The 60948-nt window shown below is 39.8% G+C and overlaps 2 protein-coding genes across 2 annotated transcripts; one reads left to right on the top strand and one right to left on the bottom strand.

Moving 5' to 3' along the window:
- Positions 1 to 3278: 3278 nt before the first annotated feature.
- Positions 3279 to 34845, top strand: RPP30 (ribonuclease P/MRP subunit p30). The gene is made up of 11 exons (XM_090277982.1): positions 3279 to 3378; positions 5855 to 5910; positions 6572 to 6628; positions 7237 to 7311; positions 10372 to 10443; positions 16481 to 16570; positions 26475 to 26591; positions 27160 to 27189; positions 27602 to 27639; positions 28035 to 28114; positions 33913 to 34845. Exons 1-11 carry the CDS (start codon positions 3297 to 3299, stop codon positions 34020 to 34022), a joined length of 807 nt encoding a protein of 268 aa, XP_090134108.1. The 5' UTR covers positions 3279 to 3296; the 3' UTR covers positions 34023 to 34845.
- Positions 34846 to 40819: 5974 nt separating this feature from the next.
- ANKRD1 (ankyrin repeat domain 1) lies at positions 40820 to 49827 on the bottom strand. The gene is made up of 9 exons (XM_090277981.1): positions 49721 to 49827; positions 48920 to 49099; positions 47878 to 48015; positions 47644 to 47751; positions 46444 to 46542; positions 44871 to 44969; positions 44502 to 44600; positions 44265 to 44363; positions 40820 to 41680 (listed from the first exon to the last, which is right to left on the bottom strand). Exons 1-9 carry the CDS (start codon positions 49745 to 49747, stop codon positions 41570 to 41572), a joined length of 960 nt encoding a protein of 319 aa, XP_090134107.1. The 5' UTR covers positions 49748 to 49827; the 3' UTR covers positions 40820 to 41569.
- Between the last annotated feature and the right edge of the window lie 11121 nt (positions 49828 to 60948).

Here is a 60948-nt window from a genome sequence, read left to right as displayed (position 1 = left end):
TTTGCCCAGGCAATTGTAAACAGTCTAGGATAGGATTGGCTGAGAAGCCGAATGACTCCAGAGCGCATGGAATTATGGACTAGAAGAGGCTCTCGGGCTGGCTCAGGCTCTCTGGCTCCTGGGTGGGTTCTGGCTGGCTCTTGGGTTCTCTCTCTTCCTCAAGGATGACTGGATGATCATGTTGCAGTTGTCTGCATTTCCCAGTGGATGATATTTGGGATGAGGAGGAACTCCGGGCGCAGCCTAGAGTTGGGCTGGCCTGTTAGAGGGTGGCGAGGTTATTCTTCCAGGTTTCTAGAGGGGATGACCTCTGAGGCACAAGCCTGCCATTCTTCCAAAATTGTGTAGCTTTTGTATCTGACGTTGTTTTAGTCTGTAAACTAACCCTATAGAAATAAAATAACTGAAAACTAACAGTGGGAAATGATAGGAGAACTCAGGTGTTAGAGTTTTCAATTGTTAGGTATAAGTGATTAAAGCTGTGACTTGATAGGCTTAAGTGACTGCTTTTGAATAAAGACTACTTTTCTTTATCACCCAATCTTTGCCTCTGAAATTTTGCCTAGAGGGTGGCAGCAGGCAGCAGGACCTCAACTTGCTGTTCCGTAACAGTTTCAATTCTTAAATCTGCACCTTTGGACTGAGTACCACCTACTTTGTGCCAGAACTGGATACACCCGAGACCTCTGTGTCTTATTGCCACTCAATTTCACCCATGAAAATTTAATTCAAGCATTACCTCTTTCAGGAAATCACCCTTTATCCTCCTCAAATCTCTTAAACTTCCGCTTCAATCTCAAAGGGAAGACCCTATGGGGGGGCAGGAGGATGCTCTTACACATTTGTGAAAATCATATTATAATGCTGTCTTCTTGTGTTCCCTCATCTCAGCTGCCAGGGAACAGGAGCCCAGTGGAGTGTTTCTTAGCCCAGCCAGGAAAAATGAACCAAATGAAAACAGGATAAGGGCAAACACTAACCTCCAACTCTCCTTTCTGCTTCCTTTGCGCAGGAGGCTGTACACAAAGTGAGAAGTGAACCAAACTGCCTGAATCCACATGTACTTCTATCATTATCATCTAAGCCTTAGCACTCTCAGATGTAAAATGCATTTGCTGAAAAAAAACAAAAAACAAAAACAGAAAAAAACCCGTACTTAACACACAGTTGCTTTGAAAATTAAACAAGATATGTAGGTAAGTACTTAGTAAATTGACTGGCCCTCTGTAAAGTACTCAATGACTGTTCTCCAATTTCTCACCTTTTCTCTTTTTCTTCACCTAGGCCCAGGGTGAAGATGAGAAAATAGGTCTAAAGGGTACAGTTGACAGCAACAGTACTGCAACTTTCAAAGAAAGGAGACTTCTTTAGTTTAATTCTGGCATCAAATAATTAAATTGTCATCTTATTCACCTTTACCACACACTGATCATATTTCTGACCAATCTAGATTTTGTGGCCATAGATGAAATGCCTGTAAGATCCTACAAAATTAACAATAGATTTTTCTAATGAAAGGCAGAGGGTTTGCTTTGTATGATTTTGTTCTATTTGCAGAAGCAAAAATTTCTTCTCTTTTTACTTAGGAAATATCAAACATTGGAAAGCAAAATATTTCTTTATAAAATTTAACCAAAAGGAGAACTTCATGCAGATCCCTGTTAAAATTTCCTTCTGAGACCCCCCCCCAAAAAAAAATCACGTAAAGGAGTAGTAACTAAGATGCAGTCCAAGATCAGAGACTATCTGTGTATTGTTTGTGATAAGTCAGTACAAAAATTGAAAATGTTTGGAAATTTTACAGTACTTAAGCATTGTCTGGATATCCAAGCCGCCAATTAGTGGTATCTTCTTACTCAGCTCAGTATAGAGCTGAGTTAAATTAGATTTACGAGGCCAGAGCTGCCTAATGGTAGTGCACAGGCATCACGTACTGGTTCTTGAAGAACTGGGGTGGGGGAAAACTGGCCCTTCATCACACATAATTTGAGAAGCACTGATGTACTTCCACAATTTTATGTTATTGGAGAATTGATTGATCAATTTTCAAGAATTCACTTATACAAAGTCTTAAAATGTGGAAACATCAAATATGTGGAATATACACCATTTTTGAGCCTAGAAAGAAATACCTTTCAAACAGGACTGCTTGTGGTTAACTGGACCCAAATTTATAATCGAGTCTAGCAGCTATTGTTTACAGAAGCTTCTCATGCACACAGCATTTTAGGGAAGAGTCACAGATTGGGCTGCCAAGCCTCCTGCACTGTTTTCCTGCCATTTGAGTCAAACTTCTAAAGGAGTTCCTGTTCAATGGGAGCTGTGCAGCTTTATCCTCGCTTGCATCTTTGATGACCAATCAGAGCTACTCCATAACAAATAATCAGAACATGTGATTTCAGTGGGGATCATGCTATTTGAGCCAATCAAACTGTTTAGATTTGGGCTCCTAATTTTCATAAAAATGGACCAATCAGGAACTAGGGCAGGCAGTTCGTCTGTAAAAGTGGGCCTCCCCTTGTCTCAGGGGAGCCCGCTTCCCATTTCCTCCATAGGCTGGATTTCCTCAGTTCGCAAACTGCTTATCTAAGTAAAGTTTGTCCTTTACCACACCTCAAATGGGGACTCTTGACATTGCCTTTTGCAAAACCAGTGTGGGAGTTCAAATTGGGACTCTTGACGTTGGCCTTTTGCAAAACCAGTGTGGGAGTTCACCGCTCATCCTAGGGAGAGCCCGGCCATCTCGTGTTTGAAGGTGTTAAGCGTGATAGAAAGCTACCGTGTCATGTCACAGCCAGTTCTGATTGGGCAAAAAAGACCCTTTGCTTTTCTCAGGCAGTCTTCTTTTGAGATTTGTAGGTCGGATTCCCCCTCTTCCAGATAACCTCTTTTTAAACATTGGCATAGACTTTACAGAAGGAATGAAAAACGGATTATTTGTGTCTCTTAAAAAAATTTTCAGCTCTTAGCGAGAGTTTCTGGGTTCATGGTAGAGGATAGAAAGAATCACTTTCTACACTATTTAATAGGAGGAATGGTTGGAGGTTTTAACCCATTTAGGGGAAGCCAAATATTATCATTTAGAAGAACACAAAGGAGTGAAGTGAGGACGCTGGTTTAAACACACTTTTGCTGATACTTCAAGGACACCCAAGCGCCTGAGAATCTTCAGCTACAAACATAATCAACTGAAGGGAGGGACCCACTGCTTAGGTAAACTACAATTCCCAGCATGCTTCAGGGGGCGGGCCCGGCGGCTGCGCACTCGGGCGCGCGGGCGGTCCTGTGACTTAAGCATGGCGGTGTTTGCGGATTTGGATCTGCGAGCGGGCTCTGATCTGAAGGCGCTTCGCGGACTCGTAGAGAACGCTGCTCACCGTGAGTCGTCCTGGCTTCGCGGGCCACTCTGCTTGCCCAGCCTCGCAGTCCACTAGACAGTGGGACCACGTGCAGGAGGGACCGGACAAGACCGGGCCTCGTTCGGGTCTCTGGGATGTCCCGGGAAGCTGATGCCTGCCTCAGTGTTGCTCGGCTTCCGAACCCGGGAAATCCGAAGGCACTGGGGAAATGTTACCCAGTCTAGCTCTTTCGTTCCTGCAAACTGAGGAAACTGAGGCCGTGAGAACGTGGGGGATTTTCATAGGGCCCCAGAGCCGGTGCATGGTAGAAGTCAGGGCTTCTAAGTGTGATCTACAGAGTACTTTAAATGCCACCCACGTCTGTCTCTCACGACAGTGTCAGAACGAAGCAGGTGCACAGACGGGGAGTACTGTGGGGCTCGTAGAAGGGGCGGGGCATGGGGATGCGAGTGTTGGAATAATAGAGGAAGGATAGGTAGATGATTATTTATTGGCGGGGGGGTTAGGGCGGGGAGCAGCATGGCCAAGACGCTGGAATGGTACTCATATTGAATAGAAGGGAAGCGAAAGCCCTTGAAGATCTGCAGGGACCATTCCTCAGTTCTCAGCTCTTTGAGAGCTGGTAATGATGCTTTTCAGAGATGGTGCTAGATAAAGCCACTCCTTGGCAAAGTGGATTACACCATTTCTTCTCATTCCTTTTATGAAGTATCTGTAGAGAACTGACTTTCTCATTCCATTGTAGCCACGAATTAGCATTCTCTCTGCGAATACTTTTTCCACCAGTAGAAAGAAGGAGGTAGACAAGATGACCTGGGCCGTTTAGCACTACTACTTGATTGTTCCTTTAAAATAATTCTTTCTGCGTGTAATTTGTCTGCCATTACTTCTTCAGTGAAGCTTTTCCTGGTGCCATTTCCTTACTGAATGAATCGTGATTTGAGAGGGGCCATGTCTTTCTATTCACTGTTTTATTTTGTGTGTTTAGCACAGTCACTCAGCAGCTCTGGCACATGGTGGTTACTCATTTAATGCTTGTGGAATAACTAAACTGTACACCTTTTTTAAAATATAGAAAAGTTATAATGATTTGCTTAGAAAATTGTCCCAATTTAAAATATGCTTGAAGGAGCTATGGTAAATACATTGTTACCCAAAGTATATAATTAAAATTAAATGAAAAGTCATGACATAACAGAAAGTCACTCCAATTTATAAGTCAGAGGTAAAGCACCGCTATTTGGTGAGTGGAAGTCTTCAAAGAACAGAGAAGATAGAACCCTGGTTCTTAGTTTATGATGTGATGTAAGAAGCCAATAATAAGCTTCACAAATATGCTGTATAAATAAAAGTTACACCAGAGACTGATTGGGGACGTAATCCTAAGAGGCCAGATGAGAAATTTAGGAAAAGTTTGTAGAGAAATTGAATATAGTTGACATTTCTCAAGGGCAGTAGGGACATTGTTCAGTGGTCAGAAGGGTATCCCAGGTGGGTATAACAAAAAGGCTTAGAGTAGACTTGGGCGTATAGTAAAGGAGAATGGTGGTTGAGGACGCTTTGGAGGGGATTGGTTGATTTAACAGAGTGAAAGGTGAAGCAGAGAGTCCTGTACAGGCAGATTTCTCTTTTATCTTCTGGTTTTTCTACACTCTCAACACTTAGCACCTGGTCTGTCAAGTAATGGGCACTCAATAACTATTTGAATGAGGAAAGAAAGAAGGAAGTTGGACAAATTGACAGGGAAGACCACTATTTTGGCATTAATATACATTATGTTTTAATATCCTCTCATTTCCCCTCCCCTCATATGATGCTTAAATAACTTGAAGATAAGAATCATGATTTAGACATATTTTTGGTAGTTCAAATACCTGGAATAGTCCTCTGTGTCGAGGCTGATAGAGCAAGGCCCTGGCCTCAAAGTGTTCCCATTCTTGATGGTGGGGAGCTCAAAAAGAAAGTAGACAGTGGTGTGAGGGAATCGTTACTCCTGTCTCTTTAGGAAAAGGGCCTCTCAAGGAAGTAGAAAGGGTAAAAAGCAAGAAATGAGTGAGAATGAAGGTGATGCTAGGAAGTATAAAGTTCATGAGATGAAAATGAAATAAGTAACATGAAAGAGAATGGTAGTTGGAAAGGAGACACACAAAGTTAAGGGTGTTTTAGTATCATGCTAATATTATTTCACAGAAATCAAACAAAGCCTTAAAATATGTGCTAGGCACTGTTCTAAAACACCCTGTGTGTATTATCTCATTTAATTCTCATGACAGGTGTATGATGAGTTATATTATCACAATTTTGACAGATGAAGAACCTGAAACTTATAAGTGGTAATGCTTAGATTTGAAAGCAGGCAGTCTGGCACCAGTGCTCATACTCATAATACTCTCCAAACTTTCTCCTTGTTGTGACATCTAGAATTGGGATGGACCTATGTGTACAGTAAAGAGAGGTTGTTATATTTAAGAAGAATGTTCAATTTTTCTTTTCAGTTGGCTATTCAGTTGTTGCTATCAATCACGTTGTTGAATTTAAAGAAAAGAAACAGGTAAGATACAATTTCTGAAGTTAATGATGACCAGTTTTTATAATTATTTGTTTATATTGCTAATATGGGACCTACAGATAAGCATATTTCCTTGCAATTTTTAAAAAATTGCACTATTCTTATTTTATAAAAGTTGAGTTGATGCATATTTGTGCAGATGATAGTTTTTTGTGAAGTACTAGGGCATGTTGTGAGGATTCTTAAAGTTGATTCGATGTTAATTAGGTCACTTCCAATAAAGCCACTTTTTAAAAAAGTGCATTGTTATTGACTGACTGTGATCACAATATTTCATTTTTTAAATTGTCATGGACTTATCAATTAACTGACTTTCCTAGTAAACATACTAGTAAATATGTATATTTCTCTTTAGGCCATACCTTACAGATTATTTCAGTCTCAGAACTATTTTTCATTCCTCCTATCCATTGATGCTCACAGCTGCTTTCCTGGTTTTCAGCTTTATTCCTGTTTTTTGTTTTGTTTTGTTTTGTTTTAAGAAAAAAATTAATTTAGTGTTTCTGAATACCAGAAATTAGCTTCATTTCTTTTCTTTTTTTTTTTTTTTAATATCTTTTCTGCAAACCCCCAGCAAGTTTTCCACTATTCTTTGCCCCATTAACATGTATAATCTAGGGTGACCGTTTATTGTTTGTTGTAGGAAATTGAAAAACCAGTAGCGATATCAGAACTCTTTACAACTTTGCCAATTGTACAGGTAGGTGTTTTATTTAAGAAGCGTAATACCTATTCATTCAATGCAAACACACCCAGTGATGTGTACGCCTCTCTGCCCAGCTCTGCCCTTTCCTCTGTCTACCAGTCTTCAAGACTCAGCTCTTCTGTGAACCGTTCTGTTACTGTTGAGTCCATACTTCGGTGATCTGTTTTCCTGAAGTCCTACAACCTTTAAATTATCTCATTATGTAGTTTAACATACATCTTTTTTCTCTACCTGTATTACGAATTCCTTGAGAACAAAGACTAGGTTTTATTGATCTTTACTACCCACATTGCTGGCATCTTTTAATGAATACTTCCACTGGCAAAGAGGAAAATCAATCATTTGTATTTTGTGCTTTTTTTCTTTTTTTTTTTTTTTTTTGGCTTTTAAAAAAAGATTTTGTTTATTTATTTTTAGAGAGGGGGAAAGGGGAGGGAGAAAGAGAGGGAGAGAAACATCAATGTGTGGTTGCCTTTTGCATGCCCCCAACTGGGGACCTGGCTTACAGCTCAAGCATGTGCCCTGACTGGGAATTGAACCGGTGACCCTTTGGTTTGCAGGCTGTATTTTGTGCTTTTTTGATGGCATGTTTTTGATTATAGGGAAAATCAAGACCGATAAAAATTTTAACTAGACTGACAATTATTGTTTCGGATCCATCTCACTGCAACGTTTTGGTAAGTTAATTATCTTTCTTCTCTCTTTTTGGACTTATGAGTTGTTTTGGTTAATGTTGAAAGTGTTGTTTTTCGACTTACCCTGTTCTTACATTCCCACCCCCACCTCCACCCCCAATACCTGCTCATTCTCCCTGTCCTCAGAATTCACATAATATAATAGAATCTCTCCTACTCATGGCACATGTACAGGAATACCACAATATATGAGTCCTTTTCAACTATTAGTCATTAAATTCACATGACCAGGCATAAGGCGGGTGCTGGGGATGTTACTGTAAATAATATAGACACAGTCCCTTTAAATCTGTGAGGAATATCTAGAAAGGTGGAGGAAGTAAATAAAGGATGCTCTGGGAGCAAGTCTGAAGTAGCTGATGTTCAGGCTGGGGCCAGAAGACTCAGTGTTATACAGGTGCTGAGTGGGGGAGAGATTGTTCCAATAGACAGAATGGATTATGCAAAGATCCTAAAGCCAAGGAAAACACGGTGTGTTTTGGGAAATGAAACACCACCACTGGGGTTGAGCCTTCTGAGCTGGCTAACCTGGGATGAAGTTAGAGAGGTTGGTCTGGGTAAGCAGTTGGCAACCCTTAAGGGTCTTAATCAAGGGAGGTTTTATTATAGTGAATGGACCAGAGGGGTTAAGGAGGAGATTTGAGAGGCAACCAGGGTGGGAGGGTTAATGAGATTTGATGGTTGATTAGGTAAAGGGTGGTGACTTCCTGCTGTGGCCTGAGCTGAGCATCTAGGTAGGTAGACAGTGGTACCATTTTCTGAGATGGGACATATAAATAGTTGCAGATTTGAGGGCATGGCATTTGCGACATGATGGGTTATTGTAAAAGTCCCAATGGAGCCTATCAAATGGCAGTTGGAAAGGAAGGCATGGCCCTCAGAAGAGCAGTCCTAACCAAAGATAATGACTTGGAAGTGGTCGCTTTATAGAGAATAACTGAAGTCATGGGAGTGGACGAGACTCCCTGGTCCACGTGTGATGTAAGAAGAGGTCTAGGACAATTTCAGCATTCAGTGGTAGAGCAGGATAAGCTAGGATGAGAGGTTGAGGAGGGACTTCCTGAGAAGTAGGAGGACCACAAGGAACATGAAAGAGAGAAGCGAGAAAGGGTCAGAAGCATCAATGTGCCTGAACAGTCAAGTAGGAGAAAGGCTAAAAAATGTCTGTTGGATCTATTGACAGGAAAGCCATTGGTTACCATAGCAAAGCCATTTTTATGGAAGTGATAGGGATGTGAGAAAATGCAGTCAGTGTGCTCAGCTCACTTGGCTTGAAAATTTTGACTCTCGGGTAACGGAAGGCAAAGGAGGTTGGGGGATGAGAACCTCTTGTATAGATTTTGTTTGTTTGATTGGAAAGACTTCACTATGCCTGCTGCTGATGAGAAGGATCTAGTGGGGAAGAGAGAAGGTGAGATCCCTGAGAAGGTGAGCTGCTTTATCGTTAGCTAGAATAGACTTCGCTGTCATAAAACAGGAGTTACCAAGGAAAGGTTAGCCTCTTTTATAACAACTGGCGTTGCTAAAGTCATGGAAAGCCAACTTTGGTATTTTATACAGCTGCAAGGCTGCATTCTGGTTTTGTAGGCCCGGGGAGACATAAATGGAACTGATTTTTTTGTCCCCCTTCCCAGCTGGGAGTGGGCAAGTGGAAGGCAGAGAATCCTGGCTCCTGGCTCTCTCTAAAACCTAGAGTCTGCCCTGTCTCAGAGCAGGTCTGCCCAGCAGCTTAAACAGCACCTGTGGCTGCTTGTAAACCCTCCTCTTTCCTTCTCTACTCTTTATTATGCCTTTTCTTTTACAAAATAAGAGGTTCTAAACATTTACAGAGTACCAACAAGCAAAGAAGAAATATGACATAGTCCATCATTCAGAGACTGTATATTTTGAGATATATTTTTCCAGTGCTTTCACATTTATACACATACCATATATGTTTGAATTTATCTTTTTTAAACAATAACTGATACATTTCTCTCTTTCTGTCCTTGGATTCTCAGGTATTTTCTGGTATATCTGGCAGTTAATTTCTTTTTAACAGTATTCTCATTGTGAACCTAATTGCCTCACACTTAGTCAAGTGCATTTCTTGTCCCACAACAAAATAGTGAATTCTGTGAAGGGCAGACATACCCTTGAATGAAGTTACACCCCTAGTGTCCTGCGCACAGCAGGTGCTCAGTCAGTACCTGGCAAGCTCCTGCACTAGCTTGTAAAAGCAAGGGCTATCTAATTTGATTTTTGTATCTCAAACACAATGTTTGATATATTGGGTTGGGTAAAATGTTTGTTTAGTTATTTCCGTACTATGGCTCTAGTAGTGTTTAGTTGTCTTTTACTTCATTTGAAACAATGTTGTTAGATTGTATTGTGACAGCTGTCATATCAGCGTGCATTTTTTAAAAACTTAACAAAATTGGTGAGATTTTGTGCAGCCATTTTAATATTGAAGATGGAATAAGATATGCAATGTTTTCAGCGTATTATGCTTTATTGTTTCAAGAAATGTGAAAACAATTGGAACACAAAAAAAGATCTGTGCAGTGTATGGAGAAGGTGCTGTGACTAATCAAACATGTTAAAAGTGGTTTGCAAAGTTTCTTGGTACTGCTGACATTTTGGCCAAGTAATTCTTTATTGTGAGGCTGTCTTATATATTGGAAGACATTTAGCATCACCCCTGGACTCTATGCACTAGAAGCCAATAGCAGGAAATAATCGACATACTCAAAATATCCAAATCAATAAAGTTATTGGTGAAAATGAAAAATGTGCCTTTTATTTTACGGAGAAAACAACCAGACAGACTTTTTTTAGCCAACCCAATACGTACAGTTAAAATGTAACAATGTTAGGAAGGAAGGAGGAGGATTGGTGGGACAGATGTTGGAATCTAAATTCTCACGTGCTTAGAAGGTCTGCCAACATACAAAGCAAAGCAAAAATGTCAGTGGCATCTTACGGGTGCAGCCAGACCACGAGGCAGAGTTTCATATGTACTGTTTTTGTTACTGTATGATAACATTCTTTTTATATTATTAGAGAGCAACTTCTTCGAGGGTCCGGCTATATGATATCGTTGCAGTGTTTCCAAAGACAGAAAAACTTTTTCATGTAAGTAACAGATTAAGTGAAAGAAAGTACTGTTTATTATTTTATAAAAGAAGTCTGGTTATTATGTCTTAGTAGGTGATCTGTTTTGCCCTATCTGGAAACTTATAGGATTTTTCTACACAATTCTGGAATTTCACAGGGGTGTATTTAGTTGGCATGTTTTGTTTTGTTTTGTTTTGTTTTGTTTTGTTTTGTTTTGTTCATCCTGCTAGACATTTGATGGGCTCGGGTTTGAACAGCCCATCACATTTTCTTCTGTTTCTTTGTCTATGCTTCATTCTTTCTTTCATTCATCTGTGTATTCATTCATTGGAAACTTCTGTTAGTAAATGTTGGTCTTTCTCTTTGTAGTTCTAAAATCACTTCAATTTCTGCTATATGCTGCTGCCTGTTAGGGAAGAAAGGCATAAGGTTCCATTAGCATAAAGGCTCCCACCTCTGCTCTTTCTCCTTTGCAGGCTCTGACTGTGGCACATATGCTAGCATGATCATGTCAGCCATCAGTCTCCTAGAAATTCTCCAGGATCAACCGTCTGCTAATATTATGCCCCTTCCTGAACTGAGAGCATTTATGAATTTAATTCCTTTTGTACTTTAAAAATTGCCATTTCAGGGGGGAAAGTTATATAACAGGTATGCTCAGTTTTATCAACTTGAGACAGAACATACAGGACATTTTAAATGATTACAGAAAGGAAAAAAATCAGCGGTAGTACAGTTTTTCAGGAATATGTTTTACACTGTAAAATGAGGTATACATTTAGAAAGTTTTGAATGTGGTATTTAGGTTCAAAACAGTATCTGTCTGCAAAAAGTCGAACCAACAGAGGGATATTGCAGGAAAAAATGTACTGGTTTTTGAATGTTTTAATTTTACAGCACAGTTCACTTTTAAAGAAAATCTGTTCTAAAATTATAGGAATATATTTGCCTAAGTTTATCCAGTAGATGGAGCTGTGGACAAAGGAGACTGGTGTGTGGTAAATCTAGTTTTCAAGGCAACCAATGAATGCATAAGTGGAACAACAAATGGATGTCTCTCTCTCTCTCTCTCTCTCTCTCTTTCTCTCTCTCTCTCTTCCTCCCCTCCTCATCTCTAAAATCAATTCTTAGTTGTCTATATTATTGCAGGAAAAGAGCACAATTTACCTATGAATGACTTTCTTTTTTGGTGACTCCTTTCATAAAATGCTCAATTATAGTAATTTTCAGTTTTGTTTCAGAAAAAGAGATCAGTAGAAGGAAGTAGTTCTTAGTCATTAGAGACCCTTGTGGAACTTTCTAAAATCAGGGGTGTTCAGCCCCTACCACTGGAGATTCTGATCCAGCAGGTTTAGAATTGCGTCTGGGAATCTGTTTCAAATTCCACAGGAGACTCTGATTCAGTGATGGAACCATGATGTACAGTAGAAGGACTGTGGGTAGTTTCCAAATTTGTTAAATTGTAACTTAGCTTTGTTATTTAATAACAACTCAGTTCTATTATGCACTAAAAGTTGGTAACACACCCAGTGTTTGCTGTACTACTTTATTTTTTGAAATTGATTTAGAAGATATAACTTACATTTCCATAGCCATTTACTGGTAATAAGAGAAACAAACAAAACCTTTAAAACATGACATTATGGCTGGAAGACATACGTTTACATAACCTTACAAAGACTTTTACATATTTTTTTACCTTTAATACAACAATCCTGAGGGATATTTGGGACACATATTTATTACTCTCTCCATTTTGTAGAAGAGAAAACTGAGGCTCAGGCTAAATGATTTGCTCTAAATCTCAAGTAGTATGTAGTAGAGCTAGGACTCTTGGGTTTTAGAATACATTATAATTCCATACAGCAATTTTATGTTAGTTATTTATCTTATTGTTTTTCTCAGACTATTAAAAAATGAATTTAGCATGAACATATGCTTGTTAATGGTGAATGAAACAAGTATTCTGGAAAAGGGAAGAATCCTGTAAATAATTCACACAGTATTTGTTTAAAATTGATTATATGGATATACTCAAAAAGTTACATAAAACAGTTTTTAAAATTGGAACAACTTCCCCTTATCTGTCCGAATCTTACCCATTCTCTAAGACACAGTTGAAGTTCTAGCTCACCCTGCTTTCTTTAGAGAATTAATTTAAATAAAGCCTTTTAAAGTATATCATGGCCTAGAATCAGCTCAAATGCAAGCAGGTTATTGTTTAAGAGGTTGCATTCTGTAATTGATTCCATTTGTTTGGTTTGAAAGTTGATTAATTTAGCAGGTATCTCTATAGATATGCTATTCTAAAATTAAGGTCTCTAAGATGAGTCATAAAAGCATACACACACACATATGTTAACAATTAGTGGGATAAAATCTAACCACCTTAAATAGCATTGTTTCCATGGGAAATAACATACTCTTTTTTCCTGGGAGTATCTGGAAGATGGCTCATAGATAAACTCTTCCTCTGCACAGCTACTCTGGGGAATAAGGCAAAGATGAAAGATTGTGAGGGGAGTCCATTGGGCAGTGCTTTCTGGGATGGTGGAGGGGGGAGTGAGATGCGGCAGGGTCACAGAGAAGCTCCAGGAGCTTCTGAGTTAGTTATTACCATTTAAAGTTTAAAGTTGTTTGGAGCATCATCGTGATATGCCAAGGTTATAGGTTCAATCTCTGGTCAGGGCACATAGAAAAAGCAATCAGCCCTGGATGGTGTGACTTAATGGACTGAGTGCTGACCTGCAAACTGAAAGGCTGCTGGTTCGATTCCCAGTCAGGGCGCATGCCTGGGCTGTGGGCCAGGTCCCCAGTTGGGGGTGTGAGAGGCAACTGATCTGTGTTTCTCTTGCACATCGGTGTTTCTCTCTTTCTCCCTCCCTTCCCTCCTCTAAATTTAAACAAATACAATATTTTTTTAAATGAAAAAAAAAAAAGCAAGGAATGCACAAATCGATATTTCTCTCTCTCTCTCTCTCTCTCTCTCTCTCTCTCTCTCTCTCTCTCTCTCTCCATCCCCCTCCCTCCCTCCCTCCGTTCCTTTCTATTTCTAAAAACCAATGAGTAAAATTTTTAAAAATGAAGTGACTGGGCAGGGTGAGGGGAATTCAGGTTATTTAGTCCAGTGGTCTCCAAATGACTTAGATCGTGCATCCTATCAATTAAAAAAATATTGAAGCCACATCACCAATATATGTATGTTTATTTTCTTATATATTATCTACGTATTTTATTATAACAGTGTGCTTTAAGTATACAAGGACACACATAAAACAAGTTTTAAGATAATGAATTAAAAAGATAAATGGAAATAAAAGTTCTGTTTGCTTCCTGACTCCAAAATCCATGCCTACTACCTTTTAAAGAGGACTGTTGTAGAGTGTGCTACCGATACCTGAGGCTCTTGAGGAAAGGGGCTAGTTCCCAGGACAGTGCTCTGGCTCCCCCAGCTTCAGAATTGCTGGGGATAGTTGTTAGAATGCAGATGCTCAGGCCTTGCTTCTGAATTTATCACTGGAGTGAGGCCTGGTAAGCTCCATTTTTAATAAATATTTCAGGGCAGTTGGTTTCACACTTTAGGTTGAGAGGCACTGTTTATGGGCATCTCTTTTCCCAGGGAGAGACTAACTGCCCCTTTCATAATATTTATCATAATATACCAACGTGTACTATCCTGACATCCATGAAGGGAGTTGGGGAAGACTATAAACCCCTATCTTCCTGTTCCCCTGTTTTATAAAATCAAAATAAATGTATGAGTATATGTGTGCATTTTTGAGAATATGCTTTTCTTAAATCCTCATAGGAAACCTTGGCAAAAAAGAAAAAAAGTTAAGACCAACTGATATGAATTCATATACAACCTGCAAAACCCACTATACTTAGATTCTTTACCATAAATGTATTTGGACATATTTAATCTTTTTTTAATGATTTAGAAAGTATTTCATTATAATGTGAACAATACCCTTCTTTTATAGTTATCTAAATGTAAATCAGTTTAACATTTGGATTAATAGAAAACTAAATAACACAATAATTAAGCTTGAGACATTTTAAGTTTGAGGTGTCAGAGGGAGCTAAGTAGCCCTGTCCTTTGTAACTGAAAGTTTATTATAATGCATGTACTTAAGCTAACATTGCTGGTTATATAGGACAGGGGAAAAAGAACCAATACATTAGTAAAGAGTAGCCTAATTTTAGTTTTCATCTGGGGAAGAATGTTTCACAGGCTTTTTAAAAAATGAGTCAGCTTTTTTAATGCAAAATAGCTTCTGTTTATGATAATAACTTCAAACAGTATAAAGAGGTAAGATTGAAAAGTACACTTTCCTTCCACCTAAAACTTCTCCCTTTTCTCCAGAGGCAACCACTGCTAACAGATCTGTGTATCTTTTCAGAAATATCTGTTACCTAGTTGTTTCTTCCTTCATTCCCACCCCCACCCTCCCTCCTTCCTTCTAATGGAGCACCACACTTCTTTCGCTCAGCAGTGTATCTTGGCAGCGGCTCCCTGATGTCAGAGATACACCTCGTTCCCTTTTAGAAGTCAGCATAGTCCATTGTAAAAGGGACTGTAATTTAAGTAAAATTGGCACATTTAATTGTGTCTAGTCTTTTGTGATTGGTGTTAGCAGTGACTATCATTGTACTAATGTCCTTGAGCATTTGTAGAATATATAGCTATAGAATATATTTTTAGAGTCTATACGATACATTCCTAGAGGTGAAGTTGATGGTGTGTGCACTTAAAATTTTGATACCTCTTGATAAAGTACTTTTTAAGACTCTTCTCATTTAAGAATCCCATGAGTGCCTGTTTGCTCATTCTTAAGTCAGCAGTGTATTCCTGAACTTTTTGATCTTTGCCATTCTGATAGTTACAAAATGTTGAACAGAAGCTGAACTTGTATTATTTACTATTCAGAGCTTTTCTTCATCCATTCTTATTAAATTTCCAATGACATTTATGAGTTAGACAGCTGTAGCAGTTGAGATGGGGCAGATTCTTTATGAGCCAAGTGTTTTTGCCAAAATAGTGTTACTTCCCAGGCTTACTAAGTTACTAGGACTGTCTTAAAGCCAAGGAACCTGGGGTCAGGGTATGCAAGAGTGACCAAAGTGGGGATTCTGAAGAAATCCCTTTATTACCCCCTCATTACCCCTCTGTCTTGCTCCATCCTTTACCTTGGTCCTGCCACTGATGTTAGTTTGTCAGCATTGCCACCTGGCAGTTTGGATTTGTTCATCGATTCTGTATGTACCAGCATTGTCAGTATGCCTTATTTTTAATATAGTACAAAACAGCCATTTCTTTTTATCACTATAAATTGAATAATGGCAAAATCAGAGCCAGATAAGCATCTTCTAGCAGCCTCTTCCTTATTTGTCTTAGCACATTGTTTCTTCAGAGTAATGCCCAATGTTTGTATTCAGCACACATGGAGTGACAATACACTGAATCTCGGGTGCTTTGGTCTGAGTTTTCTTACCTTCTTTATTTAGGGACTTTCTCACAGCATATTGGTAGACATCATCTTCTTTTGAAGGATTGAGAAGTTTGTAGATTCTGCCAGCTCTTATGGGCCCAGGTGACAAGGCACAGTAGTATCAGTGAGACCAGGAATATCCTTCTCCCCTTTTCTTCCAATGACCAATTTGAGAACACTGAGATTGGCATCCACAATGCAGCCCCGAACAGATTTGCACTTTCTCCTTCCAGTCCTCCTTGGTCTGTGACTGGGATGCCCTTTACTCAGTAGCATGCAGACACAGCCATGGGTCAGGACACCTGCTTCGTGGGGGAACCTTGTTTGTTGTTGCCACCGCTGAATCAAACCACATACCCCTTCTATTTTTCACCCAGAGCATCAGCAGCAACTTCTGTGGCCATACGCTTCTCATAAAAGGTGGAAACTTGCATTCATTGTCTACTTCAATGAGTTCCTGGCAGCCAGTGGCTGGGAAAGGGGTGTTCAGCTTCATCCTGAAGCAGCCAGCCACCTCTGAGGTGCCTTGAAAAAGAGCTTACCTTTTATTTTCTCTTTGACAGGTTGCTTGTACAAATTTAGATGTGGATTTAGTCTGCATAACTGTAACAGAAAAACTACCATTTTACTTCAAAAGACCCCCGATTAATGTGGTAAGTGTTACTCTTTCCATTCTATACTTATATCTGTAGAAACTTAGATTAACAAACTGAACAAGGGGCTGAAGAAACCAGTGTTCTTAGACAAAAAGAAAAATAAAGGCTAGGTAATAAATAAGCATTTTTAAAAAGAGGATTTTATTTTTTTAAACTGATGAAAGGGGGAAAGAAAGCTTAAAATAAAAAATAGTATTCAGTGAATTATGGAGATGTTTCTGAAAGGCCTTACAAATCAAATTTTATGAAGGCTCTATCTTGGAAGGAAAGCTGACAGTGATGGACGCTTACATCCTGAACACTGAACATTAAGGGAACAGAGCAGTCAAGACAGAAGGGGAGGGGAAAAGTGTAGGGCAGTGGTTCTCAACCTTCCTACTGCCGCGACCCTTTAATACAATTCCTCATGTTATGGTGACCTCCAGCCATAAAATTATTTTCGTTGCTACTTCATAACTGTAATTTTGCTACTGTTATAAATCATAATGTAAATATCTGATATGCAGGATGTGTTTTCATTGTTACAAATTGAACACAATTAAAGCATCGTGATTAATCACAAAAACAATATGTAATTATATATGTGTTTTCCAATGGTCTTAGGCGACCCCTTTGAAAGGGTTGTTCGACCCGCAAAGAGGTCGCGACCCACAGGTTGAGAACCGCTGGTGTAGGGGATTCTTGAGGTACCAGTGAGCTGGAGTTGGGGGCAGGCAGGAGGGAACAACACATGGAAAGCAGAGTAGGCATGGTCCATGCAGAATGAAAATCTACATAGAAGCATGCTGCGTTACACTGAAGCCCAGGCTACTTTTATAACCTGAAGGGGGGGCCATGCCTTCAGGGGACTTTCTGTTCCTCCTTCTGCGACAGCGTTTTTCTCATTACCTTTCTCCCTAGTTTCTCTTGTTTTCCCTACCCTTCATCTTTTATCTCTCATACCTTCTTGTAAGTCTTCTTCCATCATGAAGGTGATACAGTAGTCCCTCTCTATATTGCAGGTCACTTATTGCAGCCTCACTGTATCGCGGGATTTTGCAGTACTATATACGTATGTTGTTAAAGTTATGTAGGTTTAAGATTATAGAATATGTTTTTTTTTAATGTTTTTTATTGATTATATTGTTACAACAGTTCCAATTTTCTCCCCCTTGTTCCCCTCCACCCAGCACCTCCCTCCCCCAGCAATTCCCCCCAAGTCCATACCCCTGGTTCGTAAAAATTAACTATCCCCCCCCTCTCAAATATTATAGAATATGTTTAAGAACATAAGTAGTGTTTATAAAATGTGGAAAAGGTTAATAAGGGAGTGGGAAAGGTTAGTAAGGGACTGGGAATTGTTTATAAGTGTGTGGGAAGGGTTTAAAAAGCCTTAAAATATATATAAATACTAAAATAAATGTAAGGTTCCTATTTCACAGATTTTCACCTATTGCAGTGGGTTGAGTCTAGAACGTAACACCCAGGATAAGTGAGGGAGTACTGTATTTCACTTCACTCACAGCAAGGTCAGCACAACTGACAACTATTTGCATTAGCAATCAGAGCCTTGGGAGGGGTAGGATGCTATTTTCAAAGAGTGGTTTCCAAAGCTCAGTCCGCATTCTCAGAAAGTATTATCGAAGGAGAAAGAGTTTATTAAACAGCCCAGATTATATACCTGATCCTATCAGAATTGGAAACTTAAAAATGTATATACTTTTTCAAGATAAAGGACTCCCCTATTTTTTTTTTTTTTTTTTTTTTTTGTCTCTGTAGAATCACAACCTCCTCCAGTTGTTTTCCTATCTCTGCTCCTAAGGAATTGGCTCGATGCCAAGAATAGGGGGAGACAATGAGAAAACTGATCTATATGGTGTGGAAAAATTGAATTCAGTGTGGAAAAATTTTAGTTGGCTTATGTTCTACCCCTAAAAATATGCTACAAAGACTGTACTTGAAAAGTATCCAAAATATTAAAGTCATGTATTTAAAGTGAATACAATAAAACAGCTCTTTTCTGATAAATAAGCAACATATAACAATATTGCTTAAGCTCAAAATTGTTTCTCCACATTCTTGCCAGAACTTATAAATAAATAAGTAAACACTAAAAAGAAAAAACTCTGAATCATCTCATTTTAGAACTGGAGATCTATGTCCTTTAACAGCCCGCTTAACAAATGTGGTAAAATGAAGACTAGTGAGGAGAAGCCATTGAGCTCAGTCACAGGGTTGGGACATGCTGTTGATTGCCTGTCACATGAACTCTCTGCTGTGCCCAACTACCTGTGATAAAAGGCATAAACTTAATACAGTAACCAAGGTTATGACAGTCTTGTTGGCCTCACATACAGTTGCTCTCCAGAAGTGGCAGTCTGACTCCGGAGATTTGCCAAAGCCTTACCAGCCTCAAGCTGGCAACCCCATTTCTATATAGCAACCCCTGGAGTTCGCCGGTGCCACAGCTCTGTAAGTTGCTGTTAAATGTAAAACGTTTTTACCTTTCTCTTCACCTTAATGAGGTAGGCAGGCTATTTTGTAGATGGCTTTGCCTGAGTCAGCCCACATACAGTATAATGTCCTTGGTTGGGAGGATGTAGGGCCGAGTCCGTAGAATTGACAACAGTGCCCGTAATTCCTTGTGTCCCACAACAAAGGTGAGCTTCCCAATGACTGCTTTGATGAAGGCTTTCAGTTGCTTTTTTATGAACGTGCCCTACTGTTTAACCCAGACCGAGCTGCTAGAGAGCGCCAGCTATGTCATGGTCCTTTTTTAATTATCTCACTATCTTGCTGATACTGGGTCCTCCCTAAAATATCTCAGTTGAATGAGTATAAGATCAGCTTAGCATATCACTGTGCAGCTTGGGGAACCTGGCCGCGTCCCTAAGTCATTAGCCGGTTTCAGTGCTGGGCAGGCAGGGGCAGGGGGGCACTGGGGTGGCATGAGGAGCGAGCAGCAATGAGACACCCCGCCACCTAACTCCTTCTGTAAGCTCAGGAAGGCTGCTGCTGCTTGATGATATTTCTGGCTTAATTTCCACATTTTTCAATTTAAGAATTCTAAAAAGTAAAAATTTGACAAGTGAGAGGGATATGAAGTATTTCACACGGTGTCCTCTTTTTTTAAAAATCTGGCGTGAACATTTTACGTATGTTGTCTAATAAAAACTAGATGATGGAGTGGAAGGAAAGGCTGCACAAGATTAGTTTTAGTCTTTATCTAATGTAGAAGTAGGCAGCCGTGTGAATAGTCAGGAAGAATATCCCTATTAATTGATTCACCTAGTTCTCATTTGGGAGGGAGGAAGCTGGAAACACAATAAAGGGTGTCCAGTCACTTGTTCAGGGTAAATAATAGCTGTATAGCTAAGCATGTATTATTTGTATCTGATAATATCTAATCTATATACGGAGTTGTATGTCTACATTAATGTATGGGAATGCATTCACCAGGAAAGCACAGAACATAGAGTGAGTGTGGTTAACAGTTCAGTCTTGGTCCTTGTCTGCTCCTTTGGCCTTAAAGATAAACTTGTCTTCAGCCATGGAAAGTTGATAGGTTGACTTTATAAGGATCCCTTTATTGGGCACATGAGGAAACAGCACAGATCTTAATCTGGATAGGGATTGTACTCTTTTCTTCAGTGGTGAAAAATGGGAGCATTAAGATAAGGAATTCATTAGTCTTTTATCTAGAGGCTAGAAGCTATGGGAGAATTGTCAGCTTAGGAGGCTGGGCTTATGAAGGAGGGCTAGATCTTGTTAAAGCACTTCATTTGTATAATTTATAGCCCTTGTCCCTTTTGTCATCTTCACATGCTTGGGGCACCATAATTTCAATGATGTGATTCCCTCCAAAGTCTCCTACAAACTTCTGGAGTGTAGAGTATAGGAATCATAACTTTATCATATGATAATTGGGTTTCTAAAAAATGGAGTTTAACTCCTCTTCTTGACTTCTAATCAAGTGACTTCTAATTACTTAGCATTTATAGTTTAAGCACTTCTACACCTGCTCTGGCCTAGCAGTTTAGGCGAGGGTAGATGTGAATGATCTCTATGCAGGTAATGGAGTTGAGACCCAGGGAGTTTGTGACTCACACAGATTCACTTCTGTCTCAAAGGGCTGACTTGCAATTTGTACTCAGGCTTTGATTCTAACCTGCTGTCATTCCCCACCACAGGGAAATGCTATTTGAAAGTACTTTAGAGCAGAGCTCTTTATTAAGCACACAATAATTTCATATTTTAAAACATAATCTTCATGAATTCAGGTTTTAAGAATTTTTTTAGGTGGTACATACCTTTATTTTCCCTTTGATTTTTTTCAATGTTATTGTCATTCAACAAAGTCATTTTCTCACTGATTATAGGTTGTTGTTTTTTTTTAAGATTTGGTTTATTTTTAGAGAGAGGGAAAGGGAGTGAGACAGAGAGGGAGAGAAACATCGCTGTGTGAGAAGGTGGTTGCCTCTCACACATTCCCAAATGGGGACCTGGCCCGCAACCCAGGCATGTGCCCCAACTGGGAATTGAACCGGCAGTCCTTTGGTTCACAGCCCAGTGCTCAATTCACTGAGCCACACCAGCCAGGGGTGATCGTATGTTTTATGTTTTCTTTTTGATGTTTTTCCCTCAGCACCTCCTTGAACCCTAATCCATTTTTATCTTCCTTGTCTAGTTCCCCACTGGGAGATGGCCAGTAAATACTGTCTGAAGCAGTGAGGCTGATCCAGTGTCACGCCATATGTATTTGAGTGCTCTATAAAATTTATTTTTTATCACACATATTGTGAACCGAAATGTATTGATCAAATGCTTGGACCAATGCCAGCAACCTTGCCAGCATCAAAAATTTTTGTAGAAATAAATAAATAAATAATCAGAAACAAAGTTAGAAGATTAATGACAGACTGGTCGAAATGTTTTTACTCATATCTTAGACCGAAAAAAGGCAAATCTCCTTAATAAAGAGCTTCTAGAAATTGAGAAGTTAATTTTTTTTAAAGATGAAAAATTAAAACAATGGATTAAGTATATGAAAAAGACATTTCACAGGAAAGGAAATATAAATGGTTCTTAAACATACAAAAAGATGCTTAAAATTTATTATAATAGAAGTTCACATTAAAATCACCTGAGTGGCGTAAACCCAGATACACTGTTGTAAGTCTGTGGGAAAGCAGGTTTTCTCACACACTGACTGTAAGCGTGAATTAGAACAATCTCTGTGGGGGAGTGGGTAATTTGGTAACAGCTATCGAAGTTACAAATGCTTTACCCTCTGACCTAGTGTATTAATAACAAAGTACCACAAACTAGGTGGCTTAATTAAACTAAAATTTATCATCTCAGTTCTGGAAACCAGAAGTCTGAAATCAGGATGTTAGTGGAGTAAATCAAATGAATTGGCCTGGCTAACGCTGTGGTCACATGCCACAAGTTTAACAAAAAGGTAGCATGTTTTTGCCCTGACTGGTGTAGCTCAGCGGGGTTGGGCATCATCCCCAAAACCAAAAGGTCACCAGTTCACTTCCCTCTCAGGACATGGCCTGGGTTGTGGGCCAGGTCCCTGGTTGGGGGTGTGCGAGAGGCAGCTGATCCATGTTTCTCTCACACATCACACATCGATGTTCCTCTCCCTCTCCTTCTCTCCCCCTTCCCCTCTCTCTAAAATGAATAAATAAAATCTTTTTTTTTAATGTGAAGTACCAAAGCTCCTTTTAAAAAAAAAGACACGTTTATACCCTGGCTGCTGTGGCTCAGTGGATAGAGTGTCGGCCTGTGAACCAAGTGTCTCTGGTTCGATTCCCAGTCAGGGCACATTACTAGGTTGCACGTCAGGTCCCCAGTTGGGGGCATGAGTGAGAGGCAACCACACAGTGATGTTTCCCTCTCTTTCTCCTTTCCCCTCTCTCTAAAAATAAGTAAACAAATAAATAAATAAATTATTTAAAATAAAAAAAGACATGCTTCCATTTTTTTGGTGTGTGTACAACAATGTGGAAGCTAAAATTGACATATATTAATATAAAGTTTTTCTATGCTTTGATTTTTAATAAACTTTGGAAACCAGGAAAAAACTTTTTAAAGATGGTAGCAGGGTCCTCTCTCTGCAGCCTGTAGAGGAAGTCTTCTTTCCCTCTGCCTAACTGTTGTTGGTTTGCAACTTCAGAATTCTGATCTTTGCCTTTGTCTTCACAATCTGTTCTCCCTTTCTCTGTGTCTTCACATCGCCGCCGTCTTATGAGAACATCAGTCATACTGAATGAGGGGCCTAACCTGCTCCAGTATAACCTCATCTTAACTATATGTGACCCTATTTCCAAATAACGTCACATATGGAGGCAGGTGGGGCTAGCACTTCAGCATACCCTTATGGGGAGACACAAATTAACCCATAATACCCAGAAACCCCACTGTGGTGTTTATTCTACTGAGATGTGGAAACAACCCAAAGTCGATCAGTAGAGGCTTGGTTAAATACCTGCTATACTTGTGCAGTAGGATACTGTGCGGCATAAAACAGTGCGGACGTTATGATCTGACATGATCTGATCTCCCTTCAAGTCACAACAGGAATGTAGCAGGCTACCTTTGGGGTAAAAAAAGAGAAAAAATAATATATATTCATATTTGCTTATAGTTGCTTGAAGAAACTGGAAGAAGACATAAGAAATTAACAAAAGTGATTATGGGAAGTAGGGATAGGGCCAATAAGAGCAGAGATACAAGTAATACTTTTTATTGTTTTCTTATGTTATTTGAATTGTGAATTATGTAACAAATTACCTATCTTAAAGAATGATACACCAAGAGTATCATCCTTTAGATTCAATAAAGAACTAATTTTTATGAAATTAACAGGGAATTCATATATTATTCCAGTAATCAATGCCCTATTTTCTATCTCTTTTCATTCTGTTAAGCTTTGGTTATTTCTTGGAATTTTACCACCAATATCTTGATTCAAGTATCACATGCCTGCCCTTTGTTTTGTAGCATCATTATGACTATTATTTTTCATTAGTAAAAAAGTCTCCCTATTTCAGAACCTTTGGTTAGAAAGCAAACAAAAACCAATCAGGTAGGCACTAGCATTCTTTATGAAAAGGATGCTATGAACAATCATTTGATGAGTTAAGGCAACTTTCATTAAAATGGTCTTAGAAGCAAGAGCCCAGGTAATGAGTCTATATTTTATCTATTTAAAAATTTAAACCCTGGCTGGTGTGGCTCAGTGGATTGAGCGCCGACCTGCACACCAAAGTGTCACCAGTTCAGTTCCTAGTCAGGGCACATGCCTGGATTGCAGCCAGGACCCTAGTTGTAGTCATGCAAGAGGCAACCACGCATCGATGTTTCTCTCCCTCTCTTTCTCTCTCCCTTCTCCTCTCTCTAAAAATAAACAAAATATTTTAAATTTAAAATAAGGTGTTATGAAAGCAGTGTTCACAGCCTTCAGTAGTGCATTATCTCTAATATCTCTGTCTCAGTTTTGTTAGATATTTTAAACTTGATTTATGTACTAAGATCAAAATCAGAACCTTTTTTCTTAAAATAAGTGGATAATTATGTTCCTTTTTCTCTCCCCTTCCCCGCTCCAAAAAAAAAAAAGGAATTTTATTTTGCTCTGGTCCCCATGGGGGGTGGTGGAGCTAAATTTTTAGATTCAGTTAAGAACACGTAGGGATCTGGTCATCTAGTCCAGTGTGTCACGCACATCTTTTGTTTCCCCTGTTCTCCATCCTGCTGCCTCATGTTTTAGTTCAGCAACTAGAAGGATGAGGAAAAGAAACATGGCAGCCTCTTTGCCTAATTAGTACTTTTGATAAGAGAAATAGCTAGGGGGATAATTGAGAATATGGCTAAAGGAGGTGTTTTGGTTTGTCAGTGAATTTCAAGTTGCCAAGTTCATCCTGATTTCTTTTATGATGGATAATCCATAGTGAACAGCATTATCACATGACCCTTTTTCCATAAGCTACAGTGTATACTTAGAATATAAGTGTATTAAGCACTTGTATAAACGAGTTGTGTGTTACAAAGAAGTATTATACCAGCTCTCAAGAAGTGCAAAGCCAGGAAGAATGAGGTGCACATTTAACTATGAGATGAAGAGTATCATAACCCATATCATTCCCAGAAATAATCAACACAAGCCAAAGAATTAGAGTTGGGGGAAACTTCTCAGAAAAGAGGAGAGGGGAAGGTTACAGTGTGGAAAATAGCATGTAAATTCTATGATAACTCACCTAATATCAGATATATAGGAAAATCTAAAATAAAATCTGGGAGCCTCAAGACAGCAAGAAACATTAAGGGAAGGGAAGGTTGTGGGGTGGAAAAAGGGAAATCTGTGTTCAGGAAGGGTAAGTAGGAGACAGCCAGGTACACCTGCATTAAATCTAGGTGAGCTACCAGTTCTGGAGGAAGACAGGATTTTCCATTCCCTGTGCACACTTTGGGAGAGACCTCCAGAGGTTACAGCTGGACCAGCGCCCACTCATCCTCTGGGTGATAGAAGCTCATTTGCCAGGCAGATTTGGACCATACTGCCTGGTCTGTGCCTGTTATCTCCCTTGGTTCATTCAAAAGGCCACTGTAACCGAGTGATTGCCCTTGTGAGTCTGACGTCCGTGCTGACGTCCTTCCACTGCTTTTAGATGAATCCTGTCACCAATTCTAATGACCTACACGGTTGGCCCCTTCCATCTCTAGGCTCCACTTTCACCACAAGCCTCCCCCTTATTCTCTCTTCCCCAGCCTGTGACCTCTACATGTGACCAGGCTCTCCGACCCTAGAACATTTCCTCATACTCCACCCCACTCTGCAAATGCCCCTCCCTCTACTATTTGACTGCTTAATTCCTTCCTCACCCACTTCCCCACTTCTCTTGGGTAGCACTTATGATAGTTGAAGTATATTATTTTGTGTGGTTATTTGGTGGTCTCTCACTGCTAAACTGTAAGGTCTTAGAAGAAAGGAACCATGTCAGCTTTTTCTTAGCATTCCTATGCATAGCTGGCTTGAAACACGTCTGCTGTGAATGGATGAAGGGGAAAGCTGAATAGGATAGTGGCGGATTTCAGTCTCTTTTCACCATTTTCAGAATATTTTCTTACCTGTGAGTGCCTACCTATTCACAGTGCCTTAAATAAGAAAGAGGTTTCTTTTTCTTTCTCATGTAAAAGGCCAAGCACATGGTGAGCTAGGCAGAATTGTCAAGGGCCCAGCCTTCTGTCTTTTTGGCAGGGTATCCATGAGCCCAGCTGAAAATCAGGGGCTCTATTAGTAAAGAAAAGTGGGAGAACAGTACCAGAGGCAATAAGCAGTCTCTGCCATGATGCCTTGTAAAAGGTTTAAGGGTTAAATACATACATAAGACTCTTAGCACAGTGCCTGACACATAACACTCAGCCATGGCTATTTGTATTCCTTCATTCAACCCACATGTAATAAATGAGGTATCCGAGAGGGCTTCCCAGCCCTGTTTGGAAATCTTTCAGCTCTTCCTTTCTTTGTTTCTTTATTTTTGGGTTGAATTACTTAGTTTACTATGTTTGCAGTTTACCCTAAGTATAGGGAGCACATCCCTGTTTTCCTTTCAATAGTTCATGTAATAACAGCCCTTTTGCCACCCCTCCTGGGACTTTGTCTCCATAGCCTCTTCATGATTCCTGTCAGCCTCCCCACAGCTAAGGGAAACCCTATTAATCAAATAGAGCCACAGATCTGTTTTCTCCGTGGATGGTGCCATTTGGGCGTAAATCCACCTTTGTTTAAGGCGGATTTCAACAGGCAGGAGGTGGGCAGTGGGAGGTGAAGAGGGAGATGAGATGGAACTTCAGTGAAAATAGAGTAGCACAGTGTGTGTTTATTCTTGACAGTTTATTTTCTTTATTTCCCATGAAGGCAATTGACCGAGGTGTGTGCTTTGAACTTGTCTACAGCCCTGCTATCAAAGACTCCACAATGAGAAGGTACACAATTTCCAACGCCCTCAGTTTGATGCAGGTCTGCAAAGGAAAGGTATGGTTTTATAATTTTAGGATGCTTTTCAAATCTAGCAGTTTATTATTATTAATCCACTGGATTATCAAACTGATTCCTTTTCCTTAAAGGAGAAAGTTCTCAAGGCACAGGAACAAATTCTCCCATTTCAATGAGCTCTGCAAGTTTTAAGGGCAAGAAAAATATTGAGAGAAGAATAATGTGGGGTGGGGGGCGGAGAATGTGTTGAAAGCCTTTCTTTTCATAAGGAATTTGCAGTTTAGTCACTATGAAAAGAATAGTCTAGATAATAATTGTTTGTCATCAATGAGTTGAACTTAGATTATATGACCTTTTCAACTAGTTTTTAATTCTAATTCCTCTTTTCTAAATAGGAAGGCCTGTTCTGCTTCTTATTATAAGTTGCCTTTAGTTTGGCATGAAGTCTTTTCATTCTTTTGCTTTAATTAATTACCTTATCTTAAAAAAAAGTTGGTATTTATAGAGCCTTAAATGTTAAAGTATGATTACTGGTTATTTGTATTTATAAGACTCATTTTTCTTCACATTTATCTAAGATTAATATTGATCACTTTCTATTTTGTAGAATGTAATTGTATCTAGTGCTGCAGAAAGGGTAAGTTTGCCATTCGGTACTTTGTTTTTCTTTTCAAGCTATAAAACTTTGAAGTTTCTAGGGGAGAAATTAAAGTAGTAATATAATGAACATTTATTGCATGTGTTCATTTTTAACTGTATTTGCTCATTATAATTGCTGAAGAGTAATATTTGTCCCCATTCTTTTTGGGCTTTAAATTTTGTTTATATAAATAGTTGTTTGTTTGTTTTTTTACTATTAGAGAATACTTTTTAAGGTTCTTTTATATTTTCAAAAACTTAAGAAAACAATAAAATTATAAGGACTTAATATATGCAATTGACTTTTATATTTGGACACTTAATCATCCTATTAATTTACTGCAAGTGAAGTCATTGAAATGTTATGAATAACTTTGCTCATGTTTATTTTTTTGTTCTTTTTATTTTAGCCTTTAGAAATAAGAGGACCATATGACATTGCAAACTTGTATCCTTTTCTGATTAAGACGCTATTGAAATTTTCTTTTAGGAAATATGGGATTTGAAATTATATACCTTAAGATATTTTTCTTAATATTTTACTCTAAGTTTACCAATTAATAATTTCAAAAACAAATTACATCAGATCATAGAGAGCTTCATCCTTTTGTTTTCTGATCCAAAGGTGGGATAGAAAAAGGAGAGCAAGAATGAGGGACTATATTTAAAAAGCATCGAGATAATTGAACCTCTTCTCAAACGCATGTTCCATTTGAGCTAGGAACTGCTGTAGAGTTGAAGTATCTCTCTCAGTATGACCAGAGGGCTGGCGTTGTTGGTTCTGTTTGTGTTAGTCTCGTGTCCTTGGCTGACTCTGGGTTGGAATCCTTAACGACCCCCCAGAGGGTTGCTGTTTGGACTCTCGGAGAATGATGCCAAGGCTGCCGTGTCCACCAACTGCCGGGCAGCTCTTCTCCACGGAGGTGAGCAACTTCCTCCAATAAAAACACTGAATGTTCGTGTTTGGAGCCAATCATTTCTATCAGACAACTGAGCATTATCTACTTATTATCCTGCCCCGTAGAGTTCCTTTAGGGTCGTCTTTTCTCAACCCATTTTAACCATTCCCATCAATGCTTTTTCGTGCTTCATCTCAGGCTGTACTTCCTGTAGGTTGTGAGATAAATATAGATTGTGTTACAGGGATGAGTACTGAGTCCATTCCTTCAGGCTCTGCATGTATGTCCCCTGTCTGTGTTTTGATAGGCATCTACTTTTCCTGTCTCCTTCCTCCTCTTCATAGGAGCATGCTTTCCCTTCTAAAAATCAGTTTTAAAGAACTAAAATGTTAACAATATATGTTATGCCATTTATTAAAAACACACAAAAACAAGTGCACTGTAAAAACCCAACTAACTCAAATTGTAACTTTTCACATTTATTATAGCTTGTAATTCTTTTCTCTTTTTTTGTTCACATGTTCAAGTACGTGCAAACTACAAATTTTTTACTCACATTTCATTTACATATATCTTCCCTTTCACATTAATTCCACTACTTGAAGCCATTGAATGTCTTATTCATCAGATGATAAAACTTGAATAAGAAGTTTAAGGTATGTCCAGACCATGGAGAATGAAAATGAGGTTTTATTTATTTTTTTAATTTATACTTTTCTGTTTTATCTTCATTTTCTTTGAAGATTTTTAGTGCTTATGGTAGTTGGTCAAGAAGCAGTTTATTTGATATCAGAGAAATTTTAAGTTTCAAAATAGGTTGCTACATGTGGACAGTTATTTGGCATAAAATACTAGTTAACTTATTGAAGTCTTCTGTGTTGTGTCTGGATTTTAGTGATCTGATTTCCACTTGAGAGAATTGTGTACTGTATTGAATTGCCATGATGTAAATGATTTTGCTTTTGGGTTCAAAATGTGTAGTTTGAGATTATTATAGTATATAGTCTAGACCCCATCACATAAACTCTGGGAATGACCAAATTAATCAGGATTTTATTGACATTTTCTTGAAATTAGGGAACAGTTTGTTCAGATTTTTGTAGTTTTGGCAATATTCTGTCTATTTTAAATGAATGTAAGGAATCGCCAAGAGATTGGATAACAATCCATGTTCCAAAGTAGACTAAAACAAGAAAGGGAAACTATATTTTTTTAGCTTTCTACTAATAAAATTTTTAAATATTTTATTGATTATGTTATTACAGTTGTCCCAATTTTTCCCCATTTGCCCCTCTCCACCCAGCAGCCCCCAAACCCTCAGGCAAACCCCCCGCCATTGTTCATGTCCATGGCTCATGCATGTAAGTTCCTTGGCTTCTCCATTTCCTATACTGTATTTTACATCCCCATGGCTATTCTGTAACTACCTATTTTTACTTCTTAATCTCCTCACCTCTTCACCCATTGCCCCACACACCCTCCATCTGGCAACCGTCAAAACACTCTTTGTTACCATGATTCTGTCTCTGTTCTTATTTGTTTGGTTTGTTTTTTGGATTTGAGTGTTGATAGATATGTATTTATTGCAGTTTTATTGTTCATAATTTTGATCTTTTTTTTCTTAAGTCCCTTTAACATTTCATATAATAATAGTTGGGTGATGATGAACTCTTAGTTTTTTCTTGTCTGGGAAGTTCTTTATCTGTCCTTCAATTCTAAATGATAGCTTTGCTGGGTAGAGCAATCTTGTTTGTAGGTCTTTGCTTTTCATGACTTTGAATATTTCTTGCCAATCTCTTCTAGCCTGCAAAGTTATTTTTGAAAAATCAGCTGACAGTCTTATGGGAACTGCCCTGTGGGTAACTCTGGTTTTCTCTTGATGCTTTTAAGATTTTTTCTTTATCTTTAACCTTTAGCTTTTAATTATGATGTGTCTTAGAATGGGCCTCTTTGCATCCATCTTGTTTGGGACTCTGTGCTTCCTGGACTTGCATGTCTGTTTCCTTCACCAAATTAGGGAAGTTTTCCTTCATTATTTTTTCAAATAGATTTCCAATTCCTTGCTCTTTCTCTTCTCCTCTGGCACCCCAATGATGCAAATGTTGGAATGCTTGAAGTTGTCCCAGAGGCTGCTCATACTGCCCTTGTTTTTTGGGGTTCTTTTTTCTTCTCTTGTTCTGATTGGTTGTTTTTTGCTTCCTTATGTTTCAATTCATTGATTTGATTCTTGGCTTCATCCACTCTACTGTTGTTGCTCTGTAAACTGTTCTTTATTTCAATTAGTGTATCCTTCATTTCTGACTGGATCTTTTAGATTATGCTGTTAAGGTTCTCACTAAGTTCCTTGAGCATCCTTATAACCAGCATTTAGAACTCTGCATCTGATAGATTGCTTATCTCCGTTTTGTTTAGCTCTTTTTCTGGGGTTTTGATCTGTTCTTTCATCTGGGCCATGTTTCTTTGTCTCCTCATTTTGGCAGCCTCCCTGTGTTTGTTTCTATGCATTAGGTAGAAGTGCTATGACTTTATCTTGGTAGCCTAATGTGGTAGGTGTCCTGTGGGTCCAGTGGCACAGCCTCCCCTGTCACCCAAGCTGGGTACTTGAGGTGCGCCTTTCATGTGGGCTGAGTACACCCTCCTCTTGTAGTTGAGGCTTGATTGCTGTTGGCAGGTCAATGGGAGGGATTTATCCAGGCCAGGCAGCTGCAAGGACTGGCTGTGACCACTTGCCGCCAACCTCCACTCTCTGGTGGATCATCTGTGCAGGGGCAGGATGGTGGTGCTCCAGTGCGATCTGTAGCTCTCCACTGAGTGCGCAGGCCCTGGGGTTTCCCAGGTGGTGCAGGCCAAGGTCAGTCCCCACCTGTATTCTGCCTGGGGCCACCCTGCCTGAGCTATAAATGGGTCTGAGATGGCTACCACTTGTGCTGGGCTTGGAGATTCCCAGGTGAAGCCAAGCTATGAATCTAGGATGGGTCACTTAGCAAGAGGTCTGAGGGATGGGAGGTCACTGAGGCTGGCTGTTGCTTGTTTGAGACAATTTGGGAAGTTGTGAAGCATTAGCCAAGACCAACCATTCACATGGAAAAATTTGGATGGGCCCATAAGTTGGTAGGAGGGAGTCTCAGGGGATCTCCTTGCAGGACAAACAGTGTCAGCCAGGTTTATGGAATCTTAGACATGCCATCTGCCTGCTGGCTCTGGCTCTGTGGGGGGAGGAAGCAGAAAAGGGACAATGGCCTCTGTCTGCCGAGAAAGGGAAACTTAAAAAAATATATAATAGGGAAAAATATGAAGTTCTGCTTTTTACTTAAAAAAAAACTTAATTATTTAACATAAAATATATGTAAAGCTGGGTTTTTATAGAAGCGGAACCAAAAGACTTGTGGACTTTAGGTAGCATTACCATTCACCCTAGTGTGCCCAGGACAGTCCTAGTTTATGCTTGCTGTCCCTGCAGAATTAACCACACATCTAGAGGATAAATTATAGTTACCCTGGTTTTACTTGACATTGGGATCAGTATGAGACAATTGAGTGCTGTATCCCTAAGATTGCTAATTTACCTCAGGTTGCATTAGAAGAAAGAAAGGATTCTGAGGCAAGGGGATTTAAAGTCTCTTTATTGTCCTGGGCACTGATGAAGTCCCAGCTGGCATTTGTATCATCCTTAGGGCCACATTTAAGAAGGACCGTAAAGCACCAGCGCACCCCCAGAAGACAGTTAATAGGTTTTTAGAGGGTCTGGAAACCCACTCATGAGAGGAATTGTTGAAAGCAGTGTAAGAATGGATACCGGGACAGCAGAAAACTGGGACACGCAGTAGCTGTCTTTCAACATCGGAAGTCTTGCCATGGGGAATCAGAATTAGATGGGTCCTATAGGTTTCCAGAGACCACTGAGAAGCAATTCTGAGGTTGTGGGGAAGGGACAGAAGAAAGTGGGTTAGGGCCAGAGGCTTCATCTGGCAGCTGACAAGGTTGGTGTCCTCAGTCAGCCATTGGACCAAGTTGGACCTGTTGAGGGGACCTGCCTCAAGTCCTCATCAACACAACAGTGCACTCATAAGTAAGTGCTCTAGAGGTAGTTATCAATTTTTCTTGACAAGATGAGTGAAGGAAATAGAAATACTACATGTGGAAGCACTTTGTAAATTAAAGCCTATACAAATGGTATTTCCAAAGACATAGACTGGAAGAGTATCTTTATCTGATAACTGTAAGGTCTTGTTGATAATTACCAGCTTAAATTAAGAAGTAAATAATCATGGGATAAAAAAAGTAGAACATTTCTGTTAGGGAGCTAAAATAATTGTGAAACTAAATGCATTTTGTATTATTACAAAATATTGGTTTTCACAATTTCATTTTTGTATTTTTTTATTCATTCAACTGATTTTTAGATTTTTCATTCAGAACCATAGTGGCACAAATAAGCATCTCTAAACACAACATTTTTCATTTGGTGAAATGGAAATCATTGGCAATTTCTATTTGAGGTTCTCTGATTATTTTGGCATTTTAATGACCTTGAGAGCAGTTTTGTCCTTTTTATATGTTAAAATGCTTTTTAATATAACGGGGAGAGATGTAACAGACTTGTTAAGTTAATCCTGACAAATGAAAAGGTAATGCTTAACTTTTTAAAATTGACTTTATTTTTATTACTTGAAATAAGGCATAATTCTTAACTAAATTTATGTTCCTTGAGTTCTTTTGATTCTACCCCTTCATAGCTAATGGATCTCTCCCTAGTCCTCTCACTTCCCAAGGACTACATTTGAATCTCTCTTTTTGGCATTGTGGCTCTTCACAAGCTACTTTGCCAGCCTCCTGGCCCCCTAATTTTTTCACAGTCCTCCTTCACACCAGCCATATTGTCCCCGAAACATCCTACATTCTTTTTACCTCTCTCTCTCCATGCCTTTGCAAAGAAATAGTTTCTTCTCCATTTTTTTCTCTTTCCTATTCCTAGAGTCACCTCTTTTATGATGATACGTTCCTTGATTTATCCAGGCAGTTAGTTCTCATGGGTACCTCCATTCCTGTTATATTTGCCCCTAATGTACTTACCTCAGTGTGTTGTTGAAGAAGCACCATGTTAGGCATCTTTATATCTATAGATGACACAGTGCCTGGCCTACTCGTAGATTTTTAGCAAAAGTTGGCTAAATTTAACCTGAACTCTGCTGTCAATCTGACCTAAACATCTAATAATCCTATTCTTTATCCATCGTCACCAATATATGAGATGAACATCTGAGTTTGATATTCTTCATTCACTGGAATATTTTTGAACACTTATTACATAACCAGGCATTCCTGGATGGTGGCAATACGATAAATATGGTTGCTTCTTCAGAAATACATTGATGATCTAGTAGAGAAGACAGATGTGGTGTGTACTGTAAAATGAAGTGAGCACACACAGTGCCATGGGAAAAATACAGTTGAATATTGTAATTTGCTATTGTGATTCATCCGTCTTTTTCCCATACGTAAAGCACTCCTGTGCTGAGGTCTGTGCCTTGGGTTCAGGCTGTTTAAAATACCACAGATGAACCATTAGAGATAACCTGCCCTGCAGTTTTACCCTTGAAGTAATCCTCAGAAATGAGTAAGATGTTAAAAATATACTGATATTTGTATATTTGGGGCAAGAGAAGGGTAATAACAGTAAATGACATCAGCAGTCAGTATTTCACTGTGGTTTTATCATTTACTAGTGCTGTAAGTCAAAGCAACATGGTGATACTTGTTAAACTACCTCTTTAAATCATGTCTTAACTTCAAGCACTGTGGTTTCCTATTTTGTTTTATAGAAACCAGGAAAACTGCTTTTGGAATTATTTCCACAGTGAAGAAGCCTTGGCCATCAGAAGGAAATGATGATTCTCTTCCAGCTTGCAAAAAAGCCAAGTGTGAGGACTGAAAAGAATCTCCCAGTCTCTGTCAACACTCCTGCTTCCCTTTTATAGTCCATCAGCCACAACAGAAGTGAAACCTTTGTATGATTTGCTGTTTTCACATGAAGCTAGAAATCAGTAGCCTCTAAAAACAATTTTATATTCAAGCCATTAAACTAACAAATGAAACCTGGTGAAGCAGTAATAAAAAAAAAGAAGAAACTCAGCTTAGTGAATTCAGATACTATATTATAAGAGAAGAACAGAGTCTAGTTTATATTCTTTGTTTAATTGATAAAACAGCAGGCATAAATTAGAAGATACTTCGATATTTCAGGAGACTTTTTAAAAATGTTTTTTGTTCATTTAAAAACTCACACTTTTCTGCTTTACTTGATACACATTATTATTTTTTTTAACCTTACTACTCAAAAAGTGGTTACTTTTGGAGACTATTAAAACGTATTAAGGGATTGGCTTTTAGTTGATCTATTCTTGTTTTAAGCCTCTCATTTATTATATTCATCAAGTCAAAGTTCTTTCTCAAAGGACTTGCTATAAAATTTGGAGAAGGAGAAGGGAAATGCACCTAAAATCACACTTGGCCTTTTCCTTTGCTGCTTATTACCTCCATGATGTCCTTGAAATAGGGTTATCACCTTTGACTTGGAAGCTCATGAAAACCTAATATTGATTTTTCCTAATAGTTGTATTAAGAATATCAAAGCATTAGACTTAACCAACCTTGGAAATAATTTTTTTAAGAGGAGGATTATTAGGTAGAATAGCCTTTTTTGCAAATATCTGCATTTTTGCTATTGATATCAATAATTCTTTAACTGAGAAAAAGGACAGAGAAAGGATCACTTCAAGAAGAAAGCTTTATACCAATTTCACGTATGGATATAGATACTTAAATAAAATATTGGTAAAGAGAAACCATTAAAACAGTATACTGTGACAAGGTGAGCTTTATTCTAGGAATCTAAGTCATTTCAGTTCCTTTTAATATACTATACTTTATAATATCAGTAGGTCAAATGAGAAAAATCATAATTACCTTAATAGATATTAACAAGATATTTGAGAAAATTTAAAATCAACTCCAGGTTTAAAAATTAAGCAGCAATAAAAACCCTTGGCAAAACACAAGTAGAAGACTTTCACACACACACACACACACACACATGTTCCATATATATTTATATATTGTATATATTGACCATGATGGTTCTAAAAATAAAGCACTTTTGACTGACTTCCACTTGCGTACTTCGACGGATTGGCCTCCTCCGTAAAGCTGGCGGACACCACTGCTGAGCCCACTCGCCAGCAGTTTCCCACTTGAGTGACAGCTTGCTCCTGCCTATACCCAACCTGGATTCAGCAGAAGTTAGGTGTGTGTTTATTCACAAGTCTTTGTGCCTTGTATTTAGCATTGTAGAATTATATGTTAGTTAAAACTTGGGAACACTGATGAACTATGAGGGGTAAAAAAAGAATTCCCAGGAAAACTAAATTTGATGCTTCTGAACGTTTGGAAAAGAGGAGTCACTAAAAAAAATAAAATAAACCTGTTAAAAGTGTGAACAGGATAACTAAGATTTGGGGGAGATCCAGTAAGAAGTCGGCACTTGGATTGCCTCACAGGAGCCTTAAGTTCTCTCCTTTAAAGAGACTAGAACTAAAGAAAAACAACTGGAATCTCCCATCAGTGCTTCCAAGCACCCAAGAAGAGGCTCTGACCTTTTAAAAGATCAACACATGAGTGTGCATTTATATGCATATAATTGAAACTGAAATCAAATGTTTAAGTAGATGTATGTTTTAACTTTTTGGTGCCACACTTTAATCTGCTTTTTAGCCAACTTGGCTGGTGTGTGTGTGTGTGTAAATATACCCCAGTTGCACCAGATAATATTGAGGACTTTAATCTTATATTAGAAATGAGGTAAAGTTACTGTAGATGTGACTGTCTTCTTGAAAAATACAAGAAGCAACTGGGAAAACATTAGAAATACAGGTGCTTTTTAGTTTACAAACGTGTTATGTATTTGCAGTTATGCCTGTTTCTGTTTATGAACATGTGCTTATCTCATTCAAAATACTAGAGCATGATGACTGGTCACCAGTGAAACCACCAGCTGGTTTTCTTCTAATGTGTACTTTTGTTAGAACATGAACCGCTACTGATTCAGCTGCACAAGATGACCATACCTGTAATGAAAGACCAGTGGAACAGTAAATACACAAGAGCTGATAGTTTTAATTAACAATAACATTTTATAAAGTACCATTTTAAAAGATGACCCTATTTATAAAGATAGAAATTACTAAGATGTGTAAGACCTCTATGAAGAAAATTTAAATGAAAATCATAAGGGAAATTACAAACAAATACATGGAGGGACACATTCTATCTTCTTGGATGCAGAGACATTATACATCAAATTAATCTATGAATTTAACAAAATCCAGACAAAATGTGTTTTTGTTTGCTTGTGTATATGCTTAGTTTGTAGACTTGGCTTTTTGAAAGAATAAATAAAAGAATAGCTAGGAAATTTTGTAGACCAATAGAATGGACTCAACTGCTCAGTGTTATAATTAAAACTGTATAACTGGTGCATAAATTCTTATAAATTAATAAAAGTTGGGAGTCCAGGACCAGTCCAGTTATATGAAGAAATGATGGGTTGTTCAGTAAATGGTGCTGAAACAACCGGTTTCCCGTGTGGGAGAGACAGGGCAGCATGCCAGTTACGTGCGAAGTCTGGACACTGCCTGCGCCAAAGGCCCAGTTTGCTAGTACTTGGCACCTGTGACCTTGGGCAAATTACATAACCATTCTTGCCTCACTTCCTTCATCTATTCCACACATGGCATTGCAAGAGTTAAGTAGTTTAATATCTGTAGAAGAGTCAGAATAAGATCTGTCATGTACAATGCACCTACTATATCAGCTATCATTCTATCATTTAGGGGAAAAAAATAATTTCTATTCTATCTCAGACCCAGGACACACACCCTAGTAAATACAGGTGAATTAAAGATACTTCTTTTTTCACTTGTAAAATACTAGAGAAAAAAGTAGGTAAATTTTTTATTTTAAAATTAGTTTGGATTAGAAAAGACATAAGGTGATCACTAAAGCCAGGAAACATAAAAAGCTTGATTGATTTGACCCTATAAAAATACTTGTTGAAAAGCACAACTGGGAAAGTATATTTACAATGCATATTCCAGAGACATATAACATCCTTACCTTTTAAGAAACAAAAGCAAAGAACACCCAATGTGCCAAATGTGAGTGCCCAGCCAGATCCCTTCTATCAGGCTGGTGGGCTCAGCTGCGGCAGATGGTGGGAACTAATGGTTTATCTCCATCCAGGGCTGTCCTGGATGACAGACAGCATCTTACTGAGATGCCTGGGAAGTTTTGCTTCCACCACTTGAGGTTTGGCCACAGACAGCACCTGATGCAGCCTAGGCTGTGCAGTTTATGCTCCTGAGCTCCCTGGGATTAGGCTGAGGAGAGACTTCCTTTGAAACCACATCTTTACCTCTTTTCTTCTCCCACCCCATCCTATTACCCTCATTTATTCTCAATAAACCACAAGAACACTCGTTTCAAGTGCTGCTTCCCAGGAACCTGACTTAATAGAAAATTGGGCAAAGAAGGTTGACCCAGAAAAATGCTCGGTAAACATGGAGATGCTGAACTTTTTAGTAATCAGGCAAAAGTTGTCAAATATGTATTTGCTAATCAGGTTGAAAAGATTTACGAAATGTGTTTTTTCACGATTGGAAAGGCAATAATATGGAACGGGTATAATCAGATACCAGTCTTACAGATCTGTAAACGTATCTTCAGAAATAACTGGTTGGTTATAAAGTGTGCATGGGAAAGGATATTCATTACAACAATGTCTAAAATAATGGGAACAACCTAAATAGGCAATAATAATAGGATTAGTTAAATGACCCATTGTACATTGAAACAAGACTGCCATTTATAAAGATGTGTAGAACAAATTGTTTAATTGAAAATGATTATAAAATTAAATGTACAGCGCCTACAAGTAATGGGCACAGAAAAATCAGAGTGCCTTGAAGTTGGGTTTATTGGTGTGGTTTGCTTTTTCATTATTCATTTCTATAATTGACTTAATGAGTATGTCTTAATTGTTCAAGGGGAAAGAGGAAGTTGTATCATTTGGGAGATAAAGGCAGTATGATAGATGTTATGACCTGGAGGAAAAGTACCACAAGAACACCCTTGGGAGGAATAATGAAGACAAAGGAAGGGTCAGGATGGCTTCCTGGACAAACCAGCTAACCAGAAGGAAGAATGAGGAGAAATCACACCATGGGTGAAGCGGGGTGGGAGGAAGACCCTTCCGGGGAACTGGTGCAGTATGTAAAAACTGAAAAGCAAATGCCTGGTTTTTGTTTCAGTGAAGTAACTGAAAATTCAAGTAGAGTTGAAATTTAGAGTTTAGCCAGGAAAGTAATGAGAAATAGATAAAAATAGAGTTAACAGCTGTCAGATTTTAAGGATTTTAGAAAACATTAAGGAGAACTGGAAACCCATTGGAGAATTTTAAAGAAAAGAATGACTTTACTAGAATTGCATTTTAGAAAAGTCGCTCTGGCTGAAACTTGAAGAACACACTGGAGGGAAGTAACCAGAGGAGAGGGTTTCCAACAAGGACCATTTGAGTTCTCCAGGGAGTAACTCGTGGTGGTCCGAACCAAGGGAGAGGCCTCTGAGATGGGATTGGATGCGTTACAGAGCAGTATGGTTGGCTTTAAGGTTTTGCATGGTTGAAAGGAGTGAGGGAATGAAAATGTTGAAAACAACTTTCAGGAATCTCTTGGCCAAAGGGATGTTGCCTTCACTGAGAAAACACAAGACAACGAATTGCGGACAAAGAGCTGGCTCAGGTGGGAAGACAAGGAAGGAGCTTATAAAAGTTGGCTTCTGCCCCGGCTGCTGTGGCTCAGTGGACTGAGTGTCTGTCGCTGGTTCGATTCCCAGTCAGGGCACATGACTAGGTTGCACGTCAGGTCCCCAGTTGGGGGCGCAAGTGAGAGGCAACCACACAGTGATATTTCTCTCCCTCTCTTTTTTCCCCTCTCTGTCGCTGGTTCGATTCCCAGTCAGGGCACATGACTAGGTTGCACGTCAGGTCCCCAGTTGGGGGCGCAAGTGAGAGGCAACCACACAGTGATATTTCTCTCCCTCTCTTTTTTCCCCTCTCTCTAAAAATAAGTAAACAAACAAATAAATAAATAAAAATAAATTATTTTTTAAAAAGTTGCTTCTGGTGCTATAGACACTTGACGTTTTTGCCCGAACTGTATCTTTGGCAGAACTGAGCTTGTGTTGTTTTATGGGATATATTCCATGTTGCCTTCTCTGTACTAGTGCAAGTCTTTATACATGGCAACACAAAAGTGTTTAAACCTTTTGTTCTCTTCTTTCCACCCTCCACCCTCTTGTGGGGAGGGAGACTTGAGGAAGACATCATAGAGAACTCGGTCACACAGTAGCACACCGAAGTTATGCCATGGGAGACATCATTAGTAGCAGAGAAATGTTGCCTGTGTTGTAGGTACTTTACTTGGGAGAAATGGAAGGGATCCTGAGCCTTAAAGATCTGAGAGATTAGAGCCAAGACTCTCAAGGGAGGGCAGAGGGGTAGCCAAGGGGATTGGGAGGGAGGAAGGGAGAGGGAAGCTTCCAGTGCTTCTGGGAGGTAGACACTGGATTGTTAGAAGACTAGATAGAAAAGCTTCAAAAATATTTCACACCATCCTCAGAACTCCATACGTGTCCATGACCAGCTCTCTGGAAGCACTGGTCATAGGCTATATCTGCGTGTCCTCTCAAAGCGTTAGAGGCATAGCTAAGAGGTTATGTGTGTGATCCTGTCTGGAGGGAGTTTTTTGGAAGGGGTACCAGGGCTGGTGTTTCACGCTAGCCTCACACATTTCCAAAAGTGCCAAACTTTTCCCATAAACTTCCCTGTGTTCTCTCTAGTGCCTGGAATGTTCTGCTTGGATAACTGCAGATTATTGTTCAGACTCCCCTGAAAGCTACCACGTCAGAGCAGTCTCTGCAGAAACCCTCTCACCCCACCCAACGATGGGCCTCCACATCTTAGACTCACAGCACTCTGTATTTTTTACTTCCTTGTATTTACCACAGATAATTTACTATATATTTATTTCTGTGATTATTTCTTTATCATGTATCCCTACAGGAAGGCAGAGAAGGGACAATCTGCTTTTCTCATTACAGGTCTTAGCCCCTGCTCTAGTACCTGGCAACAAAACCCTTGCCGGTCAGAAGTCATTCAGCAGGGGTGTTTCCTTGTGGGAGGCTTGGACATTGCCAGCCGCTGCCCACAAGGGTTGTCAAAACCTCTGTTAGCCAATCCCCGATGGAACTTCTTAAGCATTGTTGAACTTGCCATAAACATTCTCCCCACCAGAGGTCTCTTTCCTCCATCACTGGGACCAAAAGAGCTTAACCTCCTTTACACCTTTATGGTATTCACAGCCTTGCCGCTCAAGCTGTGGTTGGGGCCACCTCCACCTCTGCATCACCTGGGAGCCCGTCACAACGGGAGAATCACAGGTCCCACCCACGACTGGCAGCACCAGAATCTGCATTTTAGCAGGATCCTCATGTGGTCTGTATACACATTAAATACTGAGAAGTGCTGTTCTACAGGACATTCCTAATCTGAAAAACTTGCAGGACTAACCACAGCCCCATCTAAATGGCCTCTTTCAGTTTCTGAAGTACTTAGAAAGAGGTTTAGAGTTTGCTTTTATTATGAATATAAAATATACATACGACATAATACACATTTACACATTTACATTTGCCATTACTTTCTTCTTTTTTGAGCAGATCCCATTCTGCACAGCCCAGCTGCCCACTGCTCCGACTGCGCTCCGCGTACACTCACTCAACGACGTTCGCTTCACCTCGATACCTGCGTGTCGCGATAAGAAATACCAGTCCCAGCTACAAAATGGCAGGCCTTCCTGTCCTCCTCACAGAACCTCTTTCATCCTACTGTTTCCCTCACTACGTGCCTTCCATTGCCTCAGACTTCAGGAATAAGAATTCAGGAGAAAAGAGGGTGGCGATAATCACCTTTGTCTTTTAAAACACCTTGAAATGCCCTTCCTGAGTGAGGTGACACATCAGTGGTCACTGAGAGCTCCTCTCCTTAACATGATTTAAGAACCGTCTACGGGAAGGCTCTGGAGTGTTGCATACGAATTCAGCTTTGCTCACCCAACGGATGCTCAGAAAGGATCTGAGTATCAGTGGTATTGAAGTACCTTTAAAAATAAATAAATAAATAAATAAACCGGAATAAGTACAAATAAATAGAGTGAGTTTCACTAAGGGAAATTTCAATACCTGGGGTGCAGTTCGACCCCAGGTTGATAAGGAGAAGCTGGGTTTTATAACTAGTTGCTCTTCTTTGGGTTGGTGCCTTCCAGACGCAGGTGAAGAGCGGCTGATGGAAGCCTGTCGTCGTCTCCCCTAGAACGCAGCGATGCGGGAGCTTTTGTAGGAGTTCTCTCTGAGGCTGTCAAATATCGCTTTGGTTCCATTCTGCCAGTGTAACACCAGATCCATCGGGGTCTTCCCGGCCTAATCCAAACAGATGGGGAAAGGTGACTTCCAGGAGAGAGGCATCTGTAAATGCACATCCTGTGTGTGTGTGTGTGTGTGTGTGTGTGTGTGTGTGTGTGTGTGTGTGTGTTGACTGAGGTAATAGATGGAGGTATGTTGTTGAAGGGCTTTATGCTTTTCTCTAGGAGTCATTTGCAGTTTATACTCAAACCAGTCCTTCACTGTTTCTCATGGGAATGCTTTTGGCATTTTAGATTAGCAATGTCCTCCCCCGACCTCCTCCTCCTGTGGCAACCATGGGACTATTTCAGGTATTAACTAAAAATCTCCAGTCACTAGACACAAAATGCCAAGATCAAGACAAGACATTTTCAGATTTGAAAAAATGCCTCCATACAATTCCATTATTCTGCAGCATGGGCACCGGGTGGTAGGTACTCTTGACTTTTAGTCAAAAACCAGTTCCTATCAATTTGGAAAATGATTCCTTGATTGATAAAACTGATGGTAATTGAGCTGCTTCATTGCCTTGACTGAAATACTCAGGTACTGCTCAGTACTATGATTGCTCCACGGGGTAGATTTTTCACAACTAGTCACATTGAGCTCTCTCCTAGGAAATTTACTTTTCAGAGGTGACGTCAGTGACATGTGTGAATAAATAATTTTTTACACCAATTTTCTTTCCTTTCGAATATGTCTCACGGTATTTACAGAAATTAAAACCATGTCACCTCTCAATTACCATCTTTAAATGTGAGAAGTTTTAAATTTTTCCTTCTCTATTCATTCAAAAGTCTCTCTTTAACCCAGATATGGCAAACTGGCAGCTTTGAGATGCAAATCAGTCTAGAGACCTGTTTTGCTTTGGCCCAAACAGAGCTTAGGTTTTCTTTGTTTTATTATATTTTTTTAAAGTTAGAATTGTCAACAGTTGGAAAGTAAGAGATTTCCCAACTGAATTTGTGATCTCTGAAAAAATCAGAAGAGTTGGCAGCATAATACTTGTGGTTCCACAGGGCAACAATGGACTGGATTGAGGAAGAGCCTCCACCTTTAAAAGTTATGAGCACAGATTCCCACAGCCACCCCCTTAAGTTATTTCTATGATCTGCCTCGCCCCTGTGCATATTGAGTTAGTGGCCCTGTGACCTTCACTTTGGAACTTCTCACCTCTATAGCATCTTCCTTAAGAAAAATTTATCAGCAGACATGCAGAGTTTTGGACAACAATACAATAACATATTGCATGTTGTTTCCAACCTCTTTCAAGACAGTGTCCAATAGCTTTGCGGTCTCTTTGGGGAACATAGAGCTATTGGGTCAATGACATTAATAGTTTCGGAACCCTTATGCCTGACTCTTAACTGACATACAGAACTTTGAGCCCTAGTCCTATATTTTTGGCTGTTATACAAATTCCTTGCACTCCTCCCTTTTGAAATCTATCTCCTGATTTTCTGCCTACTTACACAGTCTCCCCAAATAGGTATGCTGTTTATCTCTGCTGGTTGTGTCTCGCTGCCTGGAAAAAAAATCATGTCTGTGGCTTTGGAGATTTTATTTAATCTACTCTTTTTCTGATACTTTATTTAAATTATTAGATAAGACCAAGCCCAATATCAGGGACATTAACACTTTTCTACGGTAGGCTCTATTTCTTGCATTTATTCTTTGTTCCTGCCACCGAGCCAGTTCTTATAATGATAAAATATTCCTCTCAGTCTCATAGTAACACAATAAGGAAAAGAAATTATTCACATTATATGATCACTGGGATTTTCTTTTCCTTTTTTTTTTTTTTTTTAAGTGATTCTCCAAAAGCTTTCAAGTTATTTTTTCAGTAATTTATACCTATTCCTCCAGGTGATATTTTTAAAGCTTAAATTCAATGATGTTTGTCTGGGATTTGGGACCATGAGAAGCTGGTTACGTTTCCTGCTTACAGATGAAGCTAAATTAATACACACTTGCAGAAGGGACTTATACAAGCATTTTCAGGGCCTAAATATAGGAAATTATTCTGAGGGATGTGCAGATAAACCAAAGTGGAGAATAGATGGAAATTATCTCAAAAATATAGGCAAAAGTACAGCTGCCACTGGAAGAAAGGAGTGGCATGTCATGCTGTTGTAAGGAGGGAGGACTATTCAGAATTACTCAGATTAGATGTTGATCATTTGAGCGCACTGGCTCTTGGCTGCATTGACCACTGTGGGATTTTATATCACTGCAGGAATGGTGGTTGTCTGTGTTCCTGTCTACCCCAGGCCTTGCTCACCAGGATAGCAAGGCAAATTGCACTTGCGTTGGTGAAGGTGAGCAATTTGACCGTCTTTTATTTTCAAGACCAAATTTTAAAAGAATTACTAGACACTGTATTAGACACTGAAGTCATATTATTCCCTATAGCTTCCCCCATCTCTGACCAGGTGACCGGAGTCCTTGCCAAGGTTAGCAGTGATAGAATGGACAGGGGCATTTAAACTGTTAGAGAAGACCCCTGAAATACTACCATTGTGGGATTGTTTTCAAAATTGTGAGATATGCTTTTGTAAATTAAAAATTTTGCAAGCAGGGTCCCCTTGTTTAGAGCACTTACACAGTTCTTGACATTGAGATTAGCACCATAGGTAATCAGGAGTCTGATCATCTTGTAACGATTCAGTCTCACAGCGTCGTGCAGGGGGGTGTCTCCTTCCTAGAGAAGCAGAGGAACAGGCTAAAGGCGGGCCTGCGGCCAGGAAGTGGGTAGAGTGAGGGTGCCCGGCTTGGGGAGTGATTGCAAATCAATGAGGAATGAAAGCTTTAGGAGGCGGAACTCTGCCCCGCGACTCACTCGGTCTTTGGCGTTGAGGTCCGCCTCACAGGCGATGAGATGCTCTGCGCACTCGTAGTGGCCGGTCCTCACCGCCACGTGCAGGGCTGTGCTGAGCAACTGGGAAGTTGAAAAACGCTGTTGATGCGAAGACTGGGGCTCTCCAGGACCCCAGGGCAAGTCGGGGGCGGGGCCGGGAGGTGGCCACAATGCATGCGCTCTCAGCGGCACACAGGGTGCAGGAGGAGGGAAACCAGGAATGGGAAAGGGGGTTGGGGAGCGGAAGGGGGAGGGAAAGGAGAAGAGGAACAAGTGGAAAGGAGGAGGAGAGGGAGTAAGGAGAGAAGGAAGATGAGGAAGGGGGCCCGGCCGTGGGAAGAAGAGAAATACCTTATCCCGGGCACTGATTTTTGCTCCTTTATTCAGCAACAATTTTAGGACATCCAAGTTTCCTCCACGGCTTGCCCAGTGGATGGCTGTGGATTCAAGCTATGCCCGGAAGGTAAAAGGACATAACATAAAGGTAAAGAAGAATCTGGTCAGAGGGATTAGTACTTGATTTCTAAGGCCCAGACACTAAAGCTTTGTTAAGAGTCTAGATTCCCAATTTCAACTCTTTGCCGAATGTTTTAGCCCAACTGTATGTGTGTGGATGTGAGTGTAGGCGCTCATATGCGTGCATTTGTGGTGTGCATCATTAGGAGGCTCTTCATCTAATAAATATTAAGAAAAAAACTACAATTTGTTGAGAATTTCCTTGTGCCAACATGCTGCTACCCACTCTAGACATGTTGATCCTCTCAGCAACATTATCAGGTAGGTGTTACTGTGTTCATTTTGCAGATGAGAAAAACAAGTTTCCAAAGTATGTGAGTTTCTTACCCAAGGAAATACAGCTAGTGAACAGTAGGATAGATATTCAAACCCACATCTGCCTGGAACTTTTAACCACTTTTGCCAAACAGGTGTACTCAAAAGTACTAGACAAATGTACTTAAAAATTCCGGCAAAATAAAAGTAGTCTCTCCCCAAAGATTTTTCATCTGGATCTGACACCTCTTCCTGTGTCCCTGCTGTTTTCTCTTCATCTCTTGCCGGCTCTCTGCTGTCATTTGTGCTAGCACAGCCTCTGCGGCTCAGCTGTCTCATCTGTGGTCACTGCACACTGCATTCAGTCATAGCTAACTCCCTCTTCAGTGCTCTCTTTGGTATGTCCCTGGCCTTTCAAATCCCACACTCATGAATTTTATGCAAAACTTTATTTTTTGTTTCTTTAATTGTTTTTCTTTGTATCTTCTGAGTTCAATTTTGGCCAGACCCTTAGGACTCTTGATATACCTTTTCCACTTTGCTATATAGTCCAGTTGAGCTGCATTTAAATAATAAAGCATTTCCCAGCTCAATTTCAGTTCATGAAATATGCTGTATATTGGTCTCTGTAGACATCACAGTGGGTGAATTATTGAGGTCTGAATAGCAGTTGCTTTCCATAGATGCAATTCATTCAGTATGCAGCCCAGCCCCAAATCACATCCGTGGCCATCGGCGTCTATCACGTAAGGTGTGCAGCTAGAGAATTCTGATTCATTGCTGGCAGCCCAGGGGCCAGAGCGGACGGCCGTGTATAATGGAAGGACAGGGATGTTGAAAGGCAAGTATCAACTGTATTACTTCTCAGTAATGCTACCGACTTGATAATGACCCAGCTCTCTGATGAGGATATTGAATTCTGCTCAACAGCTTCTACTTTTTTCTTTTCCCTGGAACACAGCTCTCCTTTTCAATATGTAAAGAAAATACTTTCCACATGAACTAGTCTCATCTCCCAACTTTCCTTTGTATGGAGAAATAAGCTTTTGCCTAGTTCTCTCAGATCAATTTCCAATGGTTTTATTGTAAGTGTTCTTGAGCTTCATATAGTCTACTCATTTTGGCTTATTTCCAAGCAAAGAAATATATTTACCATATCACGGAATTCGATCTGGGCTCCAGCTTCCAATAATTTCTCTACAATTGCCAAATGTCCTTCCAGGCATGATCTATGAAGAGCTGTCCGCTTATACTATCAGAATAGAGATTAAAAGAAAGTGAGAGAGGGAGAGAGAAATGCATATAGAACTGTGCATAAATCCTTTCTAGGAGGTATGAATCTGGGAGACTCTGGTGACCTAATTGATAGAAACTTGAGTGCTTATTTATGAATTAGAAATGTCAAATTCACTAAAATTGCAGAACTAGAACAATTACCGTGCAACTGAGATTTGCGCTTCTGCAGTATACATTGCTAAGTGCCTAGAAGTCTGCATCAAGGGTATGAACTTGAAGGTTCAAAACTACCTACATACTGATTTTCCCTCTCTTGTAGTTTGCACTTCCATTGTTTGTGTAGTATTTATAAGGCAGATCAAATAGTTTTCTTCCATCTGGGACTGTTGCTGAGTTAAATATCTAAAAGTATCAATTCATTTTAAGAAAATGAGAGACTCATTTTTAGTGCAACTTTAGAAATTATTCCCCATTTCAGTTCATGGGGGAAAGAATACAAAAAGGATTAATGATTTCTGGTAAATAAACTTCATACAAATAGATGAATAGACTTATTAAAGCTGGAACAACTTTAGGCATTATTTCTCTCCAGTGTCCTTCATTTACAGATGATAAGGAAACTGAGGTCCAGAAAATGCAAATTAGCTGCTAAAAATCAAGTAGCAAAGTAGTGATAGAGCTGGTAGTTGAACTCCAGATGTTAGATTCCCTGTCTAGAGTTGATGTGTCTGAGTCTAATCAGAGACGATGCTTATAATATGTTTCTGCAAAGGTGATTTGTTGGCCTTGCTTTATTATTAGAAGTCTATCCCAAGGATCTAAGAAGTTAAAGATGACGTGAAAAATCAGCCAGAAGTATTTAATGCAAATAATGATTCAATCCATAGCACTAATTCAGCCTTTTTATTTTTTATCTTGTTTTTTGTTTGTTTGTTGTTTGTTTGTTTGTTTGTTTGTTTTGGACCTCTGTCTCTTATTATGCTGTTGGCATATGTGGCAACAGCTGGGGAAACTGTTTCAGGTGGATTGATTTTTGGCACCATATTAGCAAGGCTGCAGTAAAGCAAGAAACACAGATTAATGAGCTGGATGCTGCAGTGCTTTGTATAAGCCTTACCTCATCACAGACATCTGGATTGTTCTTGTCTGACAAGAATTTTTCTATAACTGGCAGTTTATTCTCCAGGGAAGCCTTCAGAAACTGAGGCACATTCACAGGTTCTGTCTAAAGCCAAAATAGGGTGAGAGTTACAATGAGTGTCCCAACATTCATTCACACCCTCCACAGATATTTATTCCCCTGTAGCATCCACACCGGATGTGGAATACCACTAAAGCTAAAAGCACTTACGATGATTTCAGGTTCAGGTTCCTTCACAACTGGAACTTTAGTTTTCCTGTATTTCTTCTTTTTCTTCAGTTGAATGATAACTTCAAGGTCTTCTAAACTTTCAAGCTTTGACCTTTGTTCTAGTTTTTTCTTCTTGAGCTAAAAAATAAACAATCTGTATTTCAAAATATGTTGAGTTCTGCTGATAAGCATTCTGGTTGTATCTAAACAAAATCTGCAAGGTCTGAGATAAATATGTGAATGGTTTGAGCAAAAAAAATAAAATATATCTTTGATTTCAATTCAGTGATTTTTTTATTCAAGCATTTGGGGACTTAATCTTTCAAAAAAAATGCCTTCATCTTCACTTCTCTTGAATGTTAGCATCAGCTTTTGACAAATTGGAGATAAGATCTAGTCTCTAAGTGATGATTTTGTAATTACTGTCATAAACAAACCCTAGATTTCTGTAGAATTTTTTTTATCATACTCAAGAATATGTTTTAACCCAAAAGAATCCAATATTAAGTGTTAAACCTTGAAATATCAATGCCAATCTCTTTCAGGTAATCCACTAAGCAGGGCCCATAAAACAGACTGTCCTGGGACTACCACTAACTAATGGGTGTTTTATCTGCAGTAAGCAAGTAATGAAAATTCACCTAGCAGCACAGATCTTATCAACATGGATAATGGACACAATCAAACAATGTTCTATGGACCACAAGCCATGTTATTGAGAAAAAGAGGTCTCCCTCGCTTGGAAATAACTAAATGCCATATGATATCATAAGTTCACTGGACTCTTTCCAAGTCTTTCAATCAAAACACAGTCAAAGAACATTCAATCATTGATTCAGAATCTGGAGGTCATAGTCTTGTCAAAAATTTCTTTCCCACAACCTGTCCCATAGAAGTTGCCTCTTTATGGGTTCAAATTTGGTAAAGAAACATCTTTGGAATGGTGGCATTCAGTTTCTCTCTCTGCTTCTTCCTGCTTGGCACCTCCTTTCCGTACTCCATCCCCAACCTCCCACCAGTGGATTCCATGCAAGATTCTTACCTCTGCCTCTCGTTGTTTTTCAGTTTTCCACTGTTGCTCTCCACGGCTCAGGGAGTGGGCTGGAAGTGTTTTCAGGTCCTCTTGCTTCTCCAAAGTAACAGCAGCTTCATACTCTCCATCTGTGAAATCCTCAGGAAGGAATTCCCCAGTGTCCCCACTGCCATTCTTCTTCCCTGTGACCTATGAGGGAAGAAGATGTCAGGGTCAGAGGTAGCGAGGCCTGTCCTGGGGTCTTTCTCTGCAGAGGATGCTGCAGGGGACCCCTGGTCTGTCCTGATCTCGGGCTGTGATGAATGGCTGTGATGTTCCAAGGTTACCTTCAGGTGCTTGTCCTGGTGTCTTAGTTAAATCAAGATTTAGAGTAGATTGATATGTTTAGATCCACTTTTAATCAGCTTACTCGCATTTTTCCCAGGACAATCTCAACCCCCCTCTGATTATTTAAAATTCTTTCATTTTTGGTACTTTGATAACCCTTAGCCTTGAGTTGTAAAGTTTCCAGACCTATGTTCTTGCAGTAGAACTTCTTCTCTAACGCATTTTGATAATGACATGTGATCCTGCACTTCAGTAATAAAACCAAAGGAAAAGATAAAAAATAGGAAATAGGTAGAAAATTTATTGCTGCCAGCTCCATTTTTCCAATTTCACTTATTTTATCATATAAACAAGCCATTTTCCTTAGAGGACACTTTCAGAGTACCTGTGCATTATGCCTGAAAGAAAAGGACATTTCATTTGTCAAATTAAAACCAAGACCAAGCCAGTTTTCACTGTGTAAAAGTAATGCATCTTACGTACCAGCTCTTCTACTTTCAGCATCATCATGTTGGCCTGAAGTTCGTCTGAATAATGTTTTCCTCCTGCGGAACGAATCCCTTCAGTTGGCCCTGCTGAGCTCCTCCACACCGGTCAGCTTTTATAGCTAGGGCTGGGTGAGGTAATCTTCCAACCTGGGAACCCAAGTAACACCCCAACCCCCACCAGTGGCCAACTCAGAGGCAGGTGAATTTTCATTCCAGACTCAGTGTCTGGGAAGCAGAAGAGGGAGGGGATGACAAGCAACCCCACTGAATATGTGAATCAGGAAGAAATGTGAGAGGGCCATTCCTTTAGAAGTGACTACACCGCTCAGCAATGCAAGTCATCCTAGTTATCGGGAAGCCAGGGGACAGCTGCCTGTTGACATTGCACCACAACACTGCTCTTTTTCCTTCTTTGTCAGCTTTCATATGACTAACTCTATCAAGAAAATGTAAATACCCCGCATATCACACTCCCAATAATATCTTTCTGATAACCAGGCTTATCAGCACTTCACTTGGGGGAAGTGTTGCTTCAGGACACGCTATTCCCATGGGTAAACAGCCCGAGAGGGAAGGATCCCAGTTGAGTCTGTATGGTCTTTGTCTATATCTGTTTGGAGTTCTCTGGGGTGATGTCTGGGGCTAAAACAGCCCCATGACATGCCATCTTACCATCATTATAAGAAAATGAAAGCACTCAGTAATGCACTTTTGTTTTATGGCATCATCGGCCGTAATTAGCATATGACATGCTTACTGTCTTCTAAAACAGCATACTTTACTGGAGCAATTTTTTTTCAAAAAGGACCCAAGTGGTCCTGAGATAGATGATATGAGACCATTATTAGCAATGGTATGACCTTCATTAGGTCATAGAGCCAAAGTTCTCAAATGCTATCAATAAACGACACCTATGGGAGCTTGTCAAACATGCAGATCCCTGGGCCCCTCTTCATGCTGAATCCTAGGAATCTGTATTTATCAAAGCATTCAGATGCATCAACATTTGAGAAGCATTGCCAGAGAAGCAAAGAGCTTTTGCTTTGGGCAGGAATGCAAAAGACCTCTGTTTCAGGTGTTTGTCTCTGAGGTGTTACATTATGTAAAAAATATTTAGATTGCTATAGTTTAAGGGTAAATGAGTTACTATCTTCAAAGCCATTTAAAAACTTTTTTTTGTTTGTTTCAGTAAAAGAAAAAAAGAGGGGAAGGGAGTATTAATGAGGGGAGTGTTAATCAGGATGCTATATTGGCCTTTCTGTGTCTAAACTTATGAACTCAAGGAATGTGGCTGCCATTTCCCCCTGACCCCTTATATTAGCCCATGGGTGGTTTCTCTGGAATTTTCTGAATGAGACATTGACTCCCAAAGCCAAACACTGGCCAAGAGGGAACCCCCCAGTAACTCTTGTGTTTGTCCTGGTCTCCTAATATTCTCTCCCAAAAGGGATTTTATTTAAAGGAAATTTCCTGATATTTTCTTTGAGGTGGAGATAGCTAATACCATATTCATTGGTCTCTTTAAGTAAGAAGAGGCCATTTAAGCTTTTCTTACCATTTCTTATGCTTTTTTGTTCCAGGTCAGACACAAACTGAGGGGAGTATTAGGAGATATCTTGGGGGAAGTGTCATGGGTTGTTCATGAGTCTTGAATATGGAATCCTAGAGCTAGTAGTGCCATCAAAGTTCAACCATGACCAATACTTTCGTTTTACAGGAAGGATGCTGAAGCACAGAGACATTAAGTGCCTTGCTGTAGATGGCTTAGTGGTGGATGCTAGGTTTTGATTTCATCCAACAGAAGTAGAGAATCATTGAGCTCAGAGCAGATTTTCTGGGCAGTTCACACCTAGATACACTCAGGGCTCAACAAAAACTGGTTAAAAAGCTCTTCAATGTTCAAATCACCCGAAAGAATGCAAGCAAAAGTGGGTAGGATGGGTCACCATGCCCACTCCTTCTTCTAGTCACTTAATTATCCCCTCAATCCTGGATGGTTCTGAACAGAAGACTCCAGCAAGTCTTGAAAACTTTGCAGAGGACGACCCTTGAGGAAGAGTTGATGGAACGGGCTGAATTTTTTTTTAAATGGAGCAGGCTGGGCACATCCTCAGATATCCTCGGAGTCAGCAAAATCACTGCCACACCTCTCCCTTTCCCACACTGATACAGTTTGTCATAAAACACATGAGGATTTGTTTTTCATAAAAAAGATTCCAGATACATTTTCTCCCTAATAATACATAGGACAAAATTGTATTTTCAAATCCTTATTCTCCAAAATTGAAAACAAAACTTCTCAACTAAAAGAGAGTTCTCTTCCACTTGTTTTTAAGGAGCTTCCTTTCCATAACAGTTCACCTAGCGAGGTAAATCCTGAGATTTGTATATTTGGCTTTATCATAACCTCAAACTAGGCAAAACCTTTTCTTATCAAGATGAATTAAGACAACAAAGCTCCAGGTGGTTCTACCGTCATTTAGCAGCCTGTGCCAATAATCAATGAACGAGCAGGGGACTGGTCCCTGAACTTTGCCAGAGTCACTTCCAAGACTTTTCCCCCCTCCTTGCAGGACTTATGCATTTCAGCAACCAGAATTATAACCTTATTTACAGCTGGAGAATCTGAGAGGCAGAGGAGCAAGGCCTAAAGCCCTTATTGCTGTCACCCAGGGTTTAAAAGATATGCCTCAATGCCACCCATATTCATGTGCAATGGCTCAGCTCCAAGGACAATTTTATCTTTCCAAATTTTAAGATGTTTCTACTCTAACATTTAATTTTTTGTATATTTCCTTAACTATATAGAAAATATATATATTTCTTTTGTTAAAAATTAAAATATCAGAAGACTGCTTAATTGAGATCTTATTGAGTATCAATTTGGTACTTGGGTTTTTTTGCACTCAATAATATGTCTTAGAGATTGTCTTCTACCAACACAAACAAATCTATCTCATTATTTAAAACAACTTCATGGATTTATTTCCATGTGTGGATATACCACTGCTTATTTAACCACTCTTGTATTTATGGACATATAGGCTGTTTTTCAAAATGGTCACTTTTATGTACTACAATCAAAGGCATTTTATGGCACATAAAGTTTATTGTTGTTAATACTTCTTGTCCTTGGAAACCTACCTTGATACTAAAAGGAAGGACTCCAAGGCCTGGATCCAGATTCAGAACAATGTGAAGACACGTTGTTCCACTGTTGTACTCATAATGGCTCATTTTGCCATCCCCATTAATAGCCTTCCCGGGCCCAGCTGCTACTCACCTTTCTTGGCTCTGAGAAGTGGCTGACTTTGCCTGACTGGGAATGCGAGTATTCTTACAGCCAAGCCCTGGTTCAGTTACACACTCGAAAATGCCAAGGGGAGGTCATAAAAATGAAGCTAACAAGGTTCAAGGTTGTTTCTCCTCCCCCACCAACCAGGAATGGAATCACCTGTAGCTGAAAAGCCAAAACCCCTGAGCCATTCTGAGCAGGATTGTGGCATCTGCTTTCATCCCTTCTTAAAGTATGGAGTAAAGATCAAAGTCCTCCTCCTCCCGGGGCTCTGGGTAGAAGATGCATGCAATGATGTAAGCCACACAACAGCAGCTTCTTTCGTGGCTACCAGTGGCCTCCAACATTAGAAATAGGCAAAAGCTATAGAAGTCTTGCCCCCAGCCCTTACTGCAGGTGCCTTGTTACAATAACTAATGTGTGCACACTCAGACTCTGACACACATATGGAACCCCTGTCAGCCCACAGGCACACATAACCACATGACTGTTCTGTGAACTCATTTAGGCCCTCAGACAGTGTTCGGCATAAAAGGTTTACTTCAAGATAAAGGAAACCACAGTCTAGCAGCAGATTTCAGCTTATTTCCTTGACTTCAGGTGACAGGACCTTCCTATGTGGACCAACCCAAGATTTGCCAGAGTCCTAGCACTTGCTCTCAGCCTAGGATTCCAAAGTACGTACATAGAACAGTGCCTGACACATAGTAGGGCTAAATACTTAGCTGATAAATGGCAGGAGTTTTATATTCTTTTCTAACCAACCACATATCTCAAAGCCTTCCAATGACAAATTATTTGTAACATTTCTAATGCTAAGTAACAACCAATCCACTATTACTAATTAAAACTAAAGATGAAGTGCTAGTGCTAGCCTGTGGAGCATGTGCAGCTCGTTAGTATCTTTCAAATGCTAACTAACCATAACTAGTATAATCTCCCAGTTAGGACAGCTCAGATGTGCACTAGCATTGCCTAGGGTGGTGGTTATCAAAGCTAGGTGTGTTTTAGAATCGGCTATGAAGTTGTTAAAAGGTACTGGTGCCCAGGCCTCATCCCAGGTAAATGAAATTGAATCTTTGCTCTAAGGCTCAGATATTAGCATTTAGAAAAATTCTCCAGTTAATTCTCATTTCTACCTAGCATTAAGAATACCACCACAGGGTATAAATTTAAATGAATATGTATGTATCTATAAATACATATATTCCTGAGGTTATAGTAGGTAGTCAAGCCATCTTTATCCCTGTCTCAGAATTTTGATTGTTAAAGACTTTGCCTTTACTAAGACTATGGGAAACACACACACACACACACACACACAATTGATTCACTTAATATTTATTTGGCTTTGGCTTTGTTATGTGTCAGGCACTTTTCTGGACCTGAGATACACCAAGAGACAAAGTCCCCTGCCCTCGTGAAGTTTTCACATGAAGTATTAAAGGAAAACTGCATACAATATAACACACTTCTGCCATGAAGCTGAGGAGGGTCAGGGGAGGAAGCAGTTGTATATGGATGAAGTCATGAAAATCAAAGGCATGAGATGAGGTATTAGGGAGCCTGGCTTTTAATCCTGGCTCTGCCCTGTGTCTAGTTGAGCAAGTCCCCTCACCTCTTAGAATCTTAAATCCTCAAGTTACCAAAGGACAGCTTTGAACAAAATGATTTCTAGGGCTCCAAAGTTTTATTGAGGTCGCAAAACCACTGAATCAAAAGGTAGAAATAAACATTAATGACTGCAGCATCACCTTCTCCAAAGGCTCCAACAGGAAATGGTCCATAAAGCCTTACAAGCCCAGTGTATTGCAATCAATTTTAAAACATGCCCCCATTTGATAAAAATGAAAATCTTACACCTTCTGTTAACATGAATAGAAATGTCAAGATCAACTTGGGGCCCAAGTCAAATGAAAGTAATAGTAATTTTGAGTATGATATTCTAAACTTCCCCAGACCTTAAGAGATTTTGATAAGGCTTCTCTCCTCCTTCCTGTCTAAGAATCTCTACCCCAAATTCTTGCCTTTGCTGCAGTCTGTGTCAAAAAGGCTGAGATAAAAGGTCAGGAAAGGCTATCAGTGATTTTATATTAAAATTCTTATATCTCCAAAGAATGGGTTCTTTTTGAGGTCCCTGAAATAATTCTTAAAGTCTTCAAAAGCCAGAGCTGTTACCCATCAGCTTTCTGAGACTATGATAAGGAGGAGTGTACTGTCTATTACAACTCAAAAAGAATGGGTGTGTGGGAGAATCAGGTAATGTGAATGCATAATGATTCCCTCTCCTGCCCCTAAACTTTCTGAAAAGCTAAACTAACTTCATGAGATGAAATTTCACTGAATGAACAGTGGGATGTTAGAGAGTTTGCAGTGAAGCAGTTTTTTAAAAGAAAGTCTGATTGTCATAGTAACGCTCTGAAAAGATTTTGACCCAACTTTGGAATGACTTCACATCCATTTACACAGGACATCCACTTGGGGTGAGAGATAAGTGCTTCTGTTACTGCAAAAATAGATAGAAAATCCATTTACCCTTTTTAGCCAATGTATTAAAGCAGGAGAGAATTATTTTTAAAATGCAATTTCTGACTTAAAGTAAGGAGCATTGGAAAAAATATCTTGGTGTACTTTGGAGTTTCCTAATAAAAGAAAACATTGCAAGAAATCTTAAGTATCGGTTCTTTGGGAAGCTGAGAAATTTAGGGCCAGTAAAAACACTGAGTGGTCGTTGAGTCATCGAGAAGGGCCAGGCCCAGGCAGGCAGGACCCTCTTATTTTAAAGACTAAAACCTTCCTTTGTAAACGTTCCTGATGCTTAAAATCTCACTGCCACATGGTTTCTAATGGGTAAGCCTGGCAGCTTAGCATACGTGTCTCATTCTAGTTTCAGGAAAGACCACTACCATCAAAGACATTTATTGAGCACTCTTTTTACCATGAGTCTTGCTAGATCAAGGGAGAAAAGCTAAAAGATGAAGTTCCTGCCATTGAAGTCTTATAAGAACTAACCCCTTCCATCGGCTCAAAACCATTTTTATAACTAGGTATTGTTAAGCTCTTCAGAACATCAAACATGAAACATAGCACTTCGATATGTCTTGCTCAGTCACTAATTAAACACACTGGAACAAGTAACACCTGAAGAAGTTAAGTGGCTTGTCCCAAATCACATGCAAAGTCAGGCTACAAATCTAGATCTCCCTACGTCCAGGCCAGATTAACAGTATCTCAGTGTTTTTCTTCACAAAGCTATGATAGCTGGTATCTACTGCTCAACTCCCTTCAAAGTAAATACCCATATACATATTTTTAAAATGCTTTCTGTCTCTCTCCTCCTATACAGAGATTTATAGCTCTTTCACTTAAAAATTATATATGTATAAGTTCCCATTTGTTGAAGTAACAGCTGATTCCAGATCTGGGACAAGGAAGGTACAAGGTGATCTTAGAGCTAACCCCTGCTGGAAAACCGGCAGGTACTCTTGGACTTAAGGGGACTTGCCAAAAGGAGCAGCTGCAAGGGGCTCATGCAATCTAAATCTGGGATATGCTGAGTGTCAAGAAGAATAATGGTGGTAACTTATGAATGAAACAAACAATCTGTTGAGTCCATAGTGATTCTCAGTAAATAAATAACATAAATGTATAAGTAAGTAAGAGAAAGAAAAGGAAAAGAAAAAGCTCTTCTTTACAGAAGAATGCAGATAATTAATATAGAGAAAAGTTCACTGTTTCACAACCCCCAATGAGATCATTAATCCAAGCAAAGATCATCAGTGAACACTAAAACCATCTTATAAAATGTCATTGAGTGTCAGGATATTCTCCTAGTACTAAAGGATCACACAGAGATTCGTCGGCAGCCGTCCGTCTCGAGAGACGATGGTGTAGCTTCTTAAGTGTCTATCTGCACCGCCGAGAATGGCTGTGCAGTCCGACACGGGAGTGACACGGCATCTGTCTCCTCCCGTGTTGAATTGACATCTTGCGATGACGCTGGAGTGTCCTCTCCAGTGGAGCTGAAGCTACAGAGCCTGGGCAGGGTGATATGGAGGGTCTGCTGTTGCCCGTGCAGCAGACCCCCCCTCTCTTCGCAGCTGAAGGGTCCAAGGGAAAGACGGAGTCGATACAGCTTGGCTTCAGGTGCGCCGCAGGAGTTGCCGGTGTTGACTACAACGTCAAACCGCCTTAGGGACTCCGGCTCCGGATTTTCTGTCGGGGTTTACTCCCTTAGCCTTTCCCCTGAAGAGGTATGCCGCAAGGCAGCGGAGGTTTTTTGGAGTCAGAGTTTTCCTTCTCTGATGTACCCTGACTGGAAGATCGAACCAGCGACACTTAGCTCGCAGGCCGACGCTCAATCCACTGAGCTAAACCAGCCAGGGCTACACAGAGATTACTTACTAAATATAAAGGAGTAAAAAGCACCTTTATAGTGGAGAGACCCAACAGGCACCCCCTTCACAAGTGATCGAATTTATTATCAAGAGAAGTGCTAGGGCCCAGGTATCAGTATTTTTTAAACCTTTCCAGCTGCTTCTGATTTCCATTCAGAATTGAGAATGCTATCCTAAAGTTTAGATTTACACAAATATGTATGTAAGCATACATACATATTATCTTAAAGTTGTAGTAAATGATTAAGCCATCCTTATCACAGCCACAGAATTTTGACTGTTAAAGGCTCTGCCTTACAAAGACTATACTATGGAAAAAGTACATACATCATAAATAGACTAAATTTTATAACATATGTTATTATAATATATTATACATTATATATATATATATAAAGAGAGAGTGTGCACCGCTGTAAAATATTAACAATTGAATCTAGGTGAAAAGTATACAGGTGCTCATTGTACTACTCTTTCAATTTTTTTCAATGTTTCAAAATTTTTAAATAAATAAAAACTTTTAGTAAAATTGGAACCCTAGAACTTAAACTCCTGAAGCAAGGGATGCTTGTTTGTCTGTTCCTCTCACTGATGTATTCTAAGCACTTAGAGCAGCAGCCCCTGGCACATAGGCACTCAATAAACATGTTTTTAATAAAATATTAACAGAAAAGAAGGCAGCCACAGCTTGCAGCCAAAGGGGCGGACGCCAGGGAGCAGGCTGCCTGCAGGCGTGGGCCCTGCCAGCCCGGGTGTTCGCAGGGCTCCTCTAGGGCCCCAGGAGTGCCAGGATGAGGCTCCTGCAGGCAGTGCTCCCTCGGCTGCATCCGCTTTGGGTGCAGCCAGCTGGGCAGAGGTTGGAGAGAGAAGAGTCACTCAGCCAGAATGGCTTACCCGTGACCTGCTTTCCTGCCACCCACGACGATCTAACTGGAAATGGCAAGATGTTTCGATGAGAGGATAAAAATGGAGGCATCGTCAGCACACAGTGCTTCTGTCACCCCATAGATTCAGGGGCAAACTTGAAGGTCTGTTAAACCTCCACAGTCACGAGATCTAACAGACCCCAGGCAAATGGTGAAATTAAAAGCCTTACAGTAAGGCAATAGCTGACTTCTTCCTTCACTCGATCACCTTTAATGCCACTCAAACAATATGTTATCTTTAAAAGTTTTCTAAGATTCTACCAGTTAGTGACTTATTACTTTATTTCCAAATTCTGGGTTTGAAGAAGCATATATATTAAGAAATGGCTGGTGTCTGAATAAAACCAAAATGCCCCAGGAGCTTATAGAAGAGCACCAGGGCATTGCTGAGGGTTCCTGGGTGAATGTAGGGGCTCAGCAGAGGACCAACTAGATAAAGGCTTCTTTCTTTACTCCTCTTTCTTTCTCTTTGTGCTCCTTCCTTCACCACCTCTTTAATTTTTTCCTTCCTTGGTCCTTCCTTCCTTCCTTCCTCTCTCTCTCTCTCTCTCTCTCTCTCTCTCTCTCTCTCTCTCTCTCTCTCTCTCTCTCACACACACACACACACACACACACACACACACGGTGATTGAAACAAAAGTAAAAAGTAAACCTTAGGTTGCCCTCAGCCTTCACCTCCCACTACCTGGTAAGTGGAGCCGTGCCATCTTAATAGTGACTGTTTGAGAAGGAGGTTCAGACACTTTTAACCAGAAAAGTCCCCCAGGCATGTCATCTCTTTCCTGTGTAGACCTGCAAGGGAGGTGACCTTACCTCTCCCAGTTGGAGGGAGCCTGCCAGTGCTTTCTGAACTGAATTCACAAAGAAAGGGAAGAGCCTGTTTGGAAAGACAGACTCTTCTGCTGCCAACACAAGCAGATCTTGTAGGGTGGAGGGAAACTGTAACCCCTCCAAGATCTTTGCTCTCCTTGGGAGCTGAGGCTCTCAGGTTTCACAAAGGAATTTATAGAGCAGACTGACGCCTCTGGGGTTGGAATCAGCTCAGGACTAAGTGGAGAGCTTGAAGAGGGACAAGCATCCTTCTCGGCTTTGTGCGGGCTGGGGATTGTTTACCAGGGGATGAAAATGTCCTCTCACTGAAAAGGAATGTTTGGCAAGGAAATGACCTCTGGAGGCACAACCCAATTGCTCCATTGGGAGTCACTTTGGTTAATAACAGATCAGAACCACCAACCTGGACAGATCGCACTGGGCAGGGCATGAGAGGGGGCTGGGATCACCAGAGCTTTGTGATGTTTGAAGCAACTCCAGCCTTCTAAAGACAACTGTCCTCTTTTCTAGGTAAATTATGTAAGGCAAAAGAAGGAAAAGGGAGAAAAATACGGTTAGAAATCATACTGAAAAATAAAAGGAATGTTTGATTTATTCGTGTAAGCATTTCCTACGGTACCACTTAGCTAAGAGCTCATCCTAGGTGCTTTCAAAACCACGTATAAGGAGTATTGAGATGGTGTGGGTGAGTTGCTCTGGTCGCTGATATCTACACTTGGATGAAGAGGGCAGAGATGATGTCCTTCCTTATTTGGTGGCTCTGGAAGCCACATTCCCTCCTCACCTCTCTTCTCATAAGAACCTGGCCCTGGTTTGCAGAAGCCCGAGCCATTCAGCTGCCCCCACCCATGGCACTTTCTTATCTTAGAGTCTTCATGTGGAATTCCAAGGCCCACCCAGTGCTCCGGATGTGCTTCAATCCATGCCCCGCCACTTGGCTCCTCTTGTCATGACAAGCAGATAACATAGCTCACATGCCTTCTCCTTTCCTGCATGCCAACCAGACCCCAGCTCTGAAAAGGAAACATACCACAAACCACGAGAGGTGGGGTTTTTATTTTTACATAGACATTGTTAAGACTGAAATAAGCCAAGAATTGTGGGAAATGCTTTCCCATATTGTTTCACTTTATTCTCTCAATCACCCTGGGATTTTAACAGATGAGGAAATTAGCAGGTGCAGAGAATAATTAAATATCCACAGTGACATAGCAAGTGTGTATGTATATGTGTGAGGGGGGTGTGAATTCAAACTTTAAACTGACTCCGGGTCCACAGCACTGTTATTGTCATTACTGTCATTAAATCCCATCACAACTAAGAATGACCCAGGTGGCTAGCATAGTCAAGAAGACTCACCAAGTCCAAATATCATTCACTTCAAGACAAGTTGTATTCTTTCTTCAAGGCATGGTGTCAGAAAGGTACATATTCGTTATTCATCAGCATTACTATGGTTACAATCACAATTCAAATGCAATTTACAAAGACTTCATATCTGAGAAATAACAAGTAGAGAAAATATTTGCCAAAAATATTAGTAAATGAATTGGTATAAATATGAAATAAAGTGTTAGGAATATGTCCAAATCAATATATATACATCAGTTAAGTGCCTCCTTTAAAAGATCAATAGATACTCTTCTATGAGGTAAAATAATACAAACCCAGCTATACACTGTTTATGAGAGACACACATACCAGAATGACATTGACAGGTTGAAAATAAAGGTATAACCAAAGAGATACCATGTAAATGCTACCAAAATACACA

The sequence above is a fragment of the Furipterus horrens genome, unplaced genomic scaffold (assembly GCF_987537825.1).
Source record: "Furipterus horrens unplaced genomic scaffold, mFurHor1.1.pri manual_scaffold_5, whole genome shotgun sequence".
In the NCBI taxonomy this organism is placed as follows: Eukaryota; Metazoa; Chordata; class Mammalia; order Chiroptera; family Furipteridae; genus Furipterus; species Furipterus horrens.
This window is presented reverse-complemented; position numbering and strand designations above follow the sequence as displayed.

Excerpts from the sequence above, each read along its gene's own strand:
- ANKRD1 (XM_090277981.1), bottom strand. The coding sequence starts at position 49,747 with ATGATGATGCTGAAAGTAGAAGAGCTG. Across the intron at positions 44,601-44,870 it reads AAATCAGTGCCCGGGATAAG|TTGCTCAGCACAGCCCTGCA; the intron begins GTATTTCTCTTC and ends TCAACTTCCCAG. Across the intron at positions 44,364-44,501 it reads ACCTCAACGCCAAAGACCGA|GAAGGAGACACCCCCCTGCA; the intron begins GTGAGTCGCGGG and ends CTGCTTCTCTAG.
- RPP30 (XM_090277982.1), top strand. The coding sequence starts at position 3,297 with ATGGCGGTGTTTGCGGATTTGGATCTGCGAGCGGGCTCTGATCTGAAG. Across the intron at positions 6,629-7,236 it reads CAACTTTGCCAATTGTACAG|GGAAAATCAAGACCGATAAA; the intron begins GTAGGTGTTTTA and ends TTTTGATTATAG. Across the intron at positions 7,312-10,371 it reads CATCTCACTGCAACGTTTTG|AGAGCAACTTCTTCGAGGGT; the intron begins GTAAGTTAATTA and ends TTATATTATTAG.